The sequence below is a fragment of the Carya illinoinensis genome, chromosome 9 (genome assembly GCF_018687715.1).
Source record: "Carya illinoinensis cultivar Pawnee chromosome 9, C.illinoinensisPawnee_v1, whole genome shotgun sequence".
In the NCBI taxonomy this organism is placed as follows: Eukaryota; Viridiplantae; Streptophyta; class Magnoliopsida; order Fagales; family Juglandaceae; genus Carya; species Carya illinoinensis.
Window position 1 is genome coordinate 26633548 of NC_056760.1, and position 72089 is coordinate 26705636.

Below are 72089 nucleotides of genomic sequence, written 5' to 3' on the forward strand. Positions count from 1 at the left end.
TAGAGAATGCCTGGTATGAGGGACAAGGTGCTGATGGCTGCAGTGCAGTGACGAGAAAGATCAAATGTTGTGGTGAAAAGCTTACCATCTGGAATAAGTCAAAGTTTGTGCATGTGAAGCAAGGACTAGAGAAAGCAAGATCAAAATTGAAGTGGTTGCAGTCTAGTGATCCCTGTTTTCAAAAAAGGGATGAACATAGGAAGGCAAGAGTAGAAATGCAAGTTTGGATGGAGAGGGAGGAGATCATGTGGAGACAAAGGTCTAAATCCTTATGGCTGAAAGAGGGGGATTCAAACACCAGGTTTTTCCATAATAAGGCTTCTCAGAGAGGGAAGAAAAACTGGATCAAGGGACTAAGAGGGGAGAATGGATGTTGGAAATTTAATGAGGAAAGGGATAATTTGATTCTTGAGTACTTTAGTACTTTGTTTAATCCTCAGCTGAGGGAGGACAGATGGATTTCTTAGATGGAATAAGGGGAAGGGTCAATGCTGAAATGAATGAGAATATAGTGAAGGAATTCAGGGAAGAGGAAGTGGTTTTGGCTCTACATCAAATGGATCCCAATACAGCTCCAGGTCCTAATGGTATGGCGCCTCTCTTTTATCAAAAATACTAGTCTGTTATTGGCAAGGATGTCACTCGAGTAATTCTGCTGGCTCTCAATCAAGGTTAGTTTCCTAATTTAAATCATACGTACATTACCTTGATTCCAAAGAAAAAATAGGCTAAGAGGATTACAAATTACAGGCCTATTAGCTTAAGTAATGTCCTTTATAAATTGATCTCAAAGGTTTTAGCTAATAGGCTTAAAGAGATATTGCCAACTATTATTTCCAAGTCACAATCTGCTTTTGTTCCTGGTAGATTGATAACAGATAATATACTTGTTGCTTATGAGTTGGTGCATTTCATGAGACAGAAAATAAGTGGAAGGAAAGGCTTTATGCCATTAAAGCTTGATATGAGTAAAGCTTATGATAGGGTGGAATGGAGTTTATTAGAAGTTGTGATGGAGAGAATGGGGTTTTCATGGGAAGTGGATTAAGTTGGTTATGGGGTGTGTTAAGTATGTTTCTTTTTCCATATTGGTGAATGGTGAACCAAAAGGACCTTTGTTTCCAACTCGAGGGATTAGGCAAGGAGATCCATTATCTCCTTATTTGTTCTTTCTATGTACTAAGGGGCTAATCACTCTCCTACAGTAGGTTGAAACATCAAAACAAATTGAAGGCTTGAAGATTTGTCGTGGTGCTCCCAAGTTGAACGATATTATGTTTGCAGATGACTGTTTGCTATTTTGCAGGGCAAATGTACAGACTTGTTTGAATATACAACATCTACTTGGCATTTATGAAAGGGCATCTGGTCAGAAGGTCAATACAGAAAAGACCTCGATGATTTTTAGCAAAAATGTTAATCCAAGTAACGAGCAGGAGATTATGGACTTATGGGGAGCTCAACAATTTCAACAATATGACAAATACCTTGGCCTACCTCCTATGGTTGGAAGAGGGAAGAAGCAAGCTTTCTCAGATCTTAAACATAAGGTTTGGCATAAATTGAAGGGGTGGAAAGAGAATTTATTGTCCTAGAGAGGTAAGGAAGTGCTGTTAAAGGCTGTTGTAATGGCCATCCCTACTTATACATGAGCTGTTTCAAGTTACCATCTACTCTGAGTTGGAACAGTTAATGGCAAATTTTTGGTAAGGCTAGAAGCAGGAGGAACAGAAAATTAGATGGGTAGGATGGAAGAGAATGTGTAAGACGAAGGTGTTAGGAGGGTTGGGTTTTAAAGACTTGAAATTTTTTAACCAAGATCTTCTTGCAAAACAAGCTTGGAGGATCATGATAGATGAGACTACACTTCTGCACAAGTTGTATAAAGCAAGATATTTCCCTTCCTCTAATTTTAATAACTCAAGGCTGGGATCTACACCTTCATACGTTTGGAGGGGTATCTGGGAATCAAAAGATGACATGTTGAGGGGTTGTAGATAGAGAGTTGGGGATGGTAAGTCAATAAAGGTTTGGACAGATTATTGGATACTTGGATACAGAGTGTTGCAACATTCGACACAGGAAAATATTGATGAGACACTTATGGTTGAAGACCTTATTGATGAGAATACAAGATGGTGGAGTATGGAAAAGGTTAGAAGGCTGTTGCCACCTGCTGCAGTAGAATTTGTGTTGAAAATTTTGATCAGTAATGAGGTGAGGCCTGATTGTATTATATGGGATCATGAGAAGGATGGGGTGTTTAGTTCTAAGAGTGCATATGACTACTTTCAGAAGTTAGACAAACAAGAGGGGGAGTGTTCAAATGCTGATAATTATAGCAAGTTTTGGACAAAGTTATGGAAGTTGAGACTACCTAATAAAATAAAAATCTTTACTTGGAGAGCTTGCAAGAATGGACTTCCAACCCATGCCAACCTTAAGGGGAGGTTTATTATTAATGAAGCTCAGTGTGTGCTGCAATAATGAGGAAGATGTGGGGCATGCATTATGTTATTGTCCAATGGTAATTCAGTCATGGCACAAGCACTTTTAGGGTTTATTGAATACTGATGTGCAGAAGGATGTCATACAGATTGCAATGGAGGTCATGGAGAAGGGAAAGCTTGGTGATCTTGAAAAATTTTTCCTTATAGCATGGGGCATGTGGTATAGGAGAAACCAGCAGATTTTTAAATACAAAACTATACGACCTAATATGACTATTGATAAAGCTTTATCTATTGCAGCTGAATATAAAGAGGTCAGAGATGTGAGGCACCCGAGGAAAAGACAATGCTTTTGTTGGCAACCTCCATCTTTAGGTGCTTTGAAGCTCAATGTGGATGGGGCAATTTTTGAAGATCAGGATAAAGCAGGTGTAGGAATGCTGTTGAGGAATGATAGAGGAGTGGTCTTGTTTTCTACAAGCAAAAAAGAAAGTGGTGTGACTGATCCTATGGAGGTGGAGTTGTTAGCAATACTGAGAGGTCTACAACTCTTCATTCCAATGGGCATTCTAGACTTGGTTATTGAAAGTGACTCTTTAATGTTGGTAGAGGAATTAAACAATACTTCGGAGTCAAGGTCAGCTTGGGGCAATTTAGTTCATGAAGTGAAAGAGTTGATGAAGAGAATACCAAGATGTTTAGTTCAACATAAGGGGCGCATGGCAAATGAGGCAACTCACAACTTAGCAAGATGCTAAGCATCTAGAAGATTTGATAGTTTGGTGGGATTCTTTTCCTGAATGTATCTCTCAAATTATTTGGTCTGAATCTGCGATGTAATTTGTTGTTGTTTTAATGAAGAAAGTTCTATGTTTGCTATAAAAAAAAAAACTACGGGAGATTTTCAAACCCTAGAACTATGCAAATCATTTCCTTTTCTAGAGCGAAATAAAATTAGACATGTTCATCAATTACTATATAAGATACATCTCATGTCTCTCAAATTCAAATAAAACCTTTGAAAAACCTCAATCTCTCTCTCTTCCAAACAATATTTTATTTTCGCTTATTGTCTAAATGATTCACTAAATAATTTACCATATTCTTAATCTTTTAATTATCTGATGACATTTGTTAACAAGAGATGTCCAGAACTCAATTTCTCCTGCCTACCTAAGAAAAATTATGATTAATGACAAACATCTAAAAAAGATTATGATTATCAAACAAACTAAAAAAAATTCAAGTCCCTCATTAACTTATGAAGTGGTATTGCAAGTGAATATTTCATGCAATACACAAACAAGTGAAAAGAAGAACAAACTAGAATATGGAAAAAGAGTTTGATAGGATGAACTGGAAATTTTTGCTATGGGTAATAAAGAATGTGACACCCAGACCTTCTAGTCTAGCGAGAGGATCGAGTTGAGGCACATCAGATGCAAGAATTCAAGTCCACGTGTCCTCAAGGAGGGTAATATATCTCAGTATCAATGTGTACTTAGCATTAGATTCTATAGTTCCAAAGGATTATAGTCACAATATTTAAAGGAGAACTGGTACAAACATAAAAAGATCACACAAAATAAATCTAAAAACTGATGTGATTTCATGAAATCCGTTTGTGGGTTTACTTTTGTATATTTCCTTTGTGTTTAAAGTATTTTTCTCTCTAAAATATCAAAGAAAAATATACATAGCCAAAAAGAAAAATGCAACCGTGTCTCATACATGTCTAATGCATAGGAGCCTACGACATGCCCAAATTAAAATAAATATTTTCTTCTGAAAAAGTAAGCTTAAAGTTTTGAGGAAAAGAATAACCACTCTATTCTTCAAGTCAGCATTACTGATGAGAGCAAATCTAGTTAGTTGTATGGATAATCTTGCAGATCTTCTATTCATCTTCCTCTGTGCTTTGCACTATGAACTACGGTTCCAAATGTTGGGATCATAGGTGAGATTGCCATGTGAGTATTATGACCCTAAAACTCATAGGTCTAGTCTTTCTAGTCCTAAAACTTTTTTAAACACATGACAATGATTGACTTGCTAAAAAAAATTATCAAGGGGAATGTGAGCATTTAATTAAAACTAGATAAATAATTGCAAAATAATAAATAAAATATTTAATAAAAACATCATTTTTTTTTTTTTTTTGTGGAGAAAAGGTCTATATTATTCATAAAACTCTCATAAGAGAGGAAGAATACAATGAGGAATTTCTTCCAATACAATAAGAGAATAGTTCAAACCCAAAGCATCTTGTCCAAGAGCATGAGCAAATCTATTGTTATCTCTTCCAGTGTGTTGCACAGACCATGTTCCAGTGCTTGTTCCATATTCCTCATAATTAATAAAAAATTTTGACTACTTGCAGAGAGTCACCTTCCAATATAATGTCCCTATAACCCAAGTCTTGACAGAAAATAATGGCCTGGAGAGAAGCAACTGCTTCAGCCAATAGAGAAGGTCAGGGAATAAACTTCTGTTTATCCTCAAAGTAGCCTTGACAGTGCCCTTCTAATCTCGTATAATAGCTCCAATCCCCACCTTACAGTGAATACTATCCAAAGCAACATCTCAATTCAGCTTAAAAATACCTTGGAGAGGTGCTTGCCATGTATCACTAACTGCCCTACTAGACTTGGTGTTGCCTAAGTGTTGAGAGGAGAATTGAAAATCATAAATCAAGTCCTTTACTTGCTGCACTAGTGTAGAGGGATGAGTAAATTTGTTATTAAAAATGAAATCATTCCTCCTCTTCCATATCAACCAACTAACCATAGCAAATTCCTCAATCTCATGCTAGTTTAAGGTAGAAAACATCTTCTCCACCTGTTCTTTGAAAAATTGGCTGTGAGTTCCACTTTTCTGAACACTGATAGTACATTGTCCCCACACATCATTTGCTACAATGCAATCTGGTAGCACATGTTCCATTGTTTTAGGATATTGTTGACATACTGGAAACTCAAGGCTAACATCCACTTTCTTGATTTTTAAATTAACTTTTGTTGGAAGAGCATTGAGGCAAGCTCTCCAAAGAAAAAAGTTTTATTAGCATTTGGGATTTATAGGTGCCATATCTTAGTCCAGTCCTCTGGTTTAGTTTGTATGACTGAAGTCTGTCCTTTTCCACGATCTTGGATTTCACAACAGAGATGGTAATGCACTTTTGACAGTAAAATCACCATTTGAAGTACATCTCCAAATCCTCTGATTTGGCCTATTGTAGTGACTAGTAAGGATGGATTTAATGATTGCTGCTTCTTCTCTAGAGAAAATGGCATTGAGCAAAGAGTCATTCCACTGGTGGGTGTCTGAAATTTGAATCAATAAAATTACATACCTTAGTGTCAGCTTGTAAGAATCTGATTGAGCTTTGAGGTTTGAAGGTGTTATTCTAAGGGAACCACTTATCAGTCCATATACTCACTATATTTACCTATTTAGTATAAAAATCATTGGACTTAATGCTTTCTTGCTTTACTAATTCGCATACTCTGGTGGAAAATGATGAACAAGAATAATTTCTAATTGACTATCGAAAGAAGCTTTTGGATGAGTTGGAGATTTGCTAACAAACAAAGAGAATTAAATTCAATTAGTTAGATGAGTAAAGTATAGTGAGAGAGTAGGTGAAATCTATTTCCTAGAAGTTTTCTTTCTCATTAATTTGATTTTCGAACAATGACTTCATTTTCTTTCAAATTGCAATTACAAACAATCTTAGTGACTTTTCTAAATAAAGTTGAGATTAATATAATTTTGATACTTATCAAAAGTAAGTTATCAATCCTTGAGGACAATACTCTTCTTATCACTTTACTATAAAACTATGATACTGTGTACTTACAATTTTGCACCGATCAAGTTTTTGGCGCCATTGCTGGGAATTGATTTATTCTTAGTTTTCCCAATATTGATAGAAATTAATCTTGGTTTTAATTTAGAATTGTATTTTATTTGATTTGCATTTTTTTTTTTTTGTTCTATAGGTGTGTTTTTGATGTTGGTTGTGCCATGCTAGATCTCGTGATATTACTCATTTTTTATTCAAAGATTGAGATAACTCTTAGATTACGAAGAAAACAAAATACAAGCCATGGCTGACGGACAACATGATGTATAGCCACGCAGCTTAAAAGATTATGTACAACCAATAGTGAACAACAACTATTCAGATATAAGATGCCAACTCATTAATGCCAACAACTTTGAGCTCAAACTAGCCTTGATAAGCATGGTGCAGTAAGCCCAATTCAGCGGATTGCCACTTGATGATCCCAATATTCATTTGGCGATGTTTTTGGAGATCTGTGATATTATAAAGATTAATGGTGTTACTGAAGACATTATTAGACTGCGATTGTTTCCTTTTTCTTTGAGGGACAAGGCAAGAGTTTGGCTACAAGCTCTACAATCGAGAAGTATCACTAGTTGACAGGACATGGCAGAAAAGTTTCTTAGTAAATTCTTTCTACTTACAAAAACAGCCCAACTCAAGAGTAAGATTGGTCAATTCAAGCAAAATGATTTTGAGTCACTCTATGAAGCATGGGAAATGTATAAAGATTTGATTCAACGCTGCCCTCAATACAAATTGCCAGATTGGTTGCAAGTTCAAATGTTCTATAATGGGTTAAATGGGCAAACTCGAGCTATAGTTGATGCCGCTTCTAGTGAAACTTTGATGTCAAAAATAGTTGAAGGTGCTAAATATCTTTTGGAAGAAATGGCCTTAAACAACTATCAATGGCTAACTAAAAGAATTATGGCTAAGAAAGTTACTAGAATTCATGAATTAGTGTCGTTAGCAGCCCTTTCAGCTCAAGTTGCTGCTTTATCTCATTAGATTTCAACTTTGACAACCCAAAGGATACCACAAGGTGCATAATATGTTGCAGTTACAAGTATGACAGTTTCAAGTAATGAAGTGAGTCAATAAAGTTCAATACATCAACAATCGAAACTACAGCTATCGTGGTACTCCTATGCCAAATTACTACCATCCAGGGCTTCGAAATCATGAGAATTTGTCTTATAGAAACACAAAGAATGTGCTGCAGCCTCCTCCAGGATTTGATAATCAACCAAGCGAGAAAAAGATACTTGAGGATGCCATGGTTTCCTTTGTTAAGGAGACAAAAGCAAGGTTTAAAAAGACAGATTTACGGTTGGATAACATTGAGACTCATTGTAACAACATGGAAACCACTATGAAGAATCTTGAAGTGTAAATTGGGTAATTAGCCACAACCATCAATGCCCAACAAAGAGGAACTTTTCCTAATAACACATAAGTGAATCTAAAGTAACAATGCAAGGTCATCACACTTATGAGTGGAAGAGAAAATGAGAGGTCACCATCAAAGGAAAACAAGTCCACCCCTACAGCTGCGAACAATGGCCAAATTAAGAATAGAGTAGAAGAAGAGGAGATTGTTGATGATACACTAAGAGAGATTGACATGCCTTCAGCAATTTCATTTCCTAACAATCCTCCTATTCTCTCTACTCGACTTCCTTATCCTCAACGTTTTCAAAAACAAAAATTAGATTAGTTTTTGGATATTTTTAAAAAAATTTACATAAATAATCATTCTACAGATGCCTTGGAACAAATGCTAAATTATGTCAAATTCCTGAAGGACATCATTTCAAAGAAAAGAAGGTTAGAGGAGTTCAAAACAGTGAAACTTTTTGAAGAATGCAGTGCCATTTTTCGAAAGAAATTACCTCAAAAATTAAAAGATCCGGTGAGTTTTACTTTGCTCTGCACTATTGAAAATTTATTTTTTGATAAAGTTTTATGTGATCTTGGTGCTAGCATTAATCTTATGCCATTTTTGGTTTGCAGGAAATTAGGACTTGGAGAGATAAAACAAACAACCATTTCTTTGCAACTAGCAGGCCAATCTATTAAGTATTCACGTGGAATCATAGAAGACATATTGGTAAAGGTGGATAAATTTTTTTCCTGTTAATTTTGTGGTGTTAGATATAGAGGAAGACCAAGAAGTGCCATTAATTCTTGGCTGACCATTCTTGGCTACAGGAAGGGCTTTAATTGATGTTCGAAAGGGTGAATTAACATTGAGAGTTAACAAGGAAGAGGTTATGTTCAGCATTTACCAAGCTATAAAATTTTCAGAAGATCCAAGTACTTGCTTTCAGGTAGATGTCATTAAGCAATGCATAGAAAAAGTCTTTCAAGAAGATGTACCAGCCGATCACCTAGAACAATGTATCACCACTTCATCTTAAGCTTATAATTTTAATAACTTTGCTGCTTGTGAATCTGATTTACCTTTTGTTAGTGAATAATTTCTCCACTTTCTCAACTGTGTATTTGTCTTGAGAGCATTGCAGTAGATTACATCACTTAGCAATGAAGTGGGGAGGCTAGAGTCAATGGTAGCAAAGATGGATTCTATCATTTCTAAAGAAAAGGTGTTGCAAACTACAATTCCAGAGTTGAAGCAATTACCTGAGCACCTTTGTTATGCATTCTTGGGTGATAGTTATACATTTCCAATGTTTGTTGCTACATCACTCACACCCGAAACAGAGGAAAAGCTGCTATGTGTGTTAAAGGAGAATAGAATAGCCTTGGGATGAACTATTTCTGACATAAAAGGTATAAGTCCCTCCATTTGTATGCACAAGATTTTAATGGAAGAACTTTACAAACTGTCGATCGAGCACCAAAGAAGATTAAATCCAACAATGAAGGAAGTCGTGAGAGCTGAAATTTTGAAACTCTTTAATGCTGAAATTATCTATGCTATTTTAGATAGCTCATGGGTAAGTCCAGTGCAGATTATATAGAAAAATGGTGGAATGTTGGTGGTGAAAAATTACAATAATGAGTTTATTCCTACAAGAATAGTTACGGGCTGGCATGAATGCATGGATTACCGCAAATTGAACAAAGCAACAAGAAAGGATCATTTTTCACTTTCCTTCATTGATCAAATGTTGGATCGATTGGCCGGGTATTCCTATTATTGCTTCTTAGATGGTTATTTGGGGTATAACCAGATTTCCATAGCCCCTAAAGATTAGGAGAAAACTACATTCACATGTGTCAATGAAACATTTGCTTTTAGGAGGATGCCCTTCGGATTGTGCAATGCCCCAGCGACATTTCAATGTTGCATGATGACTATCTTCTTTGATATGGTGGAAGATATAATGAAAATTTTCATAGATGGCTTTTAAGTTTTTAGTACATCTTTTGATAATTGTTTGCATAATTTAGGTCTTGTTTTGCACAAATGTGAAAATAAAAAGCTAGTCTTAAATTAGGATAAGTGTCATTCCATGGTTCAAGAAAGGATTGTGCTTGGCCATAGAGTGTCATCTAAAGGAATTGAGGTTGATCGAGCTAAAATTGCAACCATAGAAAAACTACCACCTCCAAAGAATGTGAAGGGAATCAAAAGTTTTTTGGGACATGCGGGCTTTTATAGAAGATTTATAAAGGATTTTTCTAAACTCTCTAAACCTTTATGTAATCTTCTTAAAACAATTCTGCATTTGACTTTGATTATGTTTGTTTGTAGGCCTTTAATGCAATCAAGGTGAAACTAATTTCAGCACTACTTATGATTATACCTGATTGGAATCAACCTTTTGAAGTCATGTGTGATGCAAGTGACTTTGCAATTGGAGCAGTGTTGAGGCAAAGGCGATACAAATTGTTTAGGGCCATCTATTATGCAAGCCGAACATTGAATAAAACTCAATTAAATTATACAACAACTGAGAAGGAGATACTTTTTGTGGTATTTGCTTGTGATAAATTTCGGTCTTACCTTATTGGTACAAAGTTGATAATATTTATTGATCATGCAACAATTCGTTACTTGTTTGGAAACAATGATGCTAAGCCTAGGCTGATTCATTGGATCTTGCTTCTTCAAGAATTTGATTTGGAGGTTCAAGATAAGAAAGGAAACGAAAATTCAGTTGCTGATCATCTCTCCCGACTGGAGCAAGAGGAAGAAAGACCAGATTCAATGATCCAAGAAACATTCCCTGATGAGCAACTGTTTGCATGTGAGATCAAGCTTCCTAGTATGCTGATATTGTAAACTACCTAGCTTGTAAAGTATTGCCACCAAATCTCACTTACCACCAATGCAAGAAGTTTCTGCATGATGTGAAATATTATCTTTGGGATGAGCCTTTGCTATTCAAAAGATGCCCTAACCAAATCATCCAAAAATGTGTGTTAGAAGAAGAGATGCAAGCCATTCTCCATCATTGTCATTCATCATCATATGGAGGACACTTTGGAGCAACACGAATAATAGTTAAGGTACTTCAATGTGGTTTCTTTTGGCCTTTTGTTTTTCGTGATAGTTATATTTTGGTGTGTCAACATATGAGAAATATTTCAAGGCGTCAGGAGCTACCATTGTAAAATATCTTAGAGGTTGAGTTATTTGATATTTGGGGAATAGATTTTATGGGTCCTTTTCCTCTTTCTTTTAGCTTTGTTTATATCTTGTTAGCAGTTGATTATGTGTCAAAATGGGTGGAAGCAATTGCTACAACAACAAACGATGCAAAGGTAGTGCTCAAATTTTTGCATAAGAATATATTCATAAGATTTGGCACTCCATGAGATATTATTAGTGATGAAAGGACCCACTTTTGCAACAAGCTGTTTGACAACCTTCGTTCTAAATATGGTGTGAGACACAAGATAGCACTTGCCTACCATCCTTAAACTAATGGCCAAGCTGAAATTTCAAATCGAGAAATCAAAAACATCTTTGAGAAGATGGTCAACACCAATAGAAAAGATTGGGCAAAGAAGCTTGATGATGCTTTGTGGGCATACCGTATAGCTTTTAGAACACCTATCAGTCTCTGTACCGATTTGTATTTGGAAAAGCGTGTCATCTCCCTGTTAAGTTGGAGCATAAAGCTTATTGGGCTATAAAGAAGTTTAATTTTGATTTGAAAGCAGTAGGGGAAAAGCAACTTCTTCAATTGAATGAAATTGATGAGTTCCTGAACGATGCTTATGAAATTGCAAAGATCTACAAAGAATGGACGAAGAAGTGGCATGACAAACAGATTCTTAGGCGTGAGTTTGCACCAAGACATCAGGTTTTACTCTTCAATTCATAACTCAAACTCTTCTTGGGTAAGTTAAAATCAAGATGGACAGGTCCTTATACAATTGACAAAGTTTCCACTTTTGGATCAATAGACTTGAAGGACAAGACAAGAAATATATTCAGAGTTAATGATCAGAGATTGAAGCACGATTATAGAGAACAAGTGGAGAGGAACTATGTACTTATTCCTCTTGGAGGCTCTAATTGATGAAGCTTCAAAAGTCTGGCTGTAGACTTTAAAACAAGCACTTATGGGAGGCAACCCATAGAACTTTCTTTTATTTTTTTATTTTTATTTTTTTGAATAATTTGGATTTTGATGAAAGTTTATTTAGCATAAATAAAGAGCTGAAAATTATAAACTACGGCTGATTCACCAAGAAACTAGGTGATTGGTGCAAAACTGTAAGTGCACAATATCGTAGTTTTATAGTTAAATGATAAGAAGAGTATTGTCCTTAAGGATTGGTAACTTACTTTTGACAAGTATTGAAATTATTCTAATCTCAACTTTATTTAGGAAAGTCACTAAGATTGTTTGTAATTGCAATTTGAAAGAAAATCAATTCAAAGAAAATACTCAAAGGAAAATGAAGCTATTGTTCGAAAATCAAATTAATGAGAAAAAAAACTTCTAGGAAATAGATTTCACCTAATCTCTCACTATGTTTTACTCATCTAACTAATTTAATTTAATTCTCTTTATTTATTAGTAAATCTCCAACTCATCCAAAAGCCTATTTCGATAGTCGATTGGAAATTATTCTTATTCATCATTTTACACTAGAGTATGAAAATTAATAAAGCAAGAAAGTATCAAGACTAACGATTTGAATATTACATAGGTTCATACAAGTCTTTCAATCTCTATATTTACTTATGCCAAAATATTCAAGATCTATCCTATAATTCTTTCTTTCGATAGCAAATTATAAGATTAAAATCATCTAACTAATGACCAGTTAATTAGAAGCAATTAGATCAGAATAAATCAGACAAACATATAAGAGAATTACTTTAAATTAACATAGACAAGCAAACATAGTTTGGAATTAGATTACATTGTTTTCCTATAATAAAGAAAATTTAGTTCATGCTAAAAATTAAATTCAATATAAACGAATTCACCATAATTTTCTTAAGGAATGAAAGAAAACAAACACTGAAAAAAATTACTCCTCATCGTTGTCCTCCAACTCATAGCGTCCTTCTTCCAAACTGTAAAGAAAAAATTCTCAATATGAAAAGTGTGTCGTCCAAGTCAAACCAAAGGCCCCACGGTGTGAAACTCTGGTCCTTTTTACCTTTTCAATCCTTCATTTCATCCTCACATGCACGTGATCTTAGATATAATCAAATAGCATTTTTTTTTTTTGAATTTTTAACTTTTGACCTACATGGTGGTAGTTATAATAGATAGACTTCATTCCAAAGCATGCTCTCTCTCTCTCTCTCTCTCTCTCTCTCTCTCTCTCTCTCTCTCTCTCTCTCTCTCTCTCTCTCTCTCTCTCTCTCTCTCTCTCTCTCTCTCTCTCTCTCTCTCTCTCTCTCTCTCTCTCAAGCCTTTCCTTTGTAAAAACTTCCCCATCTCTATTGTTTCTCCAAGTGAATTTATCCCCACTATAGCCTAAATCATACAATTCACATGCCTCTAAAGCAAATTGAAAAGTCTCCATCTGTCTAGTGGGTCTTCTTGCAACAGCAAACTTTTCATATTGTTTAAGAATCACATTAGAGTCCCTAACACAAAGCCTACCCATTGTACCTTGAGGCTTTAGTGCTTGAAGCAGTCTCTAACTTTCCACTCTTTTACCACTTTCAAGGTTATAGAACCTAGTGAATATCCATCTCTCATCAGCTTGTGGATAAGAAAACCAAACTAAAATATGCCAATCAATGTAGGATTCTAACTCCACCACCACATTGGATTTCCATAGCAAAGCTAAACTCCCTCTCCATCCCCTACTGTTAATCACAAAACTTTTGTCAAATCCAATTTTGTTTCTAATACTCTCCACCTTATCTCTACAACACTTAGTCTTCATGATAAAGACTAATTGTAGGCACTTAGATTTCAACGGTTGGTGAAGCTCACAAATTGTATGAGGATTTCCAAGCCATCAATAGTTACAGCTTAAGCAAATCATTGGTTGTGGTGAGGCTGCATAGTAGCCACCACCAAATCATCCTGAGTTAATCTCTTTGCAGGTGTGAGCTAAGCTTTGAGCCTTTTGGATACAGGTGATAGTACCAAATTTCCTTTGCCAATGACAACAGACATCTTGTTACATTTACCAAGTGGGAAGCCTTTTGCCTTTCCATTTTGTGTAGTACTTTTTTCTTCTATCTTTCCTTCTCTACGTGGACACCCTACTAGATTTCATAGGAGATTCTTGTAAACCAAGATTGACTGAATCAATTTCCACATCAATGATGATATTAGAAGAAGGTGTACTATGGAAAGCATGAGAATCATGATTCCTTGTTTCTGTTTCCATAACTTAGAGGAAATCCTCCCTACCTTCTTTATTAAAAAAATCTTGAAGAGTGAGCAGAGAAGAAGTTTGACTTACAAAGAGATGGCTATTGACTTCCAAAAAAGGCAAGCCTTCCTTATTTTCTCCAATATTTGCTCCTTCTGGACCTCTATGCCATGATCCTTGCCAATAACTCCTCTATTTTCCTTGGATAACGCTTGACTTGCCTCTTCAGGAATCTCTTTTCATTTTTTCTCATTGGAATCTGCTTGTCAGTGGGGACTATAGTTGTTAGAGCTCAAGGTACCACCATACTGGCCAAAGTAACTACATAATTAAATGGTGAGGCACGTAGACATTAGCCATATTGTTCCATAAACTGATCATCCCCTTTCGCCTTAGTACATTTGTTGTCCTTATGGTTCAAAGTGCCACACTTAAAACAAAAAGTTGGCAGTTGTTCATACTGGAAATGAATAAGCATTTGCTTGCCCGCTATGTTAAGAACACATCCTCAAATCAAAGGGCTTGAAATATCAACTTCCACATGAATTCCAAGAAACCTCCCTCACCCTTTGCCATTTGTATCCACTTCTACTTTAAGAACCTTACCCATGCAAAAGGCCAGATGTAGTCCAATTTCCTCAGTCATAGCAACGAAGGGGAGGTTGTGTAATTGCACCCAGAAGGGTTCATGTTGGAACTGCACTTCGTTTGGCAAGAGGGTCCCATCAAATACATTGAGACTAATTAGATGTCTATCGAAAGACCAAGCGCGGCCATGCATCACCTTCTCTTTTTCTAAATGGTGGAGCTCCACCAAAAATCTATTATCACCTACATCATGAAACTGCACCCACCCTCCTAGGTTCTAGACTTTGGCCATTGTTGATCTGAATGCCTCCTTGTTAGTGTGCTTATCATTGACAAGCAATGCAAGGAGCAAGGAGGATGTGTTCAGCCTTAGTCAATGATAATCCCTTCCATAACATTGTTATTTCCTCAACCATAACTGCAAAACTCTTCAGACTATTATCTAAGAGACATACATTTTGTCAGAGCAAAATGGCCACACCCCACCCTTAAGAAAGGATAGGACCAAGTATTAGCTATCAAGACCTCATCTTCTAGTGTAACTTCTTTATTCATTATAAGAAAAATGAATAATTTAACTTTTTAAAACAACTCATCAAGTTGTAGGAGAGAGCTTAACACTTTTAAATATTAAAAAAAAATTCACAACATCGTTAAAAAAAAAACATTTCCTTAATCATTTAGTAAAAAAGAAAAAAAAAAGCACATGTCGAGGATCTTGACAAGATCCCTGTCGGGATCCTCCATCTGGAAGAGAAGCAATTCTCTTATTGTTTATAGGAGGTGAATTTTAGATTCATCCCAAAGCCTGTAAGTTTTGATATCCGATGCAATCATGATTTGACATTTACTACTAATTATGAAGCAACTTGTGATTTTGAGAATGAGGAACTAACTAGTTGGAGCTAAGTCATGATTACAGTGTTAACGTAGATTTTTATATTATTCTTCGTTAGCATGTATAGATCTAATAGTTAGGACTTATAGTTAGTTCTTACTTTGTATAGTTTTTACCTTGTAAAGATTTCCTACTTAATGAGAATGAGGTTGCAAATAGCAGACAAGTTTTCCAAAGCTCTTTACATATTTTTTTGGTCTCTCGTCGTATACGGGTTTTTAGGAATATGATTGTATTTGAAAATTAATATTTCTTTCCATCTCATGTTGAGCTGCCATCTGCATTTTTATCTCTTCTGCCTAGTTTTTCTGGTTCCCCAACAATTGTGGAAAGGTTCAAACCTAGTTTTGTGTATGGAAGATGTAGTTGACATGAGTTTGGTTCCACTTCCTCTATGCCCCCTTCCGTTCTTCACCCTGCGCTTGATCTTGCTCTTACTTCCACCACTCTTCGCCGGTCTACTCGTCCTTCTCAATCCCCTGATTGATATGGTTTCTTCTCTCCTATTTCTCTAGTCGCTACTTTATCATCTATTTCCATTCCCTCTTGCTACAAACAGGCCATGGAACATGAGTGTTGGCAAAACGCAATATAAGCAGAACTTCAAGCACTTGAGGAGAATCACACTTGGGATGTTGTTCCTTATCCTCCTACAGTCAAACTTATTGGAAGTAAATGAGTTTTCTCTATAAAACTTTATTTTGATGGCTCTTTGGACCGGTACAAAAATTGCCATGTAGCTCTAGGTAACAAGTAAGAATATGAGGTTGATTATGAGGAGACATTTGCTCCTGTTGCCAAAATGACCACGATTCGAACCATCTTAGCTATTGCCGCTTCATAGTCGTGGCAACTCATCAAATGGATGTGAAGAATGCCTTTCTTCATAGTGATCTCCAGGAAGAGATTTACATGAAGCTTCCCTCTGGTATGACTACTTCTTTTCCTCATGATGTCTGTAAGCTGAGGTGTCCTCTGTATGGGCTCAAGTAGGCACCCTAGGCTTGGTTTGAGAATTTTTGTAGTACACTTCTTTCATTCAATTTTACACAAAGTCAGTATGATTCTTCTCTCTTCTTCCACACATTTGCATTGGGTATAGTCATTCTCTTAGTTTAAGTGGATGATATTATCATTACTGGCACTGACTATGCTTTGATTACTAAGTTTCAGCAATTGTTACATGCAACTTTCCATATGAAAGATCTTGGCCAGCTCACATACTTCTTAGGATCGGAAGTTCATCATTGGGCCAATGGTATTTTCGTGAACCAACATAAGTATATTCAAGATCTTATCACCTTGGCTGGTTTGAAGGACACTTCTTCTGTTGATACTCCTATAGAGGTAAATGTCAAATACAGGGAAGATGAAGGGGACCTTCTTGATGATCCTACTCTCTATCGACGCCTGGTTGGGTGTCTTATCTATTTGACCACTACTTGACGTGATATCTCCTATGTTGTTCATTAGGCCAGTCAGTTTATGTCTTCTCCTCGGCATCTCCATCTTGCTGCAGTTCAACGCATCATCTGCTATCTTTGAGGTTCATCTACTCATGGGTTGTTCTTTCTTACCGGCTCATCTCTTCAACTTGTTGCCTATAGTGATGCTGATTGGGCTACGTGTCCGATACACATAGATCTACTACGGGTTGGTGTATGTTTTTAGGTGATCCCTTAATTTCTTGGAGATGTAAGAAACAAGATTGTGTTTCTAAATCCTCTATTGAGGCAGAGTGTCGGGCCATGTCTGGTACTTGTTCTGAAATTGTATGGCTACGCGGTCTTCTTAAGGAGCTTAGGTTTCCTCAGACTACTTCTACCCCTCTTCATGCTGATAATACTAGTGCTATTCAGATTACAACCAATCCCGTCTTCCATGAACGCACCAAGCACATTGATGTTGATTTTCATTCTATTTGCGATACCTTGAAAAATCAGTTGATATCTCTTCCTTATATTTCTTTTGATCTCCAAGTGGCTGAAGTCTTCACCAAAGCTGTGACTCGACAGTAGTATCAATTTCTTGTTGGCAAATTGTTGTAGGTTGACTTACTAGCATCAATTTGAGGGGGGATGTTAACGTAGATTTTATATTATTCTTTGTTACCATGTATAGATTCTAATAGTTAGGACTTATACTTAGTTCTTACCTTGTAAAGATTGCCTACTTAATGAGAACGAGGCTGCACATAGCAGACAAGTTTTCCAAATGTCTCTACATATTTTTCTGGTCTCTACTATTTTGACATACAGACCATTTTGTATTTGAGGTATGACCATGGAATGGAAATGCAGTGTGCCCTGGCATATTAAAATGAATTGAAGGATACAATTTCATCACCAAGAACAAAGCACATTCATACATAAACTTAACAAGCATGAAAGCCAAAAGCAACAAGTTTGATATTACATAAAACATGACACTCCAACAGAATAGTTGACATGCAAGGATGCTGCCATCTTTTGTTGGGTTATTACCTTTATTTCTCAAAAGTACAATCCTTGATATTCATCATGAGTTAATATTTTAAAAAGATGATCTAGAGAAAGAATCAGTTCTTGCAGTTCTGATGTTGCTAGATCCTTTCAACAGATCAAATGCAGTGAGAGAATATGGAAGAAGTACGACATCCATGTCCTTGCCAGCATTTTCAAGTGGATTCTGGTTTGGGTTGACCTGGATACATACAATGGAAGACAAAAAGTACTATTTAGAGTTATATGTTATTTCTGTCAATCTTACCATTCAAGAGAGAATATTCTTTCCCCTTTGTCAATTTTTCTTCTCCTCTTTATTTCATACTGTAATTTTTTGTTTGTAGTAGATTGTGGGAATCATGAAACCATTTATAGACCAAGAGATATGATCCTATATAGATATTACATTGGCAAGAAGATATGAATAGCCGCATACAGCTAAATAGTTGCTATTTGATTAGAGGCCAATTAAAATCCTATGAGATTTTTGCCCAACTTTTGGCTGTGTATGGGTAAAGATGGTAGAGAAATATTCTACCCACCAGCAATAGGATATTGTCTTGGTCAATGAATATTCACTTCATAACCATAAATTGAAAACCTATCCTAATCTTTTGAGAATGTCTGAAGATCATCTTTATTTTAAGGTAATGAAAATGAAGACAATCTAAAAAATTACCTACAAAATAGCATGTAGAAGTATATCTAAATACCCGGAGAAACCCTCAAACAATTCAAAAGACATGTTTTCTAATCTATTGAAAAAACGATTCCTGAATTACCTTCTTTGGCTCCTTGAAGGAATTCTCATCCATCAGATTACCAGAGGTGAGTTCAGTCTTGTTCGACCCGGATAACTGTATGGAGTTGGGCTCCAATCCATCAACACTTATCTTAAGATTAACTGTGTTATTCCAAAAGTTCACAATCTGCCAAAAAAAAAAATATATTATCTCAAATTAATAGCAGTGCCACAATCTCATAGATAGAAAAGCCATATTCCATTGATCAATTTCAAAAGCATGTGGTGCATCTACGAAAGTCAGAACAACTAAAGAGCTAGAAAAACCATTTCTCTGCCATTATTAACCACATGTATGCAAGTAACTAAAGACAAGATATTCCTACAAAAAAGTAACCGGATAATATGCCCAAACAAAGAAAAATCTGTGAAGATGTTTGAATTTGATGGAGCTGGAAAATGGGGTAGCTGGGAAGCGTTGCAATATAAAAATAGTGAGGTCACTTATGAGGAAGCAAACCTTTATTCTTAGGTAACTCTTGCCATCATCCGTATTATTCCACATAATTGCAGATGCAATTAGGGAAGTGGATGTATTTGTTAGGAGTGTTGAATGAAGAACAGTTGCTGAACTAGACTCCCTGAAAAAATGTTGCGCCCAGTAGCTTGGTGTTCCATATAGCTGTGAAGAGTTAAAGACGATTGCATCTGGACTCCACCTTAATAGAAAGTTCTTCAATCTCAGTATAACACTTATATAAAGGTTGAATTTTCATTTTTGAAGTAAAATATATGGAAAATTATTTTATGATAAAATTTTGAGATAAATTACCTCCTATCATTATCATTCACAAAAAGTCGTGCGTAGCATGCCATTCTGACTATATCACTGCATTGAAGAGAGAAATGGAAGTCCTTAGCAGCTTTTCTTTCTTATTAGCGTTACAATTCTTACCATAGAAGCTAATTAATTGCAAAAGAATTTGAAGATCAAGATCCTTAATTTATGCACACAAACCTACGGTTGACAAGTCGTGTTTTCAGGTCGTATTTATGTCGTGTCAAGTCATAAAAATTCGACTATATAGGTCAACCCAAATCAAAACTGTTAAGCTAAATATGTCAAACTTTCAAATCCTAACCCAACCTATTTAGATAATTGGTCGTGTCGTGTTATTCATTTTCACTTATTTAATAATTAATTAGAAATAGGTCAATACAACATGACTCATTTAAACTTGGGGTGAGCATTGACAAAGTCGGAGTCGGATTCCCCTAAATCCAACTTATACTATAGTGTCTAATTACATCTTATCATACTATAGTATTAAATATTATTTTTAGTATCTAATTACATGTTATTATACTATAGTATTATATGTTATTATATTATACTAGTGTTTAACTTATTTATAACTTATTTTTACACTAGACTTATTTCTAGTGTCTAATTACATGTTATTATACTAATGTGTAACATATTTTTAACTTAATCATATACTAGACTTTCTCCTGTCTAATTACAAGTTACTATACTTGAGTAAATTAGTATTTTGCGTTATTAAACTATTATACTAGGATTATATGTATATTAGTGTCTAACTCGAAGTCAGTCCAGCGACCCCTCTAACTCTAACTCCGACTCAAAAGCACAAAAAGAATAAAAAAAAATCCGACTCCATTTTGTCGGAGTTGGAGTGGGGTCGGATTCTGATTTGGATTTTTGCTCAGCCCTAATTTAAACCCATTTCACGTAGATGAGTTCAACTAACATGTATAACCAAGTTGACATAATTAACATAATTTCACATAAAAGTTCAAATTTATATTTATTAGTAGCAACAATATTTTTAAAAAAATAAGACTATCTACTAACAAAAAATATCAATATTTTTCAAATTTTAACATATAAGTAAACCAATATTACGAACCCTACAATAACAAATATGAGTATAGGTCCAGAATTACAATTCCAATAATAAAAACATAAACATAAAACATATTGAGAAATACTAATATTACAGCTCAATAATAATAAAATTTTAATTTTGAAATAAAATCAAAGCGGGTTGATTCAGGTTAAGCAGGTTATATAAATCATATCTTAACAGGTCAATCTGTTTTGACCTGAAATCATTAACATAAAACTCAAACCCGCTAATTTCGTATAATATTCGTATTGGGTTCATAAATTGTGTCACATATTGCCACTCCTACACAATCCCATATGAAAACTCCAAGATTTAGGTATGCTTGAGAGACTTACCATTGTCAATTTCAGAAAATTAATGCAAATCAAAGCAGTTTATATACTCTACTTGGTACTTATATGTCAAACTAAATGGGCATAGGTTTCCATTTTAGGATTTTCCCTTTCTTTTATACTTTTACTATTTTGTTTTCTTTTTAACTAAACTAGAGACCTGATTAGAAGCTAATATTTTCTTTGTTCTGCAGTTTGTACATACCGCACACATCTCCTTGGAATGAATTTATCGCTACATAAAGGCTTAGGCTCAAAGCACTATTTTGGTTAGCAGAGGATGAACAGACACCGAAAAGGAAAGGCCAAACACTTAGGCCTAATGGCAAGAACCCTCACAAGATTTGGGCTCCAGATCGGATGTCTTCTAGAATAATGGTTCTTCACCCAACACTCCTCCTATCTGGTTGTGCGGGTGAGCCTTTTGGATTCCCACTTTCCTAGATAGAAGGACAAGCAAACAAAAGAAAGAAATAGCTACTTAACAAAAGGATCTTACAAAACATTTTTACAAATTGATGTAACTTGATTTGAGACGTCAAATCTACTTTACAATAAACAGAGCTTTACAATATGACATCCCAAATCAAGCCACATCAATTTGTAAGTTTACTTTTATAGAATTTATTTTAAAATCAAGCATTTCCCATAATAAGCCAACCATGTTATGCCTTCATCAAGAGAGGGGGTCCCCACCATACACCTTTGTTTGAAGCCATATCATCCATCAAATTCCAGCTATCATTTCCTATACCACACCCTCTGCACTCTTCACACCAATCTATTGTCTTTTGGTTGTCACCTTTTGTTTAAACCAAATAACTCTTTAGTTAAGATGCCTTTGTTGCACAGGACCAAAACATCTTACATGACTTGAAGGAGAAATGTTCAATGTTACTAAGGAAAACTGTTAGAGGATACTTGGGGGAAAATGAAGAAAGTTCATGCATTAAGATTCAGAACCATTTGCTATTAATGAATTTGAATAACAAATTCAGTTGACAATTAAGTTTGTTGTAGAACTTGTATTGGCTAGCGTGGTGCAGTTCATGAGTACATCATATGTGTCGGCGTTTTTAACTAAAAGTCATCTCTTCCATGATCAAGACGAATCTATTTGTAATTTTATCAATACAAGAAATAAAGACTATAAACTGTAAGACTATAAGCTTGCAAGTCATTAGCAAATATAACTTCAGTGTACTAATCTCGTTAAACGAACCTGAATCATGTTCATAATGGCTTGAGAACTACATACAATTCATCTCATGAGAAACCTACGAATTGAAATAAACAGATATGCCCAGGGAATAAACACATTCATCTAAGAAAATAAACAATTTTTTAATAATAAAGCACAAGTTTAATTGACTTTAAGAACACAATTCTAACATTAAAATTAGGCAAACGACAGGGGAAAACTCAGCATCTTCCAAAAACTATCAATTCAGAGTTGATATTTTTATTTTCTTTTTCTAGGATTAGTTGCATGGTTCCCCTAAAGAATGCTTTGGAGGAAAAAAGAATTGTCAAATTTGGATTGAATTGAAGTAATTGCAAGCACAATTTTACCGTAAGCAAGCACAAAATTACATCAAACCTGTTCTGTTCAATCCCAATAAGGAATGCAGCCTCAGCCAGCGCTGCTAAAAGATTTCCTTTGCCAGCATGTTTCCGAGTTACAGCATACTCACTTACAAAAGCCTGATGCATATCAATGAAAACCCTTTAAGCATTTGATCAAATGCATATATTATATCATACAGGGACAACATCACACCTTTGCACCATTACGTGATGCAAGATCGAACAGATGAGCCAGTGAAAACATGTCCTTGGCAGTTTTATAAACCTAACAAAACACCAGAGTAAGACGACTTTGTACCTCGTTAGCAAATAACGGACGAAAGACATTCATATCATAAAACATAAAAGATCATTGAAATGGCTCCATTCACATATCAATACAAGAAATAAAGATGAGAATTTTACATGATAATCATAAAAATCTGCAGGGTGATCCAACTTTTGAGAAAACCTGTTACAATTTGTGATAATTTTGATGTCCGGATAAGCCTTCTTTATGGCATTATAGAACTTGACGTAATTTCCTGGTCAATGAACAATAAATTAATAAAGAAAATAAAACAAAGAATAAAGTCATACATCAGGTGCATCACTAAGAATCTGTATTGCAGTGACAATTTTTTTTTTTTTCTTCTGAATTCTTTGGTTTCTAAATATATTTGGAAGGAATAATGGTTATTGCAACAACTAAATTATAGCACACATGCAGTCAGTCAAATTAAGCAAGCAGTACACATCCAGAAACAAAGTTAAAGAGTTTTTCTTGAAGCAGTCAACTTTTGGTGCGCACAAAATACAAAGGAAAAATAATTACACCCATCTTCCCGTGGCTAACTTTCCAGTGAGGCAAGTAAAATATGAAAACAACTCCATTCAATGGTGAGAGATTTTAAATGTGTTGCTTACAGAAGTTTATATGACAAGAGAAACTTGATTCAAAAAAATGTTTTTACAGGAATGAAGCATCATGGAGGGAAAGAAAGCTGCAATCAAAGGCATTCAGATCTTCATTAACATAGAGTTGATTTTCTCCAACATGAATTTCTTGCAACTAGCTAGCATTGTCATTTTAGTATTGCAATGATTTTTCTCCATTAGGATAATACCCAGAATGATGTTTTCCGAGTCATTCTAAATTGAAATAATGTGTGGGTGTGTGTACACACCATGCAAGGGTATGCATGAGAGAAAGACAGATTGTGGGCCCTATCTAGCCCAATAAGGATCATGCTTATGACCGATAAATCAGATTTTTCCTCAGTGCATAAGAGTTAGATAAATAACATCATCAGACATGAGGAAAATTATAATGCCCAATAAAAAGCGGTAAAAAGTGCATTAATTATGTATGACTAAGTAGAATAGGACAAAATATGAAATAGACTTTACTGACTCGAAAAGAACCTACAGAAGAAGCTCTGGAGTAATTGACTCAGATGCATTAAAACGTTTCCCGTATAGATTAGGTGATTCTTACTCAAATTACTAAATGTATGGAGAAGATCATATTTTGCTCAATTTATAATCTCTATAAAGGCATCCAATCTATCTGTTAAATAATAACTAAGAAAATAATAATAATAACATCAAAACATAAATGGAAACCTCGGTAATTCTTTTTCCCGCAATCCTCATTCCCAAGAGCGACATGTCTCAAATCAAAAGGTTCTGGATGTCCCATTGCAGCTCGTATAGAGCCCCATGTAGAATTAGGATAACCTCTAGCAAATTCAATACTATCGAGGGCTTCCTGTAATCAAGTCATTTATCATCAAAGAATAAAAATATCGACTTTTCAGCACCAAAAAGTGAGGCTGAATTGTACAGAACATGATTTGAGCTATGAAGCTCTGTTATGGTAAAGGGTGATTGAGTAGGAACTTGATCAACTTAATGTAATAGGAACCAACAAACGCATATACTTACTTGCACAAAAGGCATGACATTGGAAGTATTAACTTGATCATTATGACTGATCCCTGTATAATTGTTTGATTATATACGGTAACAAAACATATATTATTCAATTACTAGATTGAAAGACAAACAGTTAGAATCACAAGCATTGGTGAAGTACCACTATTGAACACCCATACTGGCAATGCACCTAGGTCCTCTGATAGCTGCAGAAAACAAAAAATAATGTTTTAAAATCTGCTCAAGAATCCTATAATGGAACATTCTCAGGTGCTTAGTAATGCTAACACCCCACCCCCAAAATTAAATAAGATGCCTACTTGTAGAAACTCAAAGTAACCAAGGCCATCATCCGTCCAGTACATCCAAACATCACCAAAGTGCCCTGGTCTCTCTTCCCAGGGTCCAATGGTCGCTTTCCAACGAAATGCATTTCTTAACCATTCACCTTCAACAAAGCAGCCACCTGATGCAACATAATTTGGAGGGCGCACTTCATTATTTAGGTAGAAACTTCTGAGGAATAAAACAATATATATGTAATAACAATTAAACTATGATGTCAACCCTTGCTCGGTCAATTAACAAACAGAAAAAGCCCAATGTACATGCCAAAATTTACAGCACCTTTATAACCCATTTGAAGCTGCTGCTTCTTTTTGAATGGGGTGCAGTTGGAGGTAGTGTTGGGAACAAAGATATAGAGGATAGAAAATGACCGATCCTTTCATGAGTTTCTTACTCATTTTCTCACAGACGTTCTTGGACAAATTTGTGATTAATATTGGAAAAGAAAAAAAAAATGTATAAAGAAAAGCCAAAATGGGGACGTCAAGCAAGAACACAGAATAACAAATAAATAATAACAGCTTAAGATTTAAAGTTGGGAGCATCTATAAAACTTAAGAAAAACTTCAAAGAGGCAAAATAAAAAAAAAAAAAGGAAAAAAAAAGAAGTTGAATAAAGACCCATCTGAACAAAACTTCAAGAAAAGTCACTTGATTTCACTCATGGATTCTCCACACCATCAAAAGCACTCCTGCTAAGTAATATATATCATATTGTCTTGGATCCAAATAAGCATTCAAAAGAATGAATGACCATGTACCAAAAGGGAAGACGTAGATAAATTATTATGGAAATATAAGCGTCAGCATCACAAATATTACACTCATTCTTCAGAAGCCTGTATGATGCAGTCTAAATGTTCCTAAGAATAACTAATACAATCTGAATTGAGAATTCTCAACACATACAATTTTTACTCACCTGGAAATCTGATAAATTTTGGTTTTAGATCTGCCAGCATGTCAACAAGATCACTACGGAAACCATGTCCCTGTGCCAAGACAGATTTTGTTGAAGACTAACAAGACCTCAAAGTGATGCATGTACTAAGCCATAACAAGAGGCTTTCGGTGAGCATTGAGGTTAAAACTTGACAATAAGTAAATATATAATTATTTTGAACAACTTGCACAGAAGAAATCAACTTCCAACATGACCATAGCTCAAGTGATGAAAGGTGAAAGCTTGCATATTTTAATCTTTATTTAAGTTTTGAACTTCCACAAATTCGTTCAATCCTAACATGAATCAGAATGTGAAAATTGATCGAACAAGGCTTATACTTTTTCTTTCAGCATGTATTACTTTTCATTATCATTAAGTGGGTATCAATTTCACAAATTTAAGGTGGTGTAATAGTGGCTGAACACTAGTCAAGTAGATGACAAAAATCGCACAATCTATAAAGTTTGTTTAAGATTTTTCATAGAATGGCTTTTAAAACTGTGTTCATTATATCTTCTTCTTTTGTTTCACTTTCCCCAGGATAAAGTCCAAAATTCTCATTTGACCAGCTCAATTTATACTGCATTGTAAAGGGGTTGATATCAAAGAAAGAAACAACAATAGCTTAATGTAATGCAGCAGATAATTACCACTTTCAGTGACTGCAAGAGACCTTTTGTTGTTAGATTCTGGGAAGACAGAAAGATTGCAAACAATTTCTTGTTTGTAACGTTTTCATTTTGGTAAAATATTAGACTACCCTATTCTAATTTTTATTCTTTTAGCAAGGAGTAGATCGTCTAGTAGCCGAGATCATGCCACCAGAGGTCTAGTTAACCATAAATTTCCGTATCCAAATTAACAATTGATTATCGAGGCAAGGCGGCCTTAAATGAAGAACGAGTCTTCTTAAAACATCTTATCTTCAAAAATCTAAATTTCTTAATGAATATAATTTCAGAATCAAGATTTCAATACTATAAGTTGCATGCCATGCATCAGGCATAATAAACACTAGGGTACGTGTATAAATTCCATTTCATGGTATTGGATGTGGACGATGTGAAGAAAAGGAAAGCTCACAGGAAAAGTCCATCGACACCCCATCACATAATATGAACAGTAAATTAAATGATCGTCCCGCGAGAAGACATTCAACTCAGGCATTAATAAACTACTATCATAATTGTATCACGTGAAGATGCATAATCTATCTTATATATATATAAATAAACCACAGTTTGTGTAATACCCTAATGAAAGGCTCAAACCACATGACCTATACTTCAAAAAGACTAGTCAATGATATAATTGGAGTTTCATTAGAATATTACAAAGAGTAAAAGCTTCTCATTCGCAAGTAAAGTAGGATCTCATACACCACCTACCATTATCCTTATCATATGGGGTATCACAATTTGAGTGCATACATACCTCATGTAATGACCATATATGACTCCAGAAAGAAACAGATACCTTATATGTCTCCATAGGCATTGCTGACACTTGGTCAAACCAAATAACTCCTTTTCTGGTTGTAGTCAATTGAAGTCTTGAATTAGGATTTGAGGCATTGGCTTCCAACACGACCTCCATCTTTGTCCAGGTTGCGACGTCACGAAAAGAAGCTCTGAGAGGCAGTCAAATTTATTTCAAAGGATGCATTAGCCCTGTTTGATTAGATAATATTTACAGAACACTGAAAGAATGTACAAATGTTGCTCACATTATGTCATGAGTTGCCAGTGTCTCCAAGCCATTCGGGCCCGTCAATGACACGGATACATTAATTGCTCCTGATGAACGAACATACAGAACCACTTTGTATTTCTTTCCTTTCTCAATATTCTGAAAGAAAACAAAAGTGAATTTGCACCAAATCAGAAGTTTGAAAGAATAACTTGGCAGAATTACGATATAAAAGATGCAGGACATAGCATCCTGTTGCCGAGACAGCCAAACATCCTGAAACCAATATGGACTGTAACATTCAAGATTTTCCCAAAAACAAAAGTTGTATTCCCTGCACACGGGATTAAATTTTTTAACTATTCCAAATAAGGAAGAGAGAGAGAGAGAGAGAGGCACTATGCAAATTAGTGATCTTGTCGTAAAAAAGGTGTAAACATACCATGCCCCAGAAGCCTGGGTTATAAATACCAACGCCCCCAGCAGGACAGATATTGGTACCTTCTGTGTCACATAGTACTTCCATTCGGAGTGCAACCTTATTGTGCTCAAAACATGATGAGCGGTCCGTGGACAGTGTAAGGGATGAGTCCTCATCCCCAATAATAGACCAAGGGTCTATGTTTGAGGGGATATCAGGTCCCCCAGCTTCAAAACCTGGAAAAGAAATTTTATAAAAATCCCTAACGCTAAAATATAAAGATGAGGTCTGGTATTTAAAAAGCTGGTTGTACAAGACAATATCAAAGTCATAAAATTTATACCAAAGTTCGACAAGTATATATATATATTGGCACTAATGATAGCAAACAGCTTCATGGATGGTTGGATCCCAAATATAACTTTTTATAAATGTTTTAAAAATCTCAGTACTGGAGACCAGCACATATTGAAACACTGATTCCTCCCTCCCTGCCTCCCTTCCTCTTATTTTACCATTGCAAGGGTGATCTAGTATTTCAGTTTGAACACCCCAAATGCCAAAAATCAGACAAATTTAAAGTCGATTCCTTCTTCTTCAAACTCTCTTGTACATTGGAAGTTTAGAGTATTTAGAAATGACCTCTGTTGCTCACAAGCTCTGCCCACAACCCTCCAGCACCGGCATGGTTAATCTCCTGCAGAAAAGCATTTGAGAGAATGAATATTCACCCTAGTCACAAATTGTTGATAAGATTGACATGCTTGGCTAATCTGATCAATCATGTTTCCGTATACAAAATTCAGAACTCCATGGCGGTACTTTCATGGAATTCCTCACTTTTTAAGAATGCAACTATATTATTGTGTGCATGTGCATATAAATACATGGAAATAACAAGCAAGTTCAACACCACTATTTTGGAAAAAAGTGGGACCCATTTGAAAAAATTCAAATTTTCATGGTGGCTAGCATTGTTTTCAAAGAACCTGTGCGGAGACCGTAGGGTGTGTGCACAATTGCACGTGTAAAAACTCGAAGCACAACAATGTTACAACATAGACTGCATCTAGAGCACAAGCAGGAATTCACTATATAAAAATGCGATAATGATTTTAAAAGCAAAAGCAAAAAGCAAGCAATAGAGACGACAACATACAAGAAAGTTGAAGAAACTCAATCAGCGTTGAAGAGGATGTTCATAATTCCAGGTCGACAACTAACCTCAAAAAAGATTCCAAAAAGTGTTTCGGGTATTGGCCGTCCCAATGCTTCAGAAGCATTTACAAGAAGAAATGCTGTTTGGTTGGCGTCATCTCCAATAGAAAGACATTGAGGCACAAGCAAACTCCCAACGAAAAAGCAAAGCAGAAGAACACTGTAAGGAACCTTGCAAGAACCCATCTTGTCCTCAACACATCTACTCTATTGATAACCTTATGAAGATAAAGGAGCTTATTCAGTTATATTCTGAGGAATTCAACAGAAAAAGTAGATAGATTGATAAGCAACACTGGACTCACTCCTCACAAATTTAGTTGAAAGCGAAATTTAACAGCTGAGAAAGTCTTAAGAGCGAGGAGTGACGAGTGTTGTTGGAAGTGGGAGCTTCACTGTTATTTGTCTGTACCGGAGTTTATTACAACAAGAGCTTTTATAGTTGGGTAATGAAGAGTCTTTGCCTTGCTTTCACGTAAGCAGCTATTTTTCAGTCAGTGGATTTCAAGCTACAGCGACTTCATCGTTTGGCTGTGGACCCCACCTCCCGCGATTCTGTCTTCCGATTCTCCTGAACCTGGATTGGACAGTTGTTTTATTGTATCTTATTTGATTTCGTTATTATAACCTTTCAAAATTTTTATATAAAATATAATAAATAATTCAATTATTTTAATTCTTAAAATAATAAAAATATTTAAAACTAAAATTATAATAATATTTTATTCAATTTTAATCTGAACTCACTATTCAAATATCATCAAAGGTAAAAGATAATTGTTATAAGATGATATATTTTTATATATTTTATTTTTAAATATTATTTAAATATAAAATACTTTTAATTTTATGAGACGGGTTATGCACATCGGAATAGCCCGACAAATTTTCTTGAGAAGGCATTTAGCCTTTTTATTTTTTCATATATTTTATTATATCTTTAAATATTTTTAAAAAGATTCACAATATCATTAAAAAAATATTTTCTTAATTATTAAGTTAAAAAAAAAAAACATCATTGGAATCCAATGTCGGGACTTACAAGTTTAATTGACATTACATCTTATGATACAATAAAATTATCACGTGTATGTACTCTAAGAATACCTAATAAATTAGTTAAATATGATTAAATATTGTACATCAATAAGATAGAAGTTTTGCCTGTCATATTCTTTAAAAGAAAAAAAAAAATTGTTTTTTGTAATGTTCAAAATGTGTAAAATTATTAAATTACTCGAGACCCAATTCATGAGGCCTCAAATAAATAATTAAATATTCTGTAATTAGGATTATGATTAAGATCAACAATAAATACTATATTAAATTTAGAGTAATGCTACATACAGTTAAGAAGTGAGTAAATACCGTACAGTCGCTTTAAAAAAGAGTGAGGTTTATTATTAAAAAATTAATTTCTTTTTATATGGATTCCATATTTATTTACTTTTTTTTAAAATGATTGTACAGTTTTTACGCACTCACGACTACAACTATTATTTCTCTTAAATTTAAGAGACAAATCAAATTTAGAGTAAGAATTTTCAAAATTTGTTAATATAGGCCAATTTCCAATTGCAGACAGTTTTAATATAATTAAGATGAAAAATTTTACGTGTAGCCACTTTTACATATTCCTTTATGCATTCCACTAATGTGATAGGCTGTGTCACTTTCTTTAATATAAAATAATTATTTTAGCCAATTATATTAGTAGAATAAGTAAAGAATATGTAAAAATGACTGTATTTATTATTTCTCAATTAAGATACATTATAATTATTATCAAATTTAAGCTATCACATATAATTCATCTTATAGCATTGATGAAAAGATAAAGGGTTAATGAACAATCTCACGTCACTGTAATAAAATACGATTGAGTAAAATAGAAGTTTTGTATAAAGTTGTTTTTCAATTACAAATAGCCACTTGCATTATTGCTTTTTGAATTAAAAATATGAGGAAATAGTAATCATTCACTCTTGAATGTTTCACACTCATAAATAAAAGCATTCTTAACATATTTAAAAGAACACTAGGATGTATTGTAAGTTAGTTCAATCTATTTATATAAAATAGGTTCGAAAATGAGCTGTATTATGTAGATACACTTCTAATTAATTGTTTTTAGGCAACTCCAGTGTCGGTGGAGACCAAGCAATCAACTTCGGCACTTGCATTGCAATAGCCACAACTGAACAATTTAGCTCCTTCAACACCACCAAGTCATGCGACCCCACAAATTTCAACTTTTGCATGGAATCTGAAATGTCCAGAATAAATCCTTTGATCATCCGAATAATACCCTTCCAGTCATATTTCACTTCTTCCATAGGTGCCGCACAACGAGCTCTCCAAAGAGCCCAAGAAATAAGAAGAGGAATTATACCATGAAGCCAATGAACTTGTGAGGAAGAAGAAGCACGACACCACCAAACATTTAATACCCCGGTCCATACCCGAGTTAGTGGTAATCAAATGCCAAAAATTGCTGCAAAAAAAGATAAAGGGTTGATGAACAATCTAATAAAATACGATCGAGTAAAATAGAAGTTTTGTATAAAGTTGTTTTTCAATTACAAATAGCCACTTGCATTATTACTTTTCGAATTAAAAATATGAGGAAATAGTAATCATTCACTCTTGAATGTTTCACACTCATAAATAAAAGCATTGTTAACATATTTAAAAGAACACTAGGAGTTTTGTCTTAAGATGCGATGTGAGTTACTTCAATCTATTGACATAAAATGGATTCAAATAAGCTGTATTATGTTGATACATTTTTAATTAATTATTAAACGAGTTAAAACAAATGACATAACATGACCTGTTAATGTAAAATATGAATAAAATAAATTAATTTATATAGTCAAATATTCATAACTTGACACAATATGAATGCGATCCGTAAACATTAATTGTCACCCTTAATGTAAATTAATTGGAGTAAAACAGAAGTTTTGTACAAACTTGTTTCTCAATTACAAATGGCCACTTGATTATTACTTTTCAAATTAAAAATACGAGGAAATAGTAATCATTCAGTCACGTATGTTTCATACTCATCAATAAAGCATTGTAGACATATTTAAAAGAAAACTAGAATTTTTGTTTATTCGCATCCATCTCATCACAAAATTTGGATAAACCTCAATTAAATAATTGTAATTTCAAAGAGCTTACAAATTCTCATTTCCTCATAAAAAAAGAGGCAAATAAATAAATAAATAAAACAAAAATTTGGAAACCATCTCAACAATAGGTCTATTAATTTGATGGAGCTGTTTTAAAATGCCATTTATAAACACTACAAACAATCAAGCTTTTTTCAACACTCACAATCATCACAAAAAAGTATGAAAATTGCTGGATATGACTAATTCTAGCAATTTTAACTTCCTTGCACGTTCGCCACAATTATCGTGTTTTTTTTACTCAAAACATCAATAAAAAAATAATCGTTGCTAAAAATACTTTTACGAGCAATTTTTTTTCCTTGCTAATAGTCCAAATTTCGTTGTAAATTTCCTCATGCCTTTAAAGATAAATCGCTGAGAAATCTCAATTGCAGCATTTTATATCGCCACAAATACTAGAGAAATCGCTATAATAGATCTGAGGTATTTCCAGTAAAAATAATAAAATTCTTGCAAAACATCTTTTGTAGCGTAACTGTGACGCTGCAAATAGAACCAAAATCACTACAAATAATCAGAAACTACTGCAAATTGAGTGATCCATTTAAGGAAAAACCGTTGCTAAAATTTAATTGCAGCATTTTGTATCGTTGCAATCACTATAAAATCGCTGCAAAAAAGTCCCGCTCATTTCCATCGAATATTAAATTTTTGTTGCAAAACACCTTTTGCAGCGTAACTATGACGTTACAAATAGAACCAAAATCACTGCAAATAATCAAAAAATGTTGCAAATGGGGTGATCCATTTAAGGGAAAATTGTTGCTAAAATTTAATTGCAACATTTTGTATTGTCGCAATAACCACAAAATCGCTGCAAAAAATTTCCGGTCATTTCCAGTGAATATTAAATTTTTGTTGCAAAAGAAGTTTTCAGTGTAACTCTGACGCTTCAAATAGAATCAAAAGCGCTGCAAATAATCATAAACTGTTGCAAATGGGGTCATCCATTTAAGGAAAAATCATTGCTAAAATTTAATTGTAGCATTTTGTATAATTGCAAAAACTGTAAAAATTGCTGCAATTGATTTTTTTGGTGCATTTTTTCCCTGCTCTCGCCAAAGACGTTGGTTTATAAGTGTGTCATTTTCGCACTTGATCTTAAATATATTATTTATCTTATTAATACATTTTTTATCCTATTCATGTCAGTCACTAAATAATTATTTAATCAATCTAGTGACTAGCTTGAAATAATAAATTAACTTTTTTTAATACCTTAAACTGCACTTAATTTAAGGTTAATTCATCATTCATTAAGGAACACTTTTCAATCATAATCCACATTATAATAATCACCACAAGTTTTTCACCTACATGAAACGATCACACATAAACCTATAATTCTTTCTATTCCTTTGCTATATAAAACTTATAGTATTTATCCAACACTCAATTTAGAAATAAGAAACATAAAGAAAAATCTTGGAACTTTCATTATAAATCAAATCTTTGATTACCATTTTCATCTAATATAATATATCAAACACATTCATTCATCCAAACCCAGTGGGAAATTCACATTAATGTAGTTATGGGCGGTGGACCAATTTGAACCCAAAACCTACAACTTACAAACTACTAAATATATAGAACACATTTCTTGCTTCTCAACATTAATTGAAAATGTTCACATTCATTCAAACTGTTCAATTGTCCTACTCCTCTATATTTAAAAATTATATCATGTCATCTATAAGAATGTGCACCTGGGTATTGTTGCTTGGGTAGAACAACTTTAACACGTCTGCATCATTGGGGGGGATTCATTGTTCAACATTTTTTATATTTCAATCTCTCCAACTCCAATCTATCAATGATAAATAAAGAGAGCCATTACATAAACCGATTAATTTAATAGAGCATACATTGGCATGAACAAGAAAATAATACTCAAATTTGAAAACTAACTTTAACGTTCCTTCATCATCACCAATTGCCAAAATGGCAAACATAAAGTTAGGCTAAAAAAAATAATTATCTTATAGTCATTTAAGCAAAACACTCTTCACAAGGAAACTAGCACTTTTAGCAAAGCTGCTTGTAAAGAAATACACTGTAAATATATTTGAAAGATTCTTTCGTTCTGTATATTTTACTTGTGGTATACATGCAGTATATATATAAGTGTATCTGAAACTAATTGATGTACAAGCAGTTACATGCAATATATTTTTTATTTGTATAGTTGTATATATTTAAATTAAAATTTAAATATTGCTGATCTTCAACAGTGATTTCATTTGAAATCAGTTGATCTTCTACACTGCTGAACCCAAAACAGTGTCTGAAATACATCAAGCTTATATCATAAAGGAACGCATGTGAAGACGTCATCAACAGCAAACAAACTATATTAGTTTCAGCATTATGCATGGTTTTGTTTTCTAGTTAATGTATGTGTTTTCAACCCCCATCTAGCTGTGATTTAGACAATGTGTACTTGTAATGATAACACGTTCTGTCAATTTTTCTTATTATATTGTTTTCCATAAAAAACCATAAATATTTCAGCAATATCTCTCATGATGATCAATGACCATTCCTAGGTGCAATGCTTAACACTTCTCCTTAAATATGGTTGGAAATATACTTAACATGACTTCAATAATCTTGGGGATGCTACTGAATATTGGTCATGATAAACCTAAAGATAATCTTTAAGAACATGCATGCATATCTACAAGCAAAACTGCAATCAGTAATATATAGACACTTGAAATCCAACAATACTGTCGATTTGGGGATTGCGAAGTGTGGACACTAACTATTGTAACTCTGTAAAATAACAGGAGAACAGATATTGATTATACATATCCAAGTAGTACTGCTAGTACTAAGATGATATGTATCTCTTTAGATAGGCTGTATCATATCACTGTTATGACAACACTGAACAAGCTTAAACCGTCCTCTATATAATAAAATATATATTTGTAGTTCAAGGAACAATATCTGCATATCAATGTTACGACAACATCGATTTGACTTATAATTAACCCTTCATAACTAACTCTATATATATGCATGATCGAACTTGAAAATTGAAAATGCAAATAATTAAACAATTTATAATGAGTTTTGAATTTCCATATCTTTCGCTGCCTGCATTGAGTACTTTCAGTTTTAGCTCTTTAAGTTTTAGCAAACTTTGACAGGCAAGAAAACAATAAAATAAAGTGTCATGTGTCAATCCACATGACATGCCTAACTAAAAAGCATAGATTGCTATAGGGTACCCTAAGGGCCTTAACCAAATGACATGCTTGCATGTAATTATAGACATAGAACTATAGCTAAACCATCCTTTATCGGAAAAATTTCTTAGTTTTCCTTAAAAAAAAAACAGCTAGCAATTTTTGCTTGGAATTGTCTCTATAATAAGAAACATACCCAAACTTCCAAACCATTCTACCGGTCCATCAAATAGTGCTAGACATGGTTAATTTCAGTCATCCATTTTTCTGTTGATCACCACATTTTTTGATGATTGGACTAACTGGTATAATTAAACAGTTGAACGTAAAGTGCATTCTGGGACCAAAAATAGTATTGGAGTTATTCTTGTTATTTTAAACAAGATCAACACAACCTTCTTTCTGTTATTAGACTCGTTGAATAATACTTTATGACATTCTACGAGTCTCAACCAAAATTGGTTACATAGACTAAACTTGCTCCATTCCACATATATGACAAATAACATCATTTAGATTTTTCAAGCAATACTCATTAACCCAATCTACAATCAACCAAAGCATAAAATAAAATTAAACCATAATTTTGACAATCAATTACTGTCCAAACCAAGCACAATCATGCAAGTAGAATCAATTTACCAAGTACTACCAACCAAACAAGAATCTCAAACAATCATAGTCTTGTATCACCTAGGAAACTCATAAAAATTAAACAAGATCTACTTCAAAGTAAAAGACCAAAATAATCTGAACCAGAGAGAGAGATTTTGTATATCTCAACAGTCCATAATGAAGAAATTCCAGCAAATCAAGTGGGTGTTCTTTGCTCATTTCCCGAATCAATCCCCCCAAAATACCTAAATCATTTGAAGCAAAGCAGAGAACTAAGATCTCAAAATACAATTGAATTTGAGCTTAGGACCAGAATAAGAATAATAAGTTGCATTTTCTTTAACATGGGCTCTACTAAATTCTCTAAGAAACACAAAAAGAGAAAAAAAAAATTGAAAATTTTATAATAATCCAAACATTCAAAAAGGAACGAGAAGTAGTGATAAGATCCCTATTATACTGTTTCTCTTACTTTAGTATTTTCCTAATTTTATATATCCAACTTTTTCTTTTAATCATTAATTAATCATTAAAATTTTCTCAAAATCATAAACAAAATTTAAAAGTTCATGCAACTTCCAAACTTCTAAATAAATATAATTTTAAAAAAATTATATTAAAAAACTTTTTAAATTTCTAATATTTTTATTCATTTTTTTTTATTTTTTCAAAACTTAATAAAATATCATAACTCAAATCATTCTATTACTATTTATAAGTCATTTTATTAATATTTATAGTTATTTTAATATATTCTCAGTATTAAGAAAAAAATACTCTTAGTTTTCTCAAAAATCATGTGATCTTCTTCCTGTCTTGTATCTCAATACCGTTGATGTGGGTTCCAACAATCTCTTAGCAGTGTGGATTGGGATTGTGTATTTCACTATTTTGACTTACAAGTTTAATGATAAAAAATTATTAGGTATTTTTAAAGAACATGTCACGTTATTTATTTAAGAATGAATAAAAATTATTTATGTAAGTGCTAATTTTAATTGACATTACATATTATTATACAATAAAATTATCACGTGTATGTACTCTAAGAATAACTAATAAATTAGTTAAATATTATTAAATATTGTACATCAATAAGATAGTAGTTTTACCTCTGATATTCTTTAAAAAAAAAAAATTGCTTTTTGTAATGTTCAAAATGTGTAAAATTATTAAATTACTCGAGACCCCATTCATGGGGCCTCAAATTAAAGTTTTTGCACTCTTACTTCCAAAAATGAAATTGGACACAATAAATAATTAAATGTACTGCAATTAGGGTTATGATTAAGATCAACAATAAATATTATATTAAATTTAGAGTAATACTAAATACAGTTGTGGAGTGCACAAGCGCCATACAGTCGCTTTGAAAAGAGTGTGGTCCATTATTAAAAAATTAATTTATTTTTATGTAGATTCCGTATTTATTTACATTTTTATAAAGTGATTGCACGGCTTTTGTGCACTCACGATTGTAACTATCATTTCTTTTAATTTAAGAAATAAATCATATGTAGAGTAAGAATTTTCAAAATTTGCTAATATAGACCAGTTTCCAATTGCTACCAGTTTTAATATAATTAAGATGAAAAATTCTACGTCCAGTCACTTTTACTTATTTTTTTATGTACTCCACTAATCTAATAGGTTGTGTCACTTTCTTTAATATAAAATAACTATTTTAACTAATCATATCAATAGAATACGTAAAGAGTACGTAAAAATGACTGTATTTATTATTTTTCAATTAAAATACACTGTAATTATTATCAAATTTAAGCTATCGCATATAATTTATCTTATAGTATTGATGAAAAGATAAAGGGCTGATGAACAATCTCACGTCATTGTAATAAGATACGATCGAGTAAAATATAAGTTTTGCATAAAGTTTGCTTTTCAATTACAAATAGCCACTTGCATTATTACCTTTTGAATTAAAAAAACGAGGAAATAGTAATCATTCACTCTTGAATGTTTCACACTCATAAATAAAATCATTGTTAACATATTTAAAAGAACAGTAGGAGTCTTGTCTTATGATGCGTCGTGAGTTAGTTTAATCTATTTATATAAAATGGGTTTGATCAATGAGTTGCATTATGTTGATATATTTCTAATTAATTATTAAACAAGTTAAAACAAGTAATGTAAAATATGAATAAAATAAATTGATTTATATAGTTGAATATTTATAACTTGATACAATATAAATACAATCCGTAAACATGAATTGTCACCTTAACGTAAAATAGGAGTAAAATAGAAGTTTTGTACAAACTTGTTTTTCAATTACAAATGGCCACTTGATTATTACTTTTCGAATATAAGGAAATAGTAATCATTCACTCAGGAATGTTTCATGTACATCAATAAAGCATTATTGACATATTTAAAAGAAAACTAGAATCTTTGTTTATTCGCATCCATCTCATCACGAAATTTGGATAATCCTCAATTAAATAATTGTAATTTCGAAGAGCTTACAAATTCTCATTTCCTCATAAAAAAAAAAAAAAAAAAAAAAAAAAAAAAAAAAAAGTGGCAAATAAATAAATAAATAAAATAAAAATTTTGAAGTGCCATTTACATATAGTAATTTTCGAACTCTAATGAGGTAAAGATGTTGATAAAGACACTTAGAGTTTGGATATGTTGAGAAAGAGAAATACTTTAACTACAAAAAAAGATTTTATAAAAGTAAATTTAACAACTAAAATGGTTTGAAATCGTACATTACATTATACAGTTATTTTTATTGTAAAAAAATCTAACATACCACATCAAATTATATTAATTTGTGAGTTTACTTTTGTAAAAAAATTTTATGATTGTTGTGCAATTTTTTTTTTTTAATGAATAACGAGTTTTGAATCAGGCCCCTTAGTTAAGATTTCCATTCATCTAAGGTGATTGACCATTCTTTGCATATTTCACTGATGTGATTAATCAAAATAATTATTTTATATTAAAAAAAGACACAACTAGTCAATCATATTAGTAAAATATATAAAAGTATGTAAAAGTGGCTACATATAAAATTTTGTGAATGTATAAACTTCGTCTCAATTAATTCATTCTTCAATAAGCACAAAAAAACTTTCTAACAGTACTAAATTTATTTTTTATTTTAAAAGAAATTTAATGAAATTGGCATTTTCAGTAGATTGAATAAAAAGGAACGTGACCTAAGGAAGCACGAGGAGCTACAGAACTTAGGGACGTGGACTACGTGACTGATCTAAGTTCAAGTTGAGGTTGAGTAGGCCAAAACTAATTAAAAATAGATAGGCTTTGGCCTAAGTGATGATTAATAACAAGACTTAAATTTATGGCAATAGTTGCTTAAACTTTTCACAAGTGTTAAACATTGTATATTAAAATGAAATATATTTTTCAAGCAAATAAAAATATTGAATATTAAAAAAAGAACATAAAAAAGGGTACGGTGGATAGAGATCAAAATAAATATCTTGACAAGTATTTCGTACCAATCAAAATAATGACGAATTAAAAAAAAGAATAAAGAAAAATAAAGTTAAATGTGTGGATAATGTGACCACGAGAGCATTCTCCTATGGATAGAGATCCTCTAGAGTTCTTGACCAAATTCTAAGTTGAGTGTGGGAGAAAGATACATACATAAAATAGGTTTAATAGCACCTTTTTCATATATTTAATATTGACTGAGTAATTTATTTGGACAGAAAATACTTTGGCCACCGCTGGCCAAATTTTTTTTTAATGATTAAGAAAAAATTGTTTAATACTATTATAAATTTTTTATATTTTTTAAAAATATTTAAAAAATGTTAAAAAAAAATTTAAAAAAAAAAATTTAGCCTAACGATGGCTCCTAGAGGTGTTTGTAGCATAGTCCTATTTGGACAACCATTAATGTTATAGGGAAACGTCTTGCCTTTATTTCACTTTTACTCTAAATCTTAAAGTTTTTCAAGAATTCTAGGAGATTCAAATCCACACCTTCTATGATTTTTGGTTGGTGAAATTATACAATAATGTAATGAAAATTATAATAAAATTAAAATTAAAATAAAACCAATTTAGACTGAGGTACAGAAATCTCGTACCAATAATAATATATAAAATCTCAAATTAACTGGTGTAATAGAATTCTTCTTGATTTGATTCTTTTGGGATACAACAATCTAACTGATCGTCATATAGTCCAAACCAATTCTATATAAGTGGTTGAGTTCAAAGCTCTATTCAAAGAACACCTCTCTTTTATTTAGAAATATTTTAAAAAAATATGTCTAGATAATTCCCTACAGAAAAGAACACATCAATATACTGAAAGAAATTATTTCCCACCTACGGACGCCTACCTTCATCAATATTTAAACAATAAAAGAAATCTTCTTTTATTATTTATTTGGCAACTGTGCAACGGATGAATCGACCAATTCAAGAAAAGTTTACGTTTTCCTCCGGAAAAGACAAATTCAGTTATCACCAACTTAAAAAGTAAATGGAAAAATTTAGTTATAAGCATAATTATATATTAATATATATATTAATTTAAATTTTAAATATAAAAAAATTAGTATTAATTTATAGATTATTACATTACATTCTTGTATATAACAAAATATTGAGTAAAAACCAACTTTATAGGAGCATTAACTGATAAAATTAAAGAGAAAAAACGTTCAAACGTAAAGCAACCGTACAAATGGTAATGACCTATTAAAAGAAACGTTGGTAATCATCATCTCTAAAAAGAAATGTTATTAATAAATATTATTTATTAAAAAATACCAACATTTCTGGTTTTGGGCTGCTTTCGTTGTTTAGAACATTTCGGTTTAGCAAAGAATGTTGACGCTCAAGAGCATAAAAAAATAAAATAAATAAATAAAAGAAGCCAATTTTGTTCTACTTCCAACTTAAGATTGATATCCAAGGAATAGGAAGCATTCTTGAAATGACAAAGTATTTTACAGATCACCTCACTCAAAGTTGGTACGTGACATTAAAAAAATGGTGAATGGCCGGAAGTGGATATGTCACTCTTAACAAATTTGAATTACACGGTTAAGATTTTGGATAGGAACGAAAACCATCACGAAATGACACGTTTATTTTAGAGTAATACTACATACTGTTGTAGAATATACAAGCAGCATGTAGCTAGATTTTCTCAAATTTAAATTAATTATTTTAATTACATCTCCACTCCTTTTTTTTTTGTTTTTTCCAATTATAGTAAATGAGACTTACAAAGGTTTTTTTTAAGTCCTCACGTGTGATTAGCTAGGCAAGATGACTATCCCTAAGTATCTATCACACAGGTTATAACTATATATACAAATGACTTAGGACTCGTTTGGACATAAAGATGAGATACATAATTCTCAAAACTCACAAAATATCTTATAATTTCATTCTTAAATATCATTCAAGTACAAAATATTTTTTAATTTTAAATTTTAAATTTTTTCATCTAAATATAATCTAATTATTATCCAAAAATAAAAATTAATACAATTTTTACAAACATTGATACATGCTTGCATGCCCTGACACCAAAAGTTAGAGCTGAAATTAATAATGCTCTTCTCAAAGCTTTTATAGCGGAGGAGGTGGAAACTGCAGTATTTAAGATGGGTCGTTATAAAGCACCTGCCCATGATGCCTATGGCTTTTATCAAGACTCCACAAGTATATTGACTTTACAAATTCTTTTCATAAATCTATTGACACGTACATTTAGGATGCATGAAAAATTCTTAAAGTCCTTGTATTTTGGCATACTATAGTGGACCACATTTAAGTCCGTGGCTTGCCCATCCACCCTAACTACAGTAGTACCATGCATTTGAATAGCCATTTGATTAAATTGATATAATTTTATCTTACACTTGATCTTAAGAAAGCTTACGTATCTTTTGCAACGTGAAATGCATGACATACATAATATATACATACTATGATGAATGACTTGCTTGTATAAATTATGACATGCGAGGTACACTGGCTATTAAAGAACTGGCTATAATAATAATAATCTATCTAGACTAACTAACATGTGCTAATATTAATTTATGATTAAGCTACTTACCTCATTGCACTACTTTTTTTATTCTACTTTATGACTCGATACCTATACAAAGTACTAAAAGTTACTAAATTTTCTAGAAAAACTTGTTGTAATATTCTAGTTAATTAAATTCATACTAGGGAGAATAAGTTAATAATATTATGATCTATACTACAATTAACAACTACTAATATCATATGATTATTCTCAAATCTTTCAAAAATAATTTAGTAAGGAATATATTTTTATCTAAATCTATAAAATAATGGTGGAAATATTAACTTCTTAAAATAGAATTAACCATACTCAATATTAAAATCCTTGTAAACTTTTGCTATAGGCTAATCATAATTTAATACTTAGGGGCTAACATATTTATTCAATTAAAACCAAGCCCATATAAAGCAACATATGGTAGTGCTCTGAAAAATATAACCCAACTCGAACACAAGTCCAAATTTACACATCTAGCCTAGCCCAATCAAAGTAAATTAGTCCAACTTAAGATATTCAAAAGGCACTTGTAAAGACTAGTACCTTTGACCGAATGGGCTTAACGCCCAAGGGCCCATTTTTAATTAGGGAACAATAAGCACTCTTCTAGAGAAAACAAGAGGCTGAGAAACAAAGGAGAGTGAGATGGAGTTGGTCTCATAAGCACAAATGCGGCAACCCTAAGGCAAAGGAAGAAGATGGCATGCATGGGCAACGTGGGTATATATAAAAGTTGTGATGTTCCCAGATTCTACTTGGGATCGAACGGACTCTGAAGCATCGGGACATGAAATACAAGATTATCTGCCCTCGTTTATGACAAATAAAGATGCAATGCACCTAGCATGCATATAACAATATGCAATACTGGTAGTAGATAACTTTTTTTCTTGAGCAATACTATGCAATAGATATAACATATCCCAAATTAGCGTAAGGAAACTTCATAATCTATAAAAATTAATGTCCAAAAGTTATACTGTATGTCCTAAAGTTCTATAACATCAAGAGTATTGGAGATAACACTCCTTAAGTGTATGCAAAGACTAATATAACTATTACGCTAGCCTATCGAGTAGCTCACACAACTCGATCAAGGCAGTCAAAAGCCTATAGATAAAACAGAGTATCAAAGTGATAAGCTCCCCATTGTTACGTTGCTGCCTGGTTGACCTCCAGTCGACCCTCTATTGCATCTCCTTATCCTAGCACATGATCTACCTTTTTGAGGGGAGTGATAGTTGAGACTACCAAGTGAGATTTGATTACAAATCTCAGCAAGTTTACAAGGAATTTCACACCAGTTTAAACACTTTAGAATAAATAATGGAGTTCCACTATAATATTACCTCATCCTAATACTTGGGTTTGTGATAGACATAAAAGACTCAATTAACTTGAAAATATCATTTTTTATGATAAACTCCAAACTCGTGACATGAAGTGGCCTAAAAATGAAATGACAGATGACATGACATGGTCTAACATGAAGTGGCATGTACATATGAGTCATGACTAAGCATATGGCATGCAACAGTTAAACATGGCATGACGTAATATATAACAAATAATTTCGCACTTGAAAATAAAACTTGGCATATCATAACTTAATATATATATATATATAAATCTAATCAACATGAATGATGGTTTCTTACTACCATACAAGTACCTTGAAAGTAAGTCAGAGTCTAACTTATAGTGATTGTAGTGTGACGTAATAAAGCTTGAAATAATGAGAACTGTAATGAGATATTTCTAAAGGTTAAAAACTCCTCACTATCATACTTAGAAATATGAAAACACTAACTCATTGCAAAATTATCATTTTGCCCCTCTATATGTGGAAAATGATCATTTGGTCCATAATTTAAGGATTTCACATTCAAACTCCAAACCTCACCAAAACTTACATTTCTCATATAATTTTGACATAAATCCAAATATCTAATTAGAAAATTTTAAAACATAACATAGTTAGAAGAACCAAGCATAGGCCAAAACATACAAATTCTAAAATCCTTGATTTTTATTGCAATTCTTTGTAATTCTAAATTTCATACTAAAACTATACAAAATCATATCCTATGGTTTAAAATCATGGTAGGATATTAACAAAATACATATCACAAAAACCACAATTTCTTTCATGCCAAAACATCAAGTTTTTTGGCCACAAAGAACAACCCTTGATGTTCTTAGTCTATCCTTCTTCAAATCAACTCCAAGAGCTCGAAAAGTTAAAAGAAATATGCTCTTAACATGTTCATAAAGCAATCCAGAGAAATAACATGCTTTAAAAAACAAGCCAAAGATCACAAAAATCACAAAACATCAACCAACATAATTGGTTTGCAAATTTACTCCAAAACCTAGTACTACAAGTTTTGATTTTTTTTTATCAAACCACTTTGATCTAAAATTTCCATGAAGTAAACAATCAAGAAACAACATCATATGCTTTGTATTCAAGTCTAAAATTGATCTAAATATTAAACTCAAGATCAAATAGCAAAAATTTCATAGAAACACAACGCAACCTATGAGTCTCAAGTTTGTGTTCCAACTGGACCTTAGCATGCATAAAAATTCATTTCCTCAAGATCACAACCATAAACCTTTAAAGTAACCTTCTAACACATAGATCAAAGTTCTAAAAACAACATATGTGAATATCAAGACCATAGGTGCATGCTTCCATAACAAAAGATAAACGTTTTTTCAAAACAGAAATTGCTTTTACAACTCTAGTTTCCAACTATCTAGATTCATATAAAACTCCCACTAAGACTTTCAACACCAAAAAAATTCAAATCAGACTTACATGCTAACATGTTAAGTTTAAACTATAAAAATATTGAACCAAGATCTTGCTAACAACTTCACAAAAAAATCAAAGAATCACACACTATCTAGATTATCCCCCAATATGACCTTTGCATGCTCAAATAGACTTTTAACAATCAAACGTCTATAAAAAATCACACAAATATATCAATTGAAATTAGACTCAAATAGAAACAACTTATATGAAGATCATTTTGTGAGAATTTACTTAAAAAAGGCTTCAAATATTCAAGCAAGTAAGGCTAGAAAAGTTGTCTAAAGTCTCTCATCGAGTTCTCTCCAAGAAAGTGAATCAAAAGTTACAAAAGTCTAAGGTACAAGCCATGGATGACTCATATATTGCTAGGGGGACTAAGATGGGATGTGAGGGTGACCATTTGGTAATGTGTTGTTAGTCAAAACCATGGGCAAAACCATGGACTATAGCACACGGCTTTCTGTCTTGGAGCTACTGTATGATGGGGTGGTGGTGAGGTAGCTGATTGCCCTCTCATCAACTACTATTTGGGACTGACATGGACAGTGGAAGTACACTTAGGGTAGTGGAGCAACTTGATTAAGTTGAAATATTGCATATTTCATGCATTTAGAATCAATATATTTTAATCATTTCATGACATTATTAATGATTTTAGATGGAAAAACGATTAATAGGCATAAATCCGAGTTGTGATTTAAATTGGTTAATATCATGGTTTATCCTTAATTTTATAACCTGTGATTTAATTAGGTAATATTTCCTCACATGCACAATATATTTTTATATATTTAATTCTTTTTTTTAATTTATTTCAGGCTTTGAAATATTTCTAAATAGGCACATAATACAAAGTGGGACCACAATAAGAACCGAAAGGGGAAGGCAGCAACGTGGGCATGCTGAAGATAGTTTTGGGAAAGGATGTAGAGAGTTTTTTTTTTTTTTTTTTTTTCTTTTTTTCCCCTTTTCTTGAGGACACTGAGCATTAGAAGAAATGGAAGGATAGTTGCTCCCTGGACAGCTTTAGCTTTTGGCAGGCTTGTTTCTGTTTGGAGGTTTTTGGGGGAACGGATACTAAAGGAGGACATTGCACGAACCATGTTTAAGCTGAAGGGGAACAGCACGACGTGGGACTTCTGGGATAGCTAGGGGAAAAATAGAAAGAGGTGGAGAGCAGAAAAGGCACGTCACTTTTCCTTGAAAGAAAAAAGAGACACACAGAGGGGTTGTTTTCGACAGAGAGAGAAACGAGGAGTGATTTAAGGACATGGGAAGGATTTTCTCGGGCTTTTTCGATAAGACTAGAGGCCAAAACACGGAAAGAAAGAGAGGAGAGATGGGAGGCTTTTTTTTTTTCATTGACAGTTGGAAGGAGTTTTGATATTACTTTTGGAGAGTTTTTGGGTGGAGAGGAAAAATGGGAGCTTGGAAGAAAAAAACAGAGCATGGGAGCTCTTGAAAGGACGGCTAGCTGGTTTTGATCAAGAGTGAGCGGGAGTTTTTTTGGACTTTTTTTGGGGGGGGGGGGGGCTCTTGCCTGCTGTTTTTATTTTCCTTTGAGAGAAAAATGTGAGGCTGCACTTTAGCAGGGGAAAAATCTAGCTTTCGAGGAACTGAGATGGAACTAGAGGCTCAAACGACGGGAAGAGAGGCAGCATTTGAGCTGGAAGCTTGTTCGATAGCTTGGGACAAATGGAGCAGGAAGCCTTTTCGTTTAGGGCTCTATCTTCTCTTCACTCTTGCTCTATAGTCTTGATTATGTTTATAGTGTTACACTTTGTATCTAATTATAGTTTTCTAATGGAGAATATTTATTTGATTTATATGGCTCATTTGATGTGCATGATTGGCTAAACTTTCACACTAAGGTTAGATGTGAAGTCTAATGATTTAAATATTGTTTTCAGATCAACATTAGAGTTTATGTTGTGAGTTTGATCGATTGAATGTTTTTATTATTGGATATTTTGATTATCTATATATTTATCTTGATTCATTATGATTTCTAAATACAGTGAATGCTTGAAAAAATCTTTGTGATATTCAAATGAGTTTGTGAATGTTATAATCATCAATAGTTCATACTTAATCATTAGTGACAATTTTTCTTGACCTTAAATGTTAAATCTTCCAATTAAACGGAATCATTATTCTAGTTTAATTTAAATAAATCGATCAGAAACAATATTTTAAATTATTAGACAGATCCTTGAAACCTTAGTCGCTTTCTATATCAATTTATTTTGTCATTTTAGTTTTATTCTATTACTTTAAAAATCTTCATTTCAGTAATTTTCTCTTCTATTTGATTCACGTTCTTTTTAGTAATTTCTTTTCATTATTTGAGTTTATTTTCCTTATCATATAAGTCAATCACCATGGATACGACCTTGTTAGACACTACAATATCATTATACATGCAAGTAAAACTGTCCTGAATTTTTAGTTCACTATTTTGAGTCAAAATTTAGGTGTAACAAGTTTTGGACGCCGTTGCTAGGGATTGCAACGTGTGATAAGAGTTTTTTTTTTCTTTTAAAAAAATTATAATAATCATATTTTACTAACTTTCTCTTATTTTTGTAGGTATGATTTTGTTTATTTTGTTGGGAAAGGGATTGAGTAGCACTGTTTTCATATTTATATCATTTGGTAATCTCGTTCCCTTCTCTTTTACTTTTTAGAATAGAAGACTTTAGGTGGTGCATGCATTGATTAATTTTTAAACTTGACCATACTTTTTAGTTTTTTTTTTTTTTTTTTTTTGATGTACTTGAGCCTCTATGATGAATGATCTCGTGGCAATATGATCAAACTAGTAGATTGAGGAAAGAGGAAATTGTGTTAGGAGAATTAGTTGATAGGTTGTCTGGTGATTCAAAAGATTCTCATTTTAATACCTTGACTGACAATCATAGTGTTCATAATAAACTTGAAAATGAGGAAGCTCAAAATAATCCACCATTTGCGTGAGTATTTGCAGCCAACAAAGACAAGTACTCCGTCTTGCATGACTTTTCCTAGTAGATTGAGGAAAGAGGAAATTGTGTTAGGAGAATTAGTTGATAGGTTGTCTGGTGATTCAAAAGATTCTCATTTTAATACCTTGACTGACAATCATAGTGTTCATAATAAACTTGAAAATGAGGAAGCTCAAAATAATCCACCATTTGCGTGAGTATTTGCAGCCAACAAAGACAAGTACTCCGTCTTGCATGACTTTTCCTATGAATATGGAGAATTTTGATTAAAGCCGGAAGTAATTCAAATACTTTTCAAGTTTCATGGCTTCAACTCAGAAAGTCCTTATTTACATTTAAAAGAATTTGAAGAGGTTTGTGTAATTTTACAAAACCAAAATGTTAATGGTGATGTTGTTAGATTAAAGCGGTTCCCATTCTCTTTAAAGGAAAAATCTAAAAATTGGTTTAATTTATTGAGACCAATATCTATTAGCATATGGCAAGAAATGTAAAGAGAATTTTTGAAAAAGTTTTTTCCTACTCACAAGACCAAGACTCATTATAGAAATATTATGAATTTTTCTCAAAAAGAAAATGAGATTTTTTTTCAGTGTTGGGAGCGTTTTAAAGAATTATTGCTAACTTGCCTACATCATGACTATGAGACTTAGTGCAACATTAGTTTTTTTATGAATGTTTAACATCTTAAATGCGTCAGTTTGTAGAAATGATGCGTAATAGTAAAATTTTTAAATAAAAATCTTGATGATGCTTGGGATTATTTTGACCAATTGGCTGAAAATGCCCAATCTTGAGACAACACAGATTGTTCTGATCGATAAATTTATTTTATCATTTTAGTTTTATTCTATTACTTTAAAAATTTTCATCTCAATAATTTTCTCTTCTATTTGATTGTACGTTCTTTTTAGTAATTTCTTTTCATTGTTTGAGTTTATTTTTTTTATTATATAAGTCAATCCTTGTGGATTCGACCTTATTAGATATTACAACACATGTATGCTTGCAGGTAACACTGACCTGAATTTTTAGTTCACTAGTTTGAGTCAAAGTTTAGGCACAACAAACTTCCTCAAGAAGCTTTGCATATGTGGAGCATATCAGTGGGCCTTAATGGACCTAAACTTATTAAGCCTCATTTGGGGTTTCAATAGGGTTTGATTTGGGCTTTTGATTTCTAACAAGTCTACATCTAATTTTTCTTGGCCTAATGAAAATATTATGGTATAAAAGAAGGGATAAGGGTGTAATAACTTGAATTTGAATTGTTAATATCATGTGAAAGTGATTTTATTAAGTGGTTAAACACTAGGCTAAAACTAGCCAACACTTAGGGTTTAGGAAGCCATTTAGGGTTTGGGAAAACCGTATAGCGTTTTGGTTTTCACCAAAATATTGGAATTTCAATTGGATCTCAAATATTTGGAGTTTTACTAGGGTTGATATTTGGTTTGGCAAAAAAATAAATGGTTTGATAGAATATTGTTTGGCTTAGGTATCATGATCACAATACTTGATTTTCTTTCCTTTTCGTCACATTTCCATCTCATGGTTCTTCTTGGTGCCAAGTGTCATAAACTATTAACCAAGTGTAGCTAAAATCAAAATGTATTTTCAAACAATTATTGTCTGAGAAATAATTTTTTTTATTCGGCCTAATATGTTAAACATTCATATGAGACTAATGGCACAAACCATTTCTCATTATCACACTTCTAGGTACATTAAATAAATAAAATTGCATTTCTGTCACCAAAGTGGGTAAGAACTGATTAAGTTGATAGACTAAAACCTATGCGATTGCTCGATTTGTGAAACATTTCTGGAGTTTTCAAGATATTCCTAAAGCCTAAAGAAGATCATTCACTAAATTTCTGCCGGGTTGTTACATCCGCCCATCCTAAAAAAAATATTTCATGGTTGAAATTTACGCACAATCACAAAAACAAATATCTACTATCAACTAAAAGAGAAAATATTGCTCACCATGCCTACTGTCCATCACTAAACATATTGTCGCTAGTCGAAATGGGTTGGGGTGAGTTAGGGTCTACTGTTGTGGTATGCTGAGGCATATGGTAGAACACATCGTCATTAGAGTAGTAAAACATGTTACAAAAGTGCCCAAGGTCAATGTGCTGCTTGATCTCCTCATCGCTGCCAGGTATATGACCTTGAATGAGTAGTCATCCTCGGTGAGTGGACGACATAGATGATCCTAATATCTTGGGCTCAGGTTTGATGGTTGCGGAGTGCTCCTCAGCTCGGCTGGACTCAACTCCATCTTGTGACATCCTTGCCCTAAAACTATCCCGATTCATCCATGTGGTCAAGTGAAGAGGTGGATAACGCTCATCGTGAGGTAAAGCCTTCCTCTCATAACCTACACCATTCTTGTATATGTCCATCACGTGCGTGTGATGGGATTCTAAACATTCCATCTCTTGCCAATAGGCAGCTATTTGCCTATCCAACTCGATAAGTCACGTCCTATGACGTTCCACTCTTATCTCTTGCTCTCGCTGTGCATAGGGATGTAACCGGTCCGGTTTTGGACAAATTTTAGTTTTGGACAAATTTTAGGACTGAACCGATATGCACTGGTTTTGAAAAATTCAAAACCGATTACGCACTATTTATCCTCCTAAACCGATACTCCGGTTTTACCAGTTTTTGGTCCGATTTTAATGTACTATATTATATATTATATAATATAGTATATTATAGTATATAATACTATAGTGATAATATATTGTTGTATATTATAATATATACTATAATTGCATTATAGACTATAATGATATATTATAATATATAATATAATGATATATTATAGTATATTATAATATATAGTGATATAGTATTAGTATAATTATTAATACAATAAATAAAATGATATAAGATTTTAAAATTTAATATTATATTAATTAGTAATTTATCATATAATATAAAACTATTTTATATATAGTTATATATTATATATAAATATCATATATAATATAAAAAATTAAAATATATATAAATCGGTCCGGTTCGGTTTTAGAAAAAGAAAAATGAGAACCGGATCGATTTTGACCGGTTTTAAGAAAGATAAAACCGATACCGAACCGAACAAAACTTGGGACCGGACCGATCCCACCGGTTTAGTCCAGTCTGGTTCGGTTTATTGGTTTTTTTTTTTTTTTTTTTTTTTACATCCCTAGCTATGCGGAAAGCATTGGCTTCCTAGCAATCTTCTGTTCGTGTGCCATGAATATTGCAAAAAGACATAATCAAAGATGGAAAATAACTCACAGCACAAATTATAAATAGGCCCATAATAGATTTGAGACTAAAGATATACTTTATTTGATATCCAAACAAATGAAGTATAATGCTAACTAATGCCATGTAACCTCATACATAGGCAAATACAAAACACAAACTGAACTACGACCCAAGTAAGGGTACTTGGCTCTCATATCAACTTCATTTTCCCAAGTTGCTTCTTGAACATTATGATTCTGCAAAATTACTTTGACTAATGGAATGTTGCGGTTATGCAAATCTTTCTCTTTTCGATCAATGATTTGCACTAGTCTTTTCCCATAAGTTAGGTTGGATTGCAAAGGTATTCTCAAGATCTACAACTATTGGTATCTGATTTTTAAAACTCTTTTTCAACGAAGACACATAAAATACATTATGGATTCCATGTAACTTAGTTGGTAACTCCAGAAGGTACACAACTACTTCGACCTTCTCCAGTATTTCGTAAGGTCCCACATATCTTAGACTTAACTTACCTTTAACACTGAATCAACTTACTTCAATCATAGGAGATACTTTCACATAAACCTAATCTCTGACTTCGAACTCTATACTCCTTCTATTGTCAACGTAGCTCTTCTGTCGACTCTGTCCTACTTTTATCATTTCTCTAATTGTAAAGACTAGATCTTTTATCTCTTGTAGCACTTCCGGTCCTATCACTTTATGCTCTCTGAATTCGTCCCAATATAACTGAGATCTGCACTTTGTGCCATACAAAGCTTCATAGGGTGCAATATGAATGATGGCCTGGAAGCTGTTGTTGTAAGCGAATTCTGCCATAGGTAGTTGCTTCTCCCAATTTCGTTTGTGTTCCAGTACACAGGATCTAAGCATGTCTTCCAAAGTCTAAATCATCCTCTTGGTTTGTCTGTTTGTTTAAGGATGGTAGGCACTGCTAAATTTCAAACTGGTGCCCATCAAACTTTGCAAACTCTGTCAAAACTGGGATGTGAAACCAGGGTCTCTATTTGACATGATAGTCCTTGGTACTCCATGCAGTTTAACAATTTTTGACACATACATCTTTATTAATCTCTCTAAAGGATCAATATTCTTGATGGGTATGAAGTGGACACACTTCGTTAAACGATTAACTATCACCCATATAGTATTATTCTCAATTGCAGTTCTTGGAAAACTCAATGCAAAATCCATCGAGATATCTTCCCACTTGCAATCTAGGATTGGCAATGGCTGTAACACACCTTCCAGCTTTTGATGTTCTGCTTTAACAAGTTTGCAGAAAGAAAATTTGTTTGCAAACTCTGCCACATCCTTTTTCATCCATTTCCACCAGAAATGATGGTTCAGATCTTGGTACATCTTCGTACTACCAGTATGAGCTGTAGAGGGAGTATTATGAGGTTCTCTCAATACCCTATCCTCTCAACTCTTGATCGACTGGGATAACTCTCCAGTCCTTGTAGTACAAAGTTCTGTCTTCTCTTGTAATGAAGTCTTTTGGCCTTTTTGACTGCTCGACCTTACTAATGACCTCCATAATTTACTGTCTTCCCTCCAATGACTCTTTAGCTCTTCCCAATCCAATGGAATGAACTGTTGAACTGTGGTAATAATGGTTTACTCACTAAGTTCTTTGATCAATAGTTTCCTCATATTGTTTAAAAGAGATCTCACTTCTTATGATGGAACAAACGAATCTTCTACTCTGCTCTTGTAGCTCAAAGCATCAACTACCGAGTTAGCCTTTCCAGGGTGGTACTTTATGTTGCATTGGTAGTCACTAATCAGATCCAACCATCTTCTTTGCCTCATATTAAGGTTCTTTTGCTAAAAAAAGGTACTTGAGGCTTTTGTAATCCATAAAAATTGCACATTTTTCGCTGTACAAGTAGTGTCTTCAAATCTTAAGAGTAAAAACCACTGTAGCTAACTCCAATTCATGAGTAGGATAATTTTGCTTATGATCCTACAGCTGACGTGAAGCATAAGCGACTACTCTTCCTTCCTGCATTAGCATACATCCTAGTCTTGCTTTGGATGCGTTACTATATACCACAAAAAGCTTATGAGGCTTCTACAGTGTAAGTACTGGCATTGTTGTAAGTCTTTTCTTCAACTCGAGAAAACTTACCTCACACTTATCACTCTAAACAAACTTCGCATTCTTCTTTATTAAGGTGGTAAGTGGTCTAGACAAATTGGAGAATCCTTCCATGAACCCCCTGTAATAACTAGTCAGTCTTAAGAAACTGTGAGTCTCGTGCATGATGGTCGGTCTCTGCCAATTCGTTGCTGCTTCAATCTTGCTGGGGTCTACTGTAACTCCTTCGCTAGAAATCACATGACCTAGAAAATTTACTTCACAAAGCCAGAACTCACACTTATTAAGCTTGACATACATCTCCTGATCTTTGAGTATGGTTAGCACCATACTTAGGTGATTTCTCTGCTCATCCTGTCTCTTTGAGTGAATTAGGATGTCATCAATGAATACAACAACAAAACTATCCAAGTAAGGCTTGAATATTCTATTCAGTATATCCATGAATGCGTATGGAGCATTAGTAAATCCAAAAGGCATCACCAAAAACTTATAGTGGCTATACCTTATCCTAAAGGCTGTTTTTGGCACATCTTGCTCCTTGACCTTCAACTAGTGATATCCAGATTGCATATTAATCTTTGAAAATACTGATGCTCCTTGCAATTGATCCAAAAAATTGTCAATGTGAGGTAGCAGATTGATTCTTGCCACACTTTGATCACTGCGGGTTGAAAGATGACGTCTGTCTCTCCATTACTACTCCCTTGAGTTTAGCTAGACTAGAAAAAGATATCTTTTTCTCAACACTACCATTTCCAGCAAACGACATGATCCTCTTCCATTTAGAATTGATTTGGACAACCAGACCTCTTTGTTCAACCTCTACTATCGCAACAATGTTTACTGACTCCTAGCAGTACACTATTATGAAACAAGGCACTTGGCTACGAATCCTAGCTAATTAAATAGGGTTCACTGAGTCCATAAAATATTAAATGAGCTTAAATCCAAATAGCTCATTAAACCTAATTTGGGCCCAATAAAATTATCGATGATGACACCTATCATAACTCTCCTAAAATGGACAAGAGGATTCACTATCTATAGTGATGCATCAAGGAGTGGGCTTGGATGAGTATTAATGCAACATGGAAGGGTGATCGCCTGCGCCTCAAGTCAACTAAAACCATAAGGACAAAAATACCCTACTCAAGATCTTGAGTTAGCAACGACAGTATTTTCTCTAAAGATTTGGAGACATTACCTATATGAAGAAAGATGTGAAATTTACACCGATCATAAAAACCTCAAATACTTCTTTACATAGAAGGAGTTGAATATGAGGCAAAGAAGATGGCTACAATTAATTAATTATTACGATTATAGTATCAATTACCATCTCGGAAAAACCAACGTAGCTGATACCTTGAGTTGCAAATTATCAAGAACATCACTTACAACGGTGCCAGAGGAGATAATCAAGGACATGCTAGCCCAGTTTGGATACAAAAACGCCTCTAGCTCATCTCAACTCATCTCATCTAATTATTATAAATTTTTTAAATTTCCACACAAAATATAATAAACAATTCAACATTTTCAAATCTCAAAATAATAATAATATTAAAAAATAATATTCTAATAATATTTTATTGAACTTTCAACTTTCATATCAATTTATCTCATTTCAACTGGCTATTTAAACCTCTCATAAGCTTTGAGGTTATCTCAAACCAACATGCACAGCTGGCAAGCCTAACTATCCAACCAACTTAGGGAGGCTAGAGAAAGGGACCCTTGGCTAGTTAAAATAAAGATAGAACTCCAAAAGGAGAAAGGGAACAAAGATTTCCAACTCTCACAAAAGGAAGTCTTAGCATACCGAGGGAGGATTTGCATCCCTAACAATGAAGAAATCAAGAAGACCATCATGTATGAAGCCCATTGATCCATCCATTCGGTACATCTCAAAAGTAAAAAAGTGTACCTAGGCTTAAAACCGAGCTTCTGGAGGAATAATAAGAAAATGAGGATTGTGCAATTTGCAGCAAGGTACCTAACTTTCCAACGAATCAAAGCAGAACATCATAAATCAACAAGACTCTTGCAACCGCTAAAAATTCCATAATGGAAGTGGGAACGGAATTACCATAGAGTTCATAAAGGATTACCCAGGGCAACAATAGGCCAAGATGCCATTTGGGTAGTGATGGACCGATTAACCAAATCAACCAATTTCTTACCAATTAAGGTTGGAAGCTCGATAAGTTGGCCGGACAGTAAATCAAAATTTTGGAAAAGCTTGTAGGAGACTATGGGAATGAATTTTAATACAACATTTCATCCACAAACAGATGGCCAATTAGAACAAACCATCCAAATATTGGAATATATGCTAAGAGCTTACCTACAATAATAATTTTCACTCACCTACCATTGGTGGAGCTTGCCTACAATAATAATTTTCAATCCAGCATAGCCATGGCTCCATACAAAGCAATGAATAGGAAAATGTGCTGCACACCTCTATGAAGTAGGAGAGTGAAGCATTTTTGAGCCAAAAATCATCTAACAAATCAGCAAGAATGTCCAACTGATTAAAGAGCAATTAAAGGTAGTACCCACCAGAAGAGCTACTCAAATAACAGGCATTGAGATCTAGAATTTGATATCAAGGTAAGAGTTTTTGTCAAAATAACACCAGTGAAAGGTATTATGCGATATAAACTGAAAACCAAGCCCAAGTTTTATAAGACCATTTGAAATATTGGAAAAAGTAGGGAAACTAGCCTGCCAAATAGCCTTACCTCCTAATTTATCCGAGGTCCATACCGTATTCCACTTATCTATGTTGAGGAAGTATGTATCATTGAGTACAACCCTTGGAAATCTGAGAGAAATTTACCTATAGAGAGATCTCGGTGGAAATACTAGATCTCAAGGAGCAATAATTGAGAAATAGGAAAATTCTAATTGTACTCAAAATCTCGTAGAATTGAGGAGGTATTTCGAAAGAATTATCCACACACTACTTTAAACAGTTAGGTAATGCCGCTATTTTATCCTCTTTATTTTAAATTCTAAAGATGGAATTTTTATAAGAGTGGAGGAGTTGTAATACCTGACACATTAATTAAACTTATTAAATATATGTCTAATAACCAACTTAATTAAAATTATATTGATCTAGAAAAAATATTGTTTCAAAATTAAGATATATAATAGTTACTCTGTAAACTCTAATTTATGAAGTTTAGTATCTTTATTTTTATATCTATAGAATGCCAAGTTGGAGCTTGGGCTCAGGGAGTGCTTAGTAACTTATTTGCAAGTGAAAAGAAGGCATAAAGCGAGAGTGAAAAGAGTAAGGGTGTAATCGGCATCGTCCGGGGGGTGAACTTAAAATTTCAGTTCATTATTTTTGCCAAACTGGACTGTTAGTTATCAGTCAGGTTGCTCCAATTTGATGTATGAAAATTTTTTTCCTCTTTTTTCTTTTTTTGATAGAAAACTTAATACAAAAAATTAATTAAATTAATAAAACTAAAATTAAATGATCTTTTTAACATTTTATATATACTAGTTAATAATTATTAAAATCCCGTTTGGTTATGTATGTGACGCCCCCAAATCCCCACGCCCAAACACGGGGAAATCGAGACGTCCGGATGGTGACAACCCGGACCACCATCCTAACGACGTGTGCCAAGTGTGTGCAAGAGCGACAAAATGCACAAGACAAACGCAGCGGAAAGCAAGTCAATAATTAAGTACCAGAATTTTTTTTTTCTTAAAGTAATACAAACTGTTTAAAACATACTTAAATAAAATATTACAAAAACACCAATACAGATAAAGTACAGCATCAGCAACCCGGCGGAGCCGCATCCTCGGGCTCAGCCTCCTCCTCCTCTTCCTCGAACTCTGCACCAAAAGCTACGGAACCAAGAAAGGTTCCGCAGGTAAGTATGACCCAAACACTACCAGATGAAAATACATATAACCCAAACAACAAGAAAGCAAGATCAAACAAACACACACCCCGCAACACATATATTTTACCACGCACGCCAAAACCCATAAGGCCCACCAACCTCCATAAAGCCAAACCTCGCCATTATCCCCGATAATGGCCCAAACCACCATTTTCCCAGAAAATGGATCATAACCGAAAAACCATACCACAACCCGCTCCGTATGCACCATGATCTCCCCTAGGGATCATCCGCACACCCTGGCTCAGTGCCACACCGTAGAGAACGGCTACGCGTGCGACACCTAAACGAGCGATGCCCAGACTCGTGCCATGCACGTACCGGGCCGGGCCATCCTCTAGCCCTCGCCAGCGAAGGGCCACGGGATCGGTGAATAGAGCGATGCCTAGACTCGTGCTCCGCACGTACCGGGCTAGACCCATCCTCTAATTTCTGCTCCCGGAGTCAGTGAGTAGAGCGATGCCTAGACTCGTGCTCAGCACGTACCGGGCTAGACCCATCCTCTAATACTACTCCGTCATCGCACAGGGCCTCAGAATCGGTGAATAGAGCGATGCCTAGACTCGTGCTCCGCACGTACCGGGCTAGACCCATCCTCTAGTACCGAACATCGTCAGCGCCCAGACGACTACTCAGGGGATGTCACTCAGTATTGACCGCTCCCGAGTGACCAGAGGAGCTCCACCGTGATAATAACCCATTACGGCTTGGGCTCGTGAGACACACGCACCCAAACGCCAAAACGCCGATAAACATGATGCACATGCACGCGATATGCAACGCACACAAATAAAATGCAACGCACACCACACGGCCCAATCGAAACAACCAATAACAACCAACCAAACAAACACTCCGTCCTCAATCCATCCGACCCCCGAAACTCCTCGGACTCAGTCCGGAATCAACAACCAACAACAAACAATTAAATAAATAATTAAATAAATAAATCAATTGAATGAGCAATATATATTAAAATCTGAAAATAGGGTTTGGAAAATACTTACAGCGCTATACGGTATTTTTAGAAAGCTCACGGCGTTGCAAACGGCGGAAAAACAGCAACGTCACAGTGAAAATTCACTGTGGCCGTGGGTCCGAAAAACCCACTTTTGAACGGGGACAAACTAGGACACGAGATTGATAGGGTATGGTCTAGAGGTGGCCGGAAATGGCCGAAAATGGCAAATCGGAAAACAAGCTCGTGGGAGTTGCTCCGGTGGTCGATGGAGGCCGGAAATGGGTGGGTTAGGACGGCAAGAGGTCGGTGATGAAGTGGTGAAGAAATGGTGGCCGGAGGTGGAGCGACGGCGGCGGATCGGAGTGAAATCCGTGCGCCCTTTGGAAGCTTTTTCCGGCCAAATGGCCGGCCGGTTGGGGGTGGTTTTCGGTGGGGAGGTGCACCGGAGGGAGGGGGAGAAAATGGGACCGGTGGGAGGTGGCCGGACGGCGCTGGGCCGGAGGAGAGAGAGAGAGACGACGCGGGAGAGGGAGGGAAGAGAGAGAGAGCACGGGGGGGAAGGGGGAGCCGGTCGAGGAGAGAGAAAGTGAGGGAAAAAAAAAGGAAAAAGAAAAAGAAAAAAGAGAGGAAAAAGGAAAAAGATGTAGGGAAAAGATGAGGTCCAAACCTCATTCCGGAAAGCAAAACTAACCCGCCAAAAAGATTAAAAAACTGCAAAACAACTAAATAAAACACAACATCAAATAAAATAAATTAAATTAAAAACCAACTTTAAAAACGTAAATAAATTAAAATAAATAGCTAATATATTAATTAAAATAAAAACAATTATTTCAGCGAAAATACACTCAAAAACGGGTCATCACATCCTCCCCTCCTTAAAAACAATTTCGTCCTCGAAATTGCAAGATCACCACCAACTTAAACCAAGCCACACAAACACACATGAACCAGCTGAGACCAAGATTAAAATACATACCTTCATCATTCAAACAAATATGGATACTGCTCCCTCATGTCCGCCACTCGCTCCCAAGAGAAGTCTTGTGCTAGCGGATCTCCCCAAGCCACTTTAACCAACGGTATCGTCTTGGACCTCAATTGTTGTTCCTTCCAATCCAAAATCTGCGACGGAACAACTTCATAAGTGAGATCCGGTTGTAACTGAATACTTGCTGGGTCGACGAAGCGTGGCTCTTGCTGTCCAAAGCTCTTCTTTAGGGATGATATGTGGAAGACATCATGAACATCCCCAAAATAATCTGGCAAAGCAACTCTGTAGGCGACGGACCTTACTCTCTCCAGAATCTGAAAAGGGCCGACATACCTCGGATCTAGCTTCCTCTTCTTACCAAAACGCTTGACACCTCTCATGGGAGAGACTTTAAGATAAACCCAATCACCAACTTCAAATGACAATTCTCTCCTCCTGGTATCAGCGTAGCTTTTCTGGCGACTCTGAGCTGCCGTCATTTTATCTCTGATGATCCGGACTTGGCTTTGCATCTCTTGAATTAGTTCGGGTCCAATTACCCTACTCTCCCCAACTTCATCCCAACACAAGGGCGACCTGCACTTTCTCCCATAAAGAGCTTCGTAGGGAGCCATCTGAATGGTCGCATGGAAGCTGTTATTGTAGGCAAACTCAATGAGCGGCAAATGGTTTTCCCAACTCCCTTGGAATTCCATGACACACGCTCGCAGCATGTCTTCCAAAGTCTGAATGGTGCGTTCTGACTAGCCGTCTGTCTGCGGGTGATAAGCAGTACTGAACTTCAATTTAGTACCCAAAGCTGCCTGTAAACTCTTCCAGAACTGCGATGTGAACCTCGGGTCCCGATCCGACACTATACTCTTTGGTATGCCGTGTAGCCGCACTATCTCCTTGACATACAAACGGGTTAACTTACCCAAAGAGTCAGTGTTATTAACAGGCAGAAAATGAGCACTCTTCGTCAACCGGTCCACAATCACCCAAACAGAATTCTTCCCACTAGGCGTTCTCGGCATACCCACAACAAAATCCATCGTGATGTCATCCCATTTCCACTCAGGAATAGGGAGGGGTTGGAGCACACCTGCAGGTCTCTGATGTTTGGCCTTTACCTGTCGGCATGTGTGGCATTTTTCAACATGTAAGGCGATGTCCTTCTTCATTCCATCCCACCAGTAATTCTTCTTCAAGTCCCGATACATTTTTGTACTGCCGGGATGAACAGAATAAGGGGCCGCATGAGCTTCCGCCATGATCCGCTCTTTGAAATCTGAGTCCTTTGGAACCACTCTGCGATCTCGGAACCGTAATATCCCATTACTATCCAAGCTATAGTGCAACGGCCCTCGAGACTTTCGAACTCTTTTCCTGATGTTCAGCAGCTTCGAATCCTTTCTTTGGAGAGCTTTCAATTCTTCAAAATCGGTTACCCGAATATCAAGAACTGATGATAAAATCTCCACTTGCTGCGAACTCTCTAGTAGGAGCCTTCTCATCCCACAAAGTAACGAATCCACTTCCGACGGCTCAGCTTCGTCTTCCAAATGTGACTTCCGGCTCAAAGCATCAGCAACTATATTAGCCTTTCCTGGATGGTACTTGATCTCACACTGATAGTCACTGATTAGCTCCAGCCACCGCCTTTGCCTCATATTCAAATTTTTCTGGGAAAACAAATGCTTCAAACTCTTATGGTCAGTAAATACCTCACAAGCTTCCCCATACAAGAAATGCCGCCAGATCTTGAGTGCAAAAACAATCGCAGCCAATTCCAGATCGTGCGTCGGGTAATTCTTTTCATGGTCCTTAAGCTGACGAGATGCATAGGCTACAACCCGTCCTTCCTGCATAAGGACACAACCCAACCCAAACTTGGACGCATCGCTGAAGACTACGAAAGGCTTATGCGGTTCAGGGAGTGCTAACACTGGTGCCGTCGTCAACCTGTTCTTTAATTCCTGGAAGCTTCTCTCACATTTATCTGACCATATAAATTCTGTATTCTTCCGAGTCAAGGCTGTGAGAGGTCCGGATAGGCGAGCAAAACCTTCAACAAATCTTTGATAATAACCGGCGAGCCCCAAGAAACTCCTGATCTCCCGTACTGTAGTCGGGCGTGGCCATGACAAAATGGCTTCTATTTTACTAGGATCAACTGCCACCCCGCCCCTGGAAATTACATGCCCGAGAAATTTAACTTCTTCCAACCAGAACTCACACTTGCTAAGCTTGGCATATAGCCGGTGTTCTCTCAATCTTTCAAGTACCAGACTAAGATGATACACATGCTCTTCAACATCTCGAGAATAAATCAGTATATCATCAATAAATACCACCACAAAAGAATCCAGATAAGGTTGGAACACCCGATTCATTAAATCCATGAAAGCAGCAGGAGCATTAGCTAACCCAAACGGCATCACCTTAAATTCATAGTGTCTATACCTCGACCTGAAAGCAGTTTTAGGCACATCCTGCTCTCTGATTCTCAACTGGTAGTATCCCGACCTCAGATCAATTTTAGAGAACACGGCTGCTCCCTGAAGCTGGTCAAATAAATCATCTATCCGCGGGAGAGGATATTTATTTTTGATGGTCACCTTGTTCAACTCCCGATAGTCAATGCACATACGAAGAGTTCCATCTTTCTTTTTAACAAATAAAACTGGAGCACCCCACGGCGACGTACTAGGCTGAATAAATCCCTTCTCTACTAATTCTTGTAACTGAGTCTTCAACTCTTTCAATTCAGCCGGTGCCATGCGGTAAGGAGCCTTATGCACAGGAGCCGCTCCAGGTTCCAAATCTATAACAAACTCCATCTCTCACACTGGGGGTAGTCCGGGCAAATCATCCACAAACACATTGGGGAACTCTTCCACAACTGGAATGTCTGCCAAGGACTTCTTCTCAGACGGCGTGGACACCATCTGGACCAAGAATGCATCCGCTCCCCATGCAATTTCTCTTCTTGCCTGTATCGCCGATATAATCATCGGTTTTTCTTTCAATTTACTCCCCGCGAATTCCAGACAATCACCATTCGGAAGTTGAAAGCTAACTGTCCGACTTCTGCAATTAATAGTCGCAGAATATCGGTATAGCCAATCCATCCCGAGGATGATATCAAAACCCAACAGCTTGAACACTACCAGATCAGCATCCAAAAACCTTCCCTCAAAATTTAACGGGCATCCCAAAGCAACTTTGGAACACCACACCCTCTCGCCATCGGGTAGCGCCACTACCATGGCCTTCGGCAACGGTTCCGTGACCAAGTTACACACCCGAGCAAACGTGGAAGACACAAACGATTGTGAAGCACCGGAATCAAACAAAGTACAAGCATAAAACTCATACAAACGAACTCTTCCTGAACCAAACACACAACCCATGAAATCCAAAAAAAAAACAAAGAAAGAGCCAAATGCACCAAAAATTAAATCCAACTTAAAATTAATTTAATCCATACCTGTGATTACTCCAGCATCATGGGTCGCTGGTGCCTCATCATCCACCTCTCCGGGTGTGACAGCATAAACCCGGGCTTGCACTGGTTGTCTCGGGTTGGTTCTTCCACCGCGCCTACCTCCACGGTTCCCTTGAACCATTCTTGGACATTCTCGGGAAAAATGGCCCTGCTGGCCACAAGTAAAACATCGAGCTCCACCAGAAGAGCACTCGCCCGCATGAGCTCTATTACAAATTCCACATACAGGTACACGTCCTCCCATGCGAACACTTGAGGATGCTTGCGATCGAGTCCCGGATCGCTGAACAAACTTCTGGGGCGAACCCGAACTGCTTCCTTCACCAGAAAAACTCCGCCTCTTTTGCCCTGGAGGGGAGCCCATACCCAGATTATTTTCCCGCTCTATAAGGGTGGCCACATCCACTAATTCCTGAAAAGTGGATATCCGATGGCTGACCACCAAACGGCGTATATCAGGGCGTAGTCCCTCCTGGAAACGCTCTGCTCGCAACTCCTCAGTGGCAATAAGATGAGGAGCGAATTGCTCAAGTTCTATGAACCTCCGGGCGTATTGTTCCACTGTTGTGCCCCCTTGGACCAAATTAGAGAATTCTCTTGCCTTTTGTTTTCTTACTGAGGCGGGAAAGAAGCGGTCATTGAACTCCTTCTTGAAACGCTGCCAGGTCACTGCAGCGAAAGATCCCAACTCAGCTTCCAGCATCACCCTCCTGGTATCCCACCAATCAGAGGCAATACCCTGCAAAAGATAGCTGGCGTAGAGTACTTGCTGAGCTTCAGTACATCCACACACCTCAAAGGTTTTCTCCAGGTCTCTGATCCATCTTCCAGCCTGAAGAGGATCCTCATTTCCAGTGAAGTGTGGAGTCCGATGCGCTAGGAAGCGCTCATAGGTGCATCCGGCCTGCACCATGCTACTTGACCCGCCCGGATACATCCAAGGCCCTCCCTGATATGGCCAAGGACCTCCTGGTTGTGGCCAATACACTCCCTGTGGCGGACAAGGCCCTCCGGGTGGTGGACAAGGCCCTCCTTGTGGTGGCCAAGGTCTTTCTTGTGGTGGCCAAGGTCCTTGTGGTGGCCAAGGACCTCCTTGTGGTGGCCAAGGCCCTGCCTGTTGTGGCCTAATGTTCTGTTGCATGAACTCCGTCATCTGCCTTATCGCCTCGGCTAAGGAGTCATCTCTGGAGGTATTGTCTTGCGGTTCCTGAGTAATTTTCCTTGGTCTTCCTGGTCTTCCCATTTTCCTGACACAACACCACACTTGACCCTCCTTTAAGAAAACAAATAAAACCATCATAAAACCAACAAAAACAAAACAACACAACACAACAAGAAACAAAAGAAACCGGCATGTTAAAACATAACTAAATAAATAAAACAAACAAACAAGCTCAAACAAATAAACAAATAAAACAACTATACTTAACATAATTTTTAAAACACAACTTTAAAACATTCTGGTACTACCTACGGGACATGTGGTTTTACCCAGAGCCAAACGGCTCTGATACCACCTGTGACGCCCCCAAATCCCCACGCCCAAACACGGGGAAATCGAGACGTCCGGATGGTGACAACCCGGACCACCATCCTAACGACGTGTGCCAAGTGTGTACAAGAGCGACAAAGTGCACAAGACAAACGCAGCGGAAAGCAAGTCAATAATTAAGTACCAGAATTTTTTTTTTCTTAAAGTAATACAAACTGTTTAAAACATACTTAAATAAAATATTACAAAAACACCAATACAGATAAAGTACAGCATCAGCAACCCGGCGGAGCCGCATCCTCGGGCTCAGCCTCCTCCTCCTCTTCCTCGAACTCTGCACCAAAAACTACGGAACCAAGAAAGGTTCCGCAGGTAAGTATGACCCAAACACTACCAGATGAAAATACATATAACCCAAACAACAAGAAAGCAAGATCAAACAAACACACACCCCGCAACACATATATTTTACCACGCACGCCAAAACCCGTAAGGCCCACCAACCTCCATAAAGCCAAACCTCGCCATTATCCCCGATAATGGCCCAAACCACCATTTTCCCAGAAAATGGATCATAACCGAAAAACCATACCACAACCCGCTCCGTATGCACCATGATCTCCCCTAGGGATCATCCGCACACCCTGGCTCAGTGCCACACCGTAGAGAACGGCTACGCGTGCGACACCTAAACGAGCGATGCCCAGACTCGTGCCATGCACGTACCGGGCCGGGCCATCCTCTAGCCCTCGCCAGCGAAGGGCCACGGGATCGGTGAATAGAGCGATGCCTAGACTCGTGCTCCGCACGTACCGGGCTAGACCCATCCTCTAATTTCCGCTCCCGGAGTCAGTGAGTAGAGCGATGCCTAGACTCGTGCTCAGCACGTACCGGGCTAGACCCATCCTCTAATACTACTCCGTCATCGCGCAGGGCCTCAGAATCGGTGAATAGAGCGATGCCTAGACTCGTGCTCCGCACGTACCGGGCTAGACCCATCCTCTAGTACCGAACATCGTCAGCGCCCAGACGACTACTCAGGGGATGTCACTCAGTATTGACCGCTCCCGAGTGACCAGAGGAGCTCCACCGTGATAATAACCCATCACGGCTTGGGCTCGTGAGACACACGCACCCAAACGCCAAAACGCCGATAAACATGATGCACATGCACGCGATATGCAATGCACACAAATAAAATGCAACGCACACCACACGGCCCAATCGAAACAACCAATAACAACCAACCAAACAAACACTCCGTCCTCAATCCATCCGACCCCCGAAACTCCTCGGACTCAGTCCGGAATCAACAACCAACAACAAACAATTAAATAAATAATTAAATAAATAAATCAATTGAATGAGCAATATATATTAAAATCTGAAAATAGGGTTTGGAAAATACTTACAGCGCTATACGGTATTTTTAGAAAGCTCACGACGTTGCAAACGGCGGAAAAACAGCAACGTCACAGTGAAAATTCACTGTGGCCGTGGGTCCGAAAAACCCACTTTTGAACGGGGACAAACTAGGACACGAGATTGATAGGGTATAGTCTAGAGGTGGTTGTGAAGCTATAGGAAGTGACGGACGGCCGTGGGTGGCGGCGGAATGGCCGGAAATGGCCGAAAATGGCAAATCGGAAAACAAGCTCGTGGGAGCTGCTCCGGTGGTCGATGGAGGCCGGAAATGGGTGGGTTAGGACGGCAAGAGGTCGGTGATGAAGTGGTGAAGAAATGGTGGCCGGAGGTGGAGCGACGGCGGCGGATCGGAGTGAAATCCGTGCGCCCTTTGGAAGCTTTTTCCGGCCAAATGGCCGGCCGGTTGGGGGTGGTTTTCGGTGGGGAGGTGCACCGGAGGGAGGGGGAGAAAATGGGACCGGTGGGAGGTCGGGAGGTGGCCGGACGGCGCTGGGCCGGAGGAGAGAGAGAGACAACGCGGGAGAGGGAGGGAAGAGAGAGAGAGCACGGGGGGGGAAGGGGGAGCCGGTCGGGGAGAGAGAAAGGGAGGGAAAAAAAAAGGAAAAAGAAAAAGAAAAAAGAGAGGAAAAAGGAAAAAGATGTATGGAAAAGATGAGGTCCAAACCTCATTCCGGAAAGCAAAACTAACCCGCCAAAAAGATTAAAAAACCGCAAAACAACTAAATAAAACACAACATCAAATAAAATAAATTAAATTAAAAACCAACTTTAAAAACGCAAATAAATTAAAATAAATAGCTAATATATTAATTAAAATAAAAACAATTATTTCAGCGAAAATACACTAAAAAACGGGTCATCACAATGTAATTCAGATTAGATGAGAAGAAATATTTTCAATAGTAGTGAAATTTTTTAGTTAAGATGAGATGAGATGATCTGTAAAAGAGTGTGTGTTTGGATAGTGAGATGAGATAAAATAGTTTTTACTTTTTAGGATTTGATAAAGGGGTGTGTCTCACTGTTTGGATAGCAACCATAAGCTTACTATTTTACACTGTTCACTTACTATTATTCACTGTTCATTAATGTTTTGCACTATTCACATACTGTTTCTATCGGTTTGCACTTTTCATTTAAGATTTTTTTTTTTAAATTGTTTATTTCACTCTTTACTATTTATATCAGGGGATGTTTTCAAAACTTAAAACTGAAATACAAATAATGAAATGCCGTTTGGATAGGTAGCGTCTCAGTGCCGTACTGAGACGCTAAATAAGATGTATCTCATATGATCTGAGCATCCAAACTGGCCCTAAATAATTTCATTGTATATATGGTCAATGGTAATCCCTTAAATGAAAAATACATAATTAACTTATATAACTATTATATAAATAATATATTATATATAATATTTAAAAATATATATATATATTTATATATGTTCAGTTAGTCTCGGTCCAATCTAGTCTAAAAAATCACACCTTGAGAATGACCAACAAGACTATCGATCCGATCCAGTTTGGTTGTCGGTTTAATCAATTGTTTCGGTTTGGACCAATAGCCTTACAGCCCTAGACAAGAGAGAATTGGGGAGGAGAGAGTGAGCGCCAGTGTAATGTAAGAAACGGGTGAGAGAGAAAAATGAAAGTAAAAGGCAAGGAAAGAAAGGTGTCAAGCAAAGAAAGAAAATAGAACATCCGTGAGAATGGGCGAGGTACGAAAAGTTGAATGCGGGACAATGAGCAAGGAGAAAAAAGAGAGAAATTCGAACAACTGTTAAAATTTACTGATCAATGTAAGTGGAAACTGTCTCAGTCCTATAAACAAGCCTGTGGAGTATTTCTTCATTATCTGTTATTATATTATGGATCAGACTAACCATTTACTGTTGATTTTGTTTTGGATTCAAGACTAATTGTTGAAATATTAATTATTTCCATGATGTTAATTAATTGTACAAATGCTAATTTTTGAATAACAAAAAATAGTAAAAATTGGCAAACTTGTATCTCTTCTTCATTATGTACTTGGTTGAGAGGCTTATCTAAGGGATTTGCCTAACTTTACATTCATCACAAAGCCTACGGTCAGTCCTGATAAGTTTTGATGCGCATCAGTTAATAACAACCCGTGTTTAGGCTTATAGAGTCTAGAAGACAGAATCCACGGATCACCGATGCAATCATGATTTGACCATTACTGGTTACGAAGCAACTTGGGTTTTGAGAATGAGGAACCCTTTAACACCATATAAATTACTTAGGATAATTACACTTACACCCTGAACCTACAATCCCTTTCACAATATTGGATTCTGATGCATGTACGTTAATTCATCCGATATTTCAATTATAATGCGTGATTATAGACCATTTTGTATTGAGGTATGAACATGGAATGGAAATGCAGTGTACCCGGGCGTATGAAAATGAACTGAATGATAAAATTCATCATCAAGAACAAAGCGTATTCATACATATACTTACAAGCATGGAAGCCAAAAGCAACGAGTTTGATATTACATAAAACATGACATTCCAACAGAATAGTTGACATGCAAGGATGCCGCCATCTTTTGTTGGGTTATTACCTTTATTTCTCAAAAGTATAGTACTTGATATTCATCATCAGTTAATATTTTAGAAAGATGATCTAGAGAAAGAATCAGTTCTTGCGGTTTTGATGTTGCTAGATCCTTTCAATAGATCAAATGCAGTGAGAGAATATGGAAGGAGTACGACATCCATGTCCTTGCCAGCATTTTCAAGTGGACTCTGGGTCGGTTTGACCTGGATACATACAATGGAAGACAAAAAGTATTATTTAGAGCTATATGTTATTTCTGTCAATCTTACCATTCAAGAGAGAATGTTCTTTCCCCTTTGTCAATTTTTCTTCTCCTCTTTGTTTCTGTAATTTTTTGTTACTAGTAGATTGTGGGGATCATCAAACCATGTATAGGCCAAAGAGATATGATCCTATATAGATATTACATTGGCAATAAGATATGAATAGCTGAATGCAGCTAAATGGTCACTATTTAATTAGTGGCTAATTAAAATCCTAATGGATTTTTGCCCAACTTTGGCTCTGTATGGGTAAAGATGGTAGAGAAATCTACCCACCGCCCCAACAGCACTAGGATTTTGTCTTGGTCAATGAATATTCACTTCATAACCATAAATTGAGAATGTCTGAAGATCACTTTTACTTTAAGGCAATGAAAATGAAGACAATCTAAAAAGTTACCTACAAAATAGCATGTAAGCATATCTGAATACCTGGAGAAGCCCCCAAACAATTCAGAAGACATGTTTTCTAATCTACTGAAAAAGCGATTCCTGAATTACCTTCTCTGGCTCGTTGAAGGAATTCTCATCCATCAGATTACCAGAGGTGAGTTCAGTCTTGTTCGACCCGGATAACTGTATGGAGTTCGGCTCCAATCCGTCAACACTTATCTTGAGATTAACTGTGTCATTCCCAAAGTTCACAATCTGCAAAACGAAAAAAAAAAAAAAAAAAACCTCAAATTAATAGCAGTGCCACATAGATAGAAAAGCCATATTCCATTCAATTCCAAAAGCGTGTGATGCAGCTATCAAATTCAAAATAACTAAAGAGCTAGAAAAACCATTTCTCTGCCATTATCAACCACATGTATGCAATAAGACAAGATATTTGTGTACACAAGTAACCGGATAATACGCCTGAACAAATTAAAATCTGGGAAGATGTTTGAATTAGAAGGTGCTGGAAAATGGGGGTAGGAAGCATTGCGGTATAAAAATAGTAAGGTCAATTATGAGGAAGCAAACCTTTATTCTTAGGTAACTCTTGCCATCATCCGTATTATTCCACATAATTGCAGATGCAATGAGGAAAGTGGATGTATTTGTTGGGAGTGTTGAATTAAGAAAAGTTGCTGAACTAGACTCCCTGAAAAACTGTTGCGCCCAGTAGCTTGGTGTTCCATATAGCTGTGAAGAGTTAAAGACAACTGCATCTGGACTCGCCCTTAATAGAAAGTTTTTCAATCTCAGTATAAAAATTATATTAGGTGGAATTTTCACTTTCAAAGTAAAATATATGGAAAATTATTTCATGATAAAATTTTGAGAGAAATTACCTCCTGTCATTGTCATTCACAAAAAGTGATGCGTGGCTTGCCATGCTAACTACATCACTGCATTGAAGAAAGAAATGGAAGCCCTTAGCAGCTATTCTTTCTGATTGGTGTTAAAAATTTTACAAATATAGAAGCTAATTAATTGCAAAAGAAATTGAAGATCAAGATCCTTAATTTATGCACACAAACGCATCTGACTCAAGGATTTAGGGATGTTTGAGAGACCTAGCATTGTCAATTTCGAAAAATTTATGCAAATCAAAGCAGTTTATATACCCTACTTAGTATTAATTTGTTAAACTAAATGGGTATAGGTTTCCATTTTACGTTTTTTCCCTTTCTTATATACTTTTACCATTTGCTTTCTTTTTCACTAAACTAGAGACCTGATTAGAAGCTAATATTTTCATTGTTCTGCAGCTTGTACATATCGCACACATCTCCTTGGCATGAATTTATAACTACATAAAGGCTCAGGCTCAAATCACTAGCTTGGTTGGCAAAGCATGAACAGACACAGAAGAGGAAAGGCCAAACACTGTGTTTGGCCTAATGGCAAGAACCCCTACAAAATGTGGGCTCCACATCGGATGTATTCATAATGGTTCTTCACCCAGCACTCCTATCTGGTTGTGCAGGGGAGCCTTTTGGATTCCCACTTTCCTCAACAAAAGGAAAAGCAAACGACAGTAATAGCAGCGATGGGAAAGGCCAATAACCAGCGAGGTAGTAGATTTCTAAAAGGACCTTACAAAACATCTTTACAAACTGATGTAACTCAATGTAAGATATCAGATCTACTTCACAGTAAAAAGAGCTTTACAATCTAACATACTAAATCAAGCCACATCAATTTTTTGGTATACTTTTGTAGAATATCTTTTAAACCACTCATTTCTCATAATGAGCCAACCGTGTGTGCCTTCATTAGGAGAGGGGGTCCCCGCCATACACCATTGTTTGAAGCCATATCATCCATTAATTTGCAGCTATCATTTTTATATCACACCCTCTACACTATCACACCAATCTATTGTCTTTTGGGTGGCACCCTTTGTTTAAATCAAATAACTCTTTTGTTAGCAGATGCCTTTGTTGCACACGATCAGACCATCTTACATGACATCATTCTTGCTACTAAAGCTTTAGGATGGGCTTTTATTTCCCTTTTAACCAAAAACTTGATATGTTCAATATTATAGAGTAAAAATGTTGAAGGAAACTTGGGGGAAAATGAAGAAAGGTCCATGCATAGAGAAGATAAATTAGGAAAATATACGGAACATTTTGAAGGAGACCTCAAGGAGAATATAAAATGCAAACAAGTTCATTATTTTTGTTTTGATAGGTAAACAAAATTTTATTGATCATGAGAAGCAAAAAAGTTCATTATTAATGTCATTTCTCTAAGAAAAATAATTTATTTACATTAATTTGCCTTATTTACATCCCCATATAAGACAATGGATTTCTTATCATAGTTAATGTTCCCCCTTATTTTCATTTTACCACAAAAACTATCAAGGTATTGACCATTCAAAATCTCGCTCCATCGTATATCAAAGTGGCCTATTCTCAATATTTGAGTACAATTAAGTTAATAAGATTAAGAACTGTTTGCTATTAATGAATGGGAATAACATATTCAGGTGACAATAAGCTTGCAAAACTTGTATTGCCTGTGGTGCAGTTCGTGAGTACATCATATGTGTCGCCATTTTTAACTAGAAATTACCTCTTCCATGATCAAGATGAATCTATTTGTAGCTTAATCAGATCACCACTAGCTATGGACTATAAGTTTGCAAGTCATTAGCAATTATAACATCAGTGGATACTGGGCTAATCTTGTTAAACACATCTGAATCATGTTCTTAATGACTTCAGAGCTACATACAATTCATGTCAGGAGATATTTACGAACTCACATAAAAAGATATGCCCAGGGAATAAATGTTCATATGAGAAAATAAACATTTTTTTAATAATAATGCACATGTTTAATTGGCTTTTAGAACACAATTCTAACTTTAGATTAAGCAAACAACTAGGGAAAACTCAGCATCTTCCGATCATGATTCCCTCCCCTAAAGAACGCTTTGGAGGAAAATTGAATCGTCAAAGTTGGGCTGAATTGAAATAATTGCAAGCACAACTTCACAGTAAGCAAGTTCAAAAATTAAATCAAACCTGTTCTTTTCAATTCCAATAAGGAAT

The 72089-nt window shown here is 35.3% G+C and overlaps 2 protein-coding genes and 2 non-coding genes across 5 annotated transcripts in view; all 4 read right to left on the reverse strand.

Annotated features, from left to right (window-relative positions):
* Positions 1-6952: 6952 nt before the first annotated feature.
* On the reverse strand, positions 6953-7058 carry LOC122277895. Its single transcript, XR_006229203.1, has one exon. It is a non-coding gene; the product is annotated as a small nucleolar RNA R71 (small nucleolar RNA).
* A 10785-nt stretch (positions 7059-17843) lies between these two features.
* LOC122275215 (alpha-L-arabinofuranosidase 1-like) lies at positions 17844-29486 on the reverse strand. Its single transcript, XM_043084197.1, has 17 exons — positions 29180-29486; positions 28598-28652; positions 27977-28191; positions 27572-27693; positions 27322-27475; positions 25822-25891; positions 24872-25017; positions 24712-24757; positions 24561-24613; positions 24240-24384; positions 23040-23158; positions 22828-22899; positions 22648-22751; positions 19617-19673; positions 19305-19503; positions 18825-18971; positions 17844-18241 (listed from the first exon to the last, which is right to left on the reverse strand). Exons 1-17 carry the CDS (start codon positions 29357-29359, stop codon positions 18092-18094), a joined length of 2034 nt encoding a protein of 677 aa, XP_042940131.1. The 5' UTR covers positions 29360-29486; the 3' UTR covers positions 17844-18091.
* Positions 29487-48591: 19105 nt separating this feature from the next.
* LOC122277888 lies at positions 48592-48700 on the reverse strand. The gene has a single exon (XR_006229197.1). It is a non-coding gene; the product is annotated as a small nucleolar RNA R71 (small nucleolar RNA).
* Positions 48701-68205: 19505 nt separating this feature from the next.
* LOC122275217 (alpha-L-arabinofuranosidase 1-like) overlaps positions 68206-72089 on the reverse strand; it is a 10336-nt gene continuing 6452 nt past the window's right edge. For both annotated transcript variants that reach the window (XM_043084199.1, XM_043084198.1), the window contains 5 exons: positions 72063-72089; positions 69873-69929; positions 69562-69760; positions 69094-69240; positions 68206-68532 (listed from right to left, as the gene is read on the reverse strand). The exon at positions 72063-72089 is cut by the window's right edge and continues 77 nt beyond it. In XM_043084199.1, the coding sequence (XP_042940133.1) occupies positions 68383-68532; positions 69094-69240; positions 69562-69760; positions 69873-69929; positions 72063-72089 (580 nt within the window). In that variant the 3' untranslated portion in view covers positions 68206-68382. The remainder of the gene's footprint in view (positions 68533-69093; positions 69241-69561; positions 69761-69872; positions 69930-72062) is intronic.

What these genes read in the sequence shown, in the direction of transcription:
- LOC122275215 (XM_043084197.1), bottom strand. Translation starts at nt 29,359, where the DNA reads ATGGGTTCTTGCAAGGTTCCTTACAGTGTTCTTCTGCTTTGCTTTTTC. An exon ending in AGTATGGGTGTTCAATAGTG is followed by an intron (nt 24,614 to 24,711) that starts GTACTTCACCAA and finishes ACAATTATACAG; the next exon opens with GGATCAGTCATAATGATCAA. An exon ending in CCTTCAAGGAGCCAAAGAAG is followed by an intron (nt 18,242 to 18,824) that starts GTAATTCAGGAA and finishes GTATGTATCCAG; the next exon opens with GTCAACCCAAACCAGAATCC.